We start from the raw sequence: 71174 nt of genomic DNA on the forward strand, positions 1-71174 counted from the left end.
TTTGTGTTACTGCAAGGGTTCCTCCTTATCACACTAAAATCCTGCTGCTTCGGAAGAAAACAAGATCCTCAAAAGATGTACAGAATAAAGGTATGTAGGTGTTACCTGCATTTGTGTCTTTACCTCTGTTCTTGCATCCAGGGCAGCAGTGTTACCAGCACACAGCAGAGAATCATGAGAGCTACACAGCTGCTGCCCTTATAATGGCCCTCATCAGATAACCTACTGCCCAATCAGTGTTAACTAATGAAAACTTGTGACAGAAAATCACAAGTTTTCTTTACAAATTCTTTACAAAATTCCCTCGTTTTCAAACAAATAAAGAAAGGGGAGGGGGGGGGAAATAATTCAAGCTATGTATGGAGTTAAATGCCATAAACATTTTGGGGGGGATTTAATGCTCCTGGAAGGGGGCAACCCTCAGAAGGGAGATCTATGCCATTCGGTGGTCAAGTGCTGCCATCCTGTGGCCTAACACTGCCAGCACCGCAGGCTCCCACAGTCCCATTATCGTTAGAACAGGCACCTGGCAACGCAGGGTGACAGCAAAGCAAGTACACGGTGCCCGACGGGAAGGACCGGTCAAGGAGCAGGGCTGGGCATCAGCCACCAGCAGCATTCATCAGGGAATTGTCCTGTCCAGTGCTTTTATCATTACCTGGATGCTGGATTCAAAGTGTACTGATGATGCTGTACCTGGAGGTGCCACAGACACTCTGGTAAAATGGGATATCCCACTGAAGGGGTGTGGGAAGCATTGATCTCTTTTTCACCAGGATCTAGTGACAGGATGGATGGGAGGCTCAGGGCAGCACCAGGAAAGATTCAGACTGGATATAAGGAAGCATTTCAAACCCTGGAACAGGCTTCCTCAAGAGGTGCTGATGTCCCACACCTGTCAATGGCCTTAACGTGCTTTAACTTAATCACATCCAAGACCTTTGCAACTGAAATGGTGTTATTCCAGTGGTGATTTTTATGGCCTGTGGTCACTGCTACTCCAGTGCACAAGTCTTCAGTGGGAGCACTGCTGTTGGGATAGTCTGGAAAGTAAAATGTACTGTGGCACAGAAGCTGCTGCAGCTTGCGGTGTCATTCTCTGGGTTATTGACTATGTCTATGTATGTGAACAGGGCCCTCCTTGCTGTAATGATATGCAAAGCATTTTAATGCTCTCAGCTACTCCTGTCTGCATTTCAGCAGCCCTGTAAATCCATTTAACCAGGGAAAATGCAGCTTTTGAAGCACAAAGACAAGCACTAAACTACCTGAGAATCATTTTTCCCTTTGGTTAAGCACTATTAATGAAAAAATGATAAATGTCTGAATTTTCCAGTGCTGAGAAGGAACTTGCTCAGAGGACTTCAACCTGAAATACCAGCACTTAATTGCTGGTAATTTTTGATCTAGAATATATTAAGAATGCAGAATATGCAATGTATTGTGCTGGGTATGATCATCTAGACTCAGGACTTAATGAAACTTGCCACTCCACTGTGGCAGTAGAGCAGTACTGCTGGTTATTATATAGAGCACCATGTATGTACTAATTATACTGTAACAAATAAGCAACAGGATAGTTGCTTATTATCCCTTGAGGCTGCCCAAAGCCATGCCTCAGCAGTGACTTCATTAAATGAAGAGCCACCTCAAACTCAACCTCCCTCAGGGGAGAAACCCTGAACTAATGAATGATCCCAGGCCCAAAAGACTATTAACCAGTCTATATCCTTATACCCAACATCAGGGGCAGTGTGGGTATTAAATATTGAGTAATTAGCTCTCCCAGTTCTCTGAAAAAGGGGCAGTTACCAATGCATTTAATGCAGGCTTGGTTGGGTCATATCCTCTAGCACAGGAAAAGGTGTTTCTGTGCAGTTGGTGGCTCACTGGTTGCAAGCCACTAAAAGCCTCTTTCGCTACAGCAGAAGCTATTGAGCAAAACCAGCTCTGCACTGGCCCTTTTAATTATGTACCTTGAGAGAAAGAGCTAAGAAACCAAGGGGTTAAAGCCGCTGCAACTCCAGTATTATTTATTCACCATCAAGTGCATTTATTCTTTTCACACTGATCAGGATGTACAAAAGAAGTAAGAGAGAAACATTGTGATGCCCATTAAATAGTTTTTATTCTTTAGGACATGAATTGCATTTCCACTTGTTTACAGTAAAGTGCAATGATCTTCATCTCTGCTCCTGTGCACATGTTCAAGTATTTAAAATGCCCAGAAAATTTTAACATCTTTTTAAGTTTTATTTTTACAGCAGCTCAGTTATGGAGTTTTTAGTCTGGCAGAATAAACCCAGATGTGACTACAGGTTTGGGTCCTTCAAGCTAATCCCCAAGCTGGGGATTCCTCCAATACTAACTGCTAGTGGAATGCAGCTCCCAGCATCTTTAGTCTACCTCCTCGATGGTTGGTCCAGAAGAAGCTCCACCAGATGGAGGAGCTCCACCACCAGGGAATCCACCAGGCATCCCACCGGGCATGCCTCCTGCACTCTGGTACAGCTTGGTGATGATGGGGTTGCAGACCTTCTCCAGCTCTTTCTGCTGGTGCTCAAACTCCTCCTTCTCAGCAGTCTACAAAAGGACAAGAAACAGCTCAGTATCTGTTACTCACATTACATGGATACAGTCTAAGTTATCACTACCTGGCTTACGCATTTCAAGAGACCCACTAACCTAGGCACAAAAACATTTCTTGCTCTGCCTAGTCATTTACAGCTACCTCGTATCACTCCTGGAGCTTACACTGCCCTTGCAGTAACAGGACCTCATTTAAAGTTGAATGAATGAATATAGACTTTAAAGCTATAGCTGTGCCTATGGGAGTTAGGAGGAATTGAAAGCTGAATGTTTCCAAGCTGCGGTCGCTCAGACATCCAAGGAAGGTACTTGGACCAACATAAGTCTTTCGACTTCTGGTGGAAACTACGAATGGCTTTGGAATCACTTTCATCACAGCAACCAGTTCTCCTCTAGCCTCCTGAAGTTATGTTGGTAGCCTGGTGAAAACACGGACCAAACATGGAACACAACATACCTGGTTCTTGTCCAGCCAGTTGATGATTTCATTGCATTTGTCCAGGATTTTCTGCTTGTCCTCATCAGAGATTTTGCCCTGGAGCTTCTCATCTTCAACAGTAGCTTTCATATTGAATGCGTAAGACTCCAGGGAGTTCTTAGAGGACACTTTGTCACGCTGTTTCTCATCTTCTGCTTTGTATTTCTCTGCTTCCTGAACCATGCGCTCGATGTCTTCCTTGCTCAGCCGGCCTGCACAACACAGCAGCATTGGAAATTAGTTTTAGTGTCAACCACTGTTAGGAAAGATTGATTGCATGCAGCAGCTTCCCACCATCAGAAACAGACTGATCCTTACCCTTGTCATTTGTGATCGTGATCTTGTTTTCCTTGCCAGTGCTCTTATCCACAGCAGACACATTCAGGATGCCATTGGCATCAATATCAAAGGTTACTTCAATCTGAGGTACACCTCTGGGAGCAGGGGGGATACCAGTCAGCTCAAACTTGCCCAGCAAGTTGTTGTCCTTAGTCATGGCACGTTCTCCTTCATATACCTAGCAAGAAGAACCAGCAAATTATGTTGCAGGTTTTGACCACACATCATTAGGATATTGTGTTCTCATGATTTTATCCTGAAGTGACATGGTCGCTCAGACATCCAAGGAAGGTACTTGGACCAACACAAGTCTTTCGACTTCTGGTGGAAACTACGAATGGCTTTGGAATCACTTTCATCACAGCAACCAGGTTATTTACTGGCAAGCCTTAAACTGCAACACAACACCTCCAGCCCAAAATTTACCTTCTTGAAGTATTGACAAAGGCTTATAATTACGTGAGCATATTACCAATTCACCCCAGTGTTCTTTGCTTACCTGGATCAGCACACCAGGCTGGTTGTCTGAGTAAGTGGTGAATGTCTGAGTCTGCTTGGTGGGGATGGTGGTGTTCCTTTTGATCAGGACTGTCATGACACCTCCAGCAGTCTCAATACCAAGAGACAGGGGAGTCACATCCAACAGCAGCAGATCCTGGACATTCTCAGACTTGTCTCCAGACAGAATAGCAGCCTGAACAGCTGGGGGGAGAGAAAACAAGCTGTTAAGAGACTGCACCATATACATTGCCCACCTCAGTTAAGCCCATGGCTCGCTCAGACATCCAAGGAAGGTTTTGGCCATCATTAGTAGACTTCTGGTGGAAACTACGAATGGCTTTGGAACCTGATTCATCATTGCAAGTCAATGTAAGCTTCCCACTGCTTTGGAAACGCTTTCCTAATTCAGGTGGAAGACCTAGAGCCTACACCAGTACTGCTCTGAGACTTTAAGTTCAGGTAGTATAAAGCTTAATGCCACCGTCCAGCACTTTCAGGACAAAGATGATCATCTGTCATTACCTGCACCATAAGCCACAGCTTCATCAGGGTTGATGCTCTTGTTCAGCTCTTTGCCATTGAAGAAATCCTGCAGCAGTTTCTGAATCTTTGGGATACGAGTAGAGCCACCAACCAGCACAATGTCATGGATCTGGGACTTGTCAAGCTTGGCATCCCGCAGAGCCTTCTCCACTGGATCCAGCGTGCCACGGAAGAGGTCAGCGTTCAGCTCTTCAAAGCGAGCTCTGGTGATGGATGTGTAGAAGTCAATGCCCTCATAGAGAGAGTCAATTTCAATACTGGCCTGGGTGCTAGAAGACAGAGTACGCTTGGCACGCTCGCATGCTGTGCGGAGGCGACGAACTGCACGCTTGTTCTCACTGATGTCCTTCTTGTGCTTGCGCTTGAACTCGGCAATGAAATGGTTCACCATGCGGTTGTCGAAGTCTTCGCCACCCAAGTGGGTGTCACCTGCAGTGGATTTCACCTCGAAGATACCATCTTCAATAGTCAGAATGGATACATCAAAGGTGCCACCTCCAAGGTCAAAGATGAGAACATTCCTTTCAGCACCAACCTGGAAAGAGATCAATTTTCACAATGCAATTCCACTTCCTACCACTAACTCAGCAAGTTTGCTGGAAGGACATCATAAACAGTCAATGCACCACAACCATACCTTTTTGTCCAGACCATAGGCTATTGCAGCAGCTGTTGGCTCATTGATAATTCTCAGGACATTGAGCCCTGCAATGGTTCCAGCATCTTTCGTAGCCTGACGCTGAGAGTCATTGAAATAGGCTGGGACAGTCACTACAGCATTGGTGACAGTCTATAAAAAAAAGCAAGTAAAGAAATTATGTAGCTTTACCACTCAAACGTGCACAATTATTACCTTTCAGTGATGTCCTCAACTCACCTTTCCAAGGTAGGCTTCTGCAATTTCCTTCATCTTGGTTAAAACCATGGAAGAAATTTCTTCTGGGTAGAAGCTCTTTGTCTCGCCTTTGTATTCCACTTGCACTTTTGGTCTGCCAGCATCATTCACCACAGTGAAGGGCCAGTGCTTCATATCAGACTGGACAACAGAATCATCAAATCGACGTCCAATCAACCGTTTTGCATCTGGAGAAAAGACAGTTTGCCTTATTAGAAACGTTCATCCACAACAGTAATGGTTACTGTCCTGTCAAGAGCCAGCTGCCATGTTTCACCTCTTGGGTATGTACACACTTCTCAGTATCATCACACAGCTACCACAGAAATGCTGCAAGTGCTGCACTATAAACCACAGTCTAGTCTAAAATTCAGCCTGAGACACTTAGTCAAGGCCACCTAATGCTGAACACCAAGAACAACCTGCAGTACCAACAGAAGACTAACTGGAAGGCACATACTTTTAGCTATGCTTTCAGTAAATGCTGTTAGTAATGCAGTTGTATCATTCAGACTAAAACCAAAGACATTTTAACTGCCTAAGAGAACGTTTTAACAGTGTTCTCAGTATTTCTTATAACCAAGGGCCATCTCTCATGACCATACTAAGCTTCTGTATATAAATTATATAAATCCTACAGCCTTACCGAACACTGTATTGGTTGGATTCATTGCAACTTGGTTCTTTGCGGCATCGCCGATCAACCTCTCTGTGTCTGTGAAGGCCACGTAGCTTGGCGTGGTCCGGTTACCCTGATCATTGGCAATGATTTCCACCTTCCCATGTTGGAATACACCAACACAGGAGTAGGTGGTGCCAAGATCGATTCCGACAGCTGGCCCCTTCGACATTTTGTCTGAAATAGCAAAGAAAAAGGAAATTAAAGCTTAGAAATCGAAATTAAGTGGCTTAGTACTATTATCCCACATGTAAATGCATTTAATAGCTCCACCGCCTGGCGTCCGGCCGCCATAGTGCCGGAGCGCGACCACGTGGCCACCCGCCATCACCCAGAACTACAACTCCCATCATGCCCCGCGCGATCACGTGGCACCCCGCAGACATCTTGCGCGGCCCCGTGCGCGTTGGCACGGCCCCAGCACCGCTGCGGCACCGGCACCAGCCCCCCCCTTCCGCCGGCCCACGGCCAACACACGGCGGTACAGCCGCTCTCCTCCATCCGCGCTCCCACACCGCCGGGACTACAGCCCCCAACATGCCCATTGACACAGCCCCCCCCACAACAGCATAACCTCGGGTGTGCCCAGCGGCAGGGAACATGGACGCCGAGTCACCTCTATCTCCCTACCCTCCCACCCCGGGGGTTTAGGACATCAGCGAGCTGAGAACCGAAAAAAGCCACTACCAGGGCGTATTTAGGGCAAAAAAAGAGCAGTAACGCACAAAGCTTTGCAGAATTACTGCCGCAGCATACGGGAACGGAAAAAACACCCCAGCAACGCTTTAAATGCGCTCACCCCTAACCCAGCCTCATCCCCCGCTATAGGAGCGCTTTAAGCAGAGCCCCCCCACCCTCCCCAAGCCTCCAGGCCCCGTTACCTGCGCGGCACACACAGGCCCAGGCAGCACCAAGAGAAGCACCCCGGTTACCGTTGCAGCTCAATGAGACCGCTCCGTGCCCGCCCCGCAGCCTTTAATAGCAGCTGAGAACCTTCCAGAAGCGCCTGCCCCCTCGCTGCGCTCCAGCCAATCCGCTCGCGTACTCCGCTGCCCTCCCAGCCAATGGCAGCCCGCGCCGTCCGTGACGCAGCAGGAAGGGGGCGTGCCCGCCGGCCGGCCGGTATTCTCGAACCTTCATGCGCTTTCGCCGTCTTCCTCCCCCCCCACCCGCCTGCAACGGGCGGGGGGCGGAGCCTCGCGAGGGCGGGAGCCTATGGTAGCCTTCCAGCGGGGTGACGACACCGGCGAACGTAGGCGGCTGGGGGCTCGTTTGCATATTTGGCGCGAGAGGGGAAGGCGCCTTGGGGCTGGGTTTGGCCAATCGGGTGGCGGGGCTGGTGGAGTCATTTGCATAGAGGGCGCGGGCAGGGGGAGCAGGGCGGGGAAGAATGGTGGCGCTGTTCCCTATCCATATCCACATTCCCGTCCTTATCCTTGTTCCCATCCCTGTCCCTATTGCACCGAGCGGGTGGGCTCAGTGTCCCCGGCGCTCCGAGCTGCGGTCAGCAGCGTTGTTCCGGTGCGGCGCCGCACAACCGTGTCCGGTTGAGCACAGTTAGCGACAGCAGATCGAATCCAGCCGGAAGAGAGCCGGGGCAAAGGGCTTATCCCGGGGCACAGCACTGGGGATCGCGCTCTTCCCCCAGGGGAATGACGGCGTTTCTCATTCCCATGCTCGCAACTGATTGCCTGTCGCTTCCCATAGGCTTCCTCCAGCCGCTGCTTCAGTTATCTCTGTATTATCTCTGAATAATCCATAGCAGCAGCATGATCTTCCTTGTTCGCTTTAAAAAGGCAGAAGGCACCATTCTGTCGTTTCTCCCCCAGCCTTGTTCTCTAATAGGCACAGAAAACCACGTTTGTTGGTTTAGGGCAGCACCAGTTTTCCCCGCAAAGCAAGAATCCATCCTCCAAGCCCTACTTTTTAATCCATCCTAAAGTCTCCTTATCCATAATCAGCACTAATGCACCGAACCAAGCTAAGGGACAAGGTGACACATGGTCAGTGCGTGCTCTCACCATGAGTGACTCCATCAGAATGAAAACGGAGGCTCTGCACGGTGGAAAACTCCCCCTTGTCCTGGAGGGATCAAGTAAGCAGATGAATGCTGCGGCCGTTGCGCTGGTCTCAGCACCTTAGGCTGAAAGCTGATCAGAGGTCATGAATCCCATAAGGTCAAGATCCAAGAGGAGTGCTGTCGCTTGCGTTAAGTGTTTACACAGCATAAACTGCTGGGTGGAAAAGTCAAAGGGAGTCACTGGGAGGAGGACTATATAAAACCATGCCCTGGGCAGCCTATGGGGGACTAGGCAGTGGGGAGAAGGCAAAGAAACTTCTATAACCAGGGATAAGAACTGCATGGAAAAGCAATTCTGATGCACTCAGGGTTGGCCTTAGACAAAACCACTCCTGGTAACTGCTTAAAGTCCAGTACTGGAGGTACACACTAACAACTGCTTCAAGTCTAATATTAGAGGCAAGGGGGACACCACACCAAGGAATCTCTCAGCTTATCCCAAACAAGTGACTGTTCATGCTGTCTGATACCTTGCTGTGTGTAAGCCTGCACCCAAATACAGATAGGCATCAATATCTCCATCATAGCAACTCTGAGTGACCTCTAATAGTGAACATAATGCAGTTACCCAAGCTGGAAACCTATTATCAGACTACTAATGTGCAGATTGTCACTGACAGAAGCCACCAGGCTCCTGTGGGTGCTCTGACCCATGGGGAGTCACTCCTCTTGCTCTGCCATGCACAGGAACCTGAATCAGGACCTTTGGGTGACAACAGAAAGTGTCATTTGGAGTTGGAACCTGGGGGGACAAGGTTAAAGACAGCAGAAGCTCCATATCATAGAGCACTAACTGTCATTCTCTTTTGCCTTTAAAGATAAGGGCAGTCAATAGGAGCCCTCAACCCATATCTGACCAGGTACAGCATGCAGAGCACACTCCACCCCATCCAGAGTACAGGCTCCCTTGCTGCATGGGAGATGCTTCAGGGATGCAGTGCTAACTTGCACTTAATACATCAATACATCACGCACCAAGTCCCATGCGAGCCGTGCTGTTAGCAAGGGATTGCTTTTTGGTTCTATTATTTGAAGTCATGGGCAGGGTTTTGGCAGGATCTAAGAATAGCACTACCTGTATCTTGAAATAGTGACATTCAGATGTGCAGCCATCCTTCGCCCGGCAGACTGATAGCAAGTGAAGGCAGCCTAAAACAACAGTGAGTCAGTGCAGGGAGGAGGGCAGTTTGGCAAATGACTCATTACATTAGAAACTAAAGGCTGTTAACTGAGAAAAGTAGCTCATTTAATCAGAAGAATGAAGGTACAGAGGCCTGGACAGTGTCAAGTATTCTACGGGGAGGCTTTTCCATAGTGATCCTATGATGATTGTGTTTTGAAGCTGGTTTAATGTATCAGAGATGAAGCACTGCTTCTCCTTTAAGGGTTTAAAGCAGAATTGGGAGGACTGGAGATTACCAAAGACATACTTCCTATTCATTTGTTATTTATACAACACTTGAATCTGCACTTCCCAGTTGAAGTTTGAAAATCACACATATCCAAGGAGATCCCTTCCCTTTCCCACCATGTTCTCCTTCTCCAGTGTCTCAGTACAGACTGATCCAAGCTTAAAATAACCCCAGATTTCCGATGCCTTACAGCAGCTTGCAGTTGCCCAACTCCTCTCAAAACGTGCATTGCCTCAACAGGGTTTTGGGTGCCATCAAAAGCAAGTAATAGTGTTTCCTCATGAATCAGGGATAGAGGGAGGGACACACCTATAAGACCACTGTGGTTTGTTCTGCCTGCTGTGTAATTATGTTGTAACTCTTCCTCCCAGGTTTCAATAAAGACGAGTGCTGATGTTGGAAGACCTCTGCGCAAAACACCCCCGGGGGAAAGGAGGCTGAACCACAGTGAGAGAAACCAACCACAGTCACATTTGGTTCCTCTGCACCTCCCTGACCGGAGATTCCTGTTGGCTTGCTCAAAATGGTTATCTTCAGAATGCTTGGAGAAGGCCTGAACTGTCTGAACACAGCTCTGAGTTGTTCCATTGTGGTTCAGAGTAAGGCTGCAGTGTGTGAGAATGAGAGGGCACTATCACCAGCTATATGTGTTCTGTGTCTTGAGCTGGCACTATTTATCCTATTAGCTTGAAGCATCCTCGTCCTCAGCCAAAATACCTCGTGTGAAATAGAACTCAAAGCACCATTAACTTCAATACACCCAAGGTTTTACATATTTCTTACCATGTCATATAATTTAGACTGTACAAATACCCAGGAAAAGACCAGCTTCCCACACTATCTATGCTTAGAAACTGTATTTTTGACCCCATTCTTTTCATCCTTGGATCCAGCTTGACAGCATGTACCCCACACCACAGAAGATGGAGCATTAGTACAGGTTTAGTTGAGCTGTAGCACTTAAGCTGCAGCACATTTATTTATAAAACAACCAACTGAACAAAAGGAAAATAAAAGAAATAATTGATTCAAAGGAATCAATAATAAATATTTGCTTTCCTCTGAGTTGTTCGGACACAGTACAAGCACACCAATCGTAGCAGGTAGAAGAGATGTAAGCTTAGTTTAGCTGCTGAGAAACAAAGCTACATAGCATCGTATGCATTTAATCACACTACTAATAACTGGTATATGGCAATAAATGCTTTAAGTACACTATTTTACAAAATCGAGTTTGGCTTACAGTTCATTTGCTTCCCTTGTGCAGCTCCTGATCCTATCATCCGGAGCTGAGAAAGTGTCCCTTTGATGCTAAGACACCTTTGAAATGCTCTCGTTCTTGTATTCCCATCGAGTAATGAACATTTCCTCTTGGGCTTCATGCTAGCTCCTGAAGTGCAGAATTGACTTTGTGTTCAGCTGTGAGATCAATGATGTGTGGTCTCGAAAGCACCGCAGTGATTTTCTAACCAGGGCCACACACCTTTGTTCCATGGTAGGAGAAGGCCACAGTACTTTTCCCAATGTGGTTTATATACAGGGCAGTCTGTCCATGCCTGGATAGCGGGCACATGTATTGCCTGCTTCCCAACAGGGCTAGGAACAGCTGGGAATGATCCCACACACCAAGGATTGCTTCCAACTGCCTTTTCACTCTGGTCCATAAACATCCCATCCCATGCAATCAGACAGATAGCTCATGTAACAAGGAGTGACTTCCCTTCTCCAGGACAGCTGGCGACCAGGAGAGGGCTGCCACTGCTGATCTCTCCTGCAGCCTGTTCCCATAGGAAAGAGACTGCCAGGAGCAGGCTGGGCAAATCCTAGCCAGCAGCAAGTGGCCTTCAGGCTGCAGTCACTAATTGCAAGTGACTCAAAGTTAACCTACAGCATTTTGGTATTCAAACTGTAACCAGCTCAACTGTTACCTGTATTTTGTGGTAATAAGCTTCTGGTTGCTCTGGCGTGTTACTGAGGAAAGCACTCCTGTTTTTATATGCATAGAATAAGTGTCCTCAGATGCAACTCAGGTAACATTAAGCACAATAAAGCAACCATACAAGAAGCCACAAACTACTACAGCAGTCCTGCTCATTGTCTTTGGGATTTTCCCAGCTATGGAGTACTTTATAAGCACTTCAGGGTTCTTAAACCTTCAAGGTCCAGGAAAAGAGCAACTGCAGAGGTTGGTCCTGGTTGACTCTGGGGTGGAAGAACAAGTGGAGTTCTTGTATATGTGATGGAAATGAGTGGCTGCTCTCAGGGAAGGAAGTTCTCAGATAGTATAGAGCAAGTTTGAAAACTGTTTCCCATACAGAAACAGCCAAAGCAGGGCCTGGCTTTGATCAGATTGTCTAAGATCTCAAGCAAAGATGGAATTCTGGGTCTCTGTTAGGAGAAGAGGTTAATTATAGTCTCTGGAGTGAAAGAGTGATAGATGTGTGGTTCTGTGCTGAGCCATCTCTTGGAGACTCATTCCACATACTAGAGAAAACCTTCCCCCCTTAAATGAAGATTAAACAACCCCAACCCTATTCTTAATAGCAAATCATCAGTCCAGGAATACAAGAATGTACAACCTACAAGCTCAGTGGCTGGCGTGTAGCAGTGGCCAGAGCCAAGTCCTTCAGAGGAAAATACATATGACAGAAGTATGCACCTGCCTCCAGAGGAAGCCTTTTCCTATCTCCCATCATTTCCTACTGGCCTTCAACTGGATGTGTAAGACTTTGTATTCCTTGGTGTGTAAATGGCATTTTGTGTTAATGGGACAATGCACATGAATATGTCCTAACGGAAGCAGCACTGTGCTTGTTTACTTGTCCCTGGTGTGTTTTCCTCATGATGTGCTCTGTCACTCCATCCTTCAGTCTTACCTGGATGCCTGAAGGTCAGCTCAAGTATGTTGTTTGTTCAGTCCTGGGAAGAGTTTCTACAGTGTGGCTCAACCCAAACTTGGTGAATTCACAGCCTGGCAGTAGCAAAGATAGCTTCCAAATGCTTCATCCAGGCTTTTCAGCCCTCACTTGGAGGTACCACCTTCATTCTGGATTCAGTGCCCGATTCTCATCACACTAAGGCTCATTTGTCACAGGTACCACTCCAGTGGCAGTGGAGTTACTGTGGCTTTGCAGTGCTGACCATACAAGCAGAGTCAGGCTCTTGGCCGTATCTCTCTGGGTGCATAGTAAGTTTATTTGGCAATTATAGCACCTCTGTTGCCTTGATATAAAGGGTCCTTTCACTGTAGTGCAGAAGTTAGTTCAGACACATGCCTTAATACTGCATCTCTTGATTGTTCTGAGTGATCCTTTCATTTCCACTTCAGTCACAGCCTCCAGAAGTGCTTCAGTAGGAGACTGAATGCAGAAGACATGGAGTGCCTGTCAGTCTGCTTTGAGTGTGCCCCAAAATCTTCAGATGAGACAATGCATCTTTGGGAAAGTTCTCCACAAGAGACTTTCCCACAAAAACCTCTCTGGAATATTTTGCATCTTTATGTCTCTGTTGATCCCTTTTATAGAGTCCTGAGGTTTGGCTTCACTTCATTCGTACAGCGCTTCGCTGTTGTAGTTTCTAAATGCTCGGTAGTGTATTTCCAACAGAGATAACTTAAAAAGAAAACTCCTTTTTCCCTCAAATGTATCTTTCTTAAGAAAATAATTCTGTATCAGAACCTCAGTGCTGGAAGATGTAAGAAAGAGTGGAGTGGGAGGGCTCCCTGTGGTGTGAATGATCACGAGTGATTAAAGGTAAGCTGACCAGGAGGATAACTAGCTAACCTAACAATTCCTATGTGGCTGGTGGTATGTGAAGTGTTTCTGGACAGCAGGAGTCTCCAGACAGCTGGTGGGCAGTCACACTGTCTGGAACGCTCGGCTTTGGGCTGGCACCATGACCAGCGTGGCTCCCATCTTCATCAGGTTGGTGTAGTCGACTTTCTTGGGCTCAGTTTCTTTCCCTTCTGCCTCCCTCTGGCTGTACTGGGGAGGAGTTAGATGGGGAGTAGCTTCCGTCGACAAAGTCCGTTGGCTGCGGGAGGCACTGTTGGCTGTCGACCTGGTTGAGGAGGAGCCTGAACGGGAGCTCCTGGAACCAGAGGAAGAGGAACTGGGCTTGACCAGATGGGCCTTGGGTGCCTCTGCATCTTCTCTGCAATCAAACAGACAACAGGGCTCAGATACCATGAGAACACTGAAGGCATTCTGCCAGACTGAATTGCTGCTGCAGTAAGTTGGTTATTGAAGCTGCACATCAGCAGGACATACTTGTCCAGCAGTTTGAGCAAGGTACAGGGTATTCAGAGTTCTGTGCTATGCAGCTTTTTGGACTGAATTCCCTGTTGCTCTGTGGAACAATTGATCATATGGATTTAGGATAGATGCTGCACACAACTGGCTCTCTGTGCAGCTTTGAGGTCTGTGGAACGAATGTCAGGTGTCAGTGCAAACAGCTCAGATGGAGCTGTCTGCTCCGTAATCCTTACTCATAATGATAAATGACCGAGGTGGGAATGAAACCGGTTCTTCTAGTTAAACAAAAAGAAACGTGGGTAGTAAGAGAAGTGCAAGAACTGGGCCCAGAGAGACAGAGAAGGTAACAGCCGTGCACAAAAAGGTAATACAAAAGGCTGAAGCTCAGAGATTTGAAAGCAAAGAGAACAGGAAGAAGGGAAGGGAAGAAACCAGCAGACACTACTTCCTTGCTAGCAGTCTGACACCCTGCTGAGTAATCAGCGATTCAGTGATTACAAAGATGCCTAACGGTACATAGATGTGGTATGACAGCATGCACAACACAGAAGGATGGAACAAGGCAAAGGGGTTCTTCAGGGCACGAACAGCTAAAACTCATTCCTGGATGTATCTTTATCCAGGGCTTTCCTTCCTGAGGAGCTCAGGCTCAATTGCCTGGTGACCAGTCTCTGCTCAAGGGAAGTGAAGCAGCAGACCTCACACGCATGTACCAGATCAGTTCAAAGAACATGCGTCAGCATTCTTGGTACACCCACTCTGGGTGAGGCTTCTCAGCTCTGAACACAGGAGCTAAATCCAGAAGCACAGTTGTTCCGAAGACTCAAGAAGGACCTGCCTGCTCATAGCATTCCCTACAGGAATTGCCATTGAAAAGGCAGAACCCAGCAAACAAACCAACCACCTCTCGAAACCACATTTAAGTGGGTTGAATTTAAGTACTGGAGAGGATTATGCAAATGCTTTCAAACTGATGAAATGACAAGTATGAGACAGAATATTTTGTTGAGTTTTATGCTAATATGTCCTGGGGAGAAGGAAAAAAGAGATTTTCATCTATCTAATTTTCTGGAATTTCTTCACAAAGTTTCCCACAGTCAAGAAATGTGTCACTAATGTTTTAGGGAGGCTTTAAAAGCTTTTTAGAAGGACCTTTCAAAGCACTTAACACCCAGGTTACTTAAAACTGTAGTGAAAAAATGTGTGAAACTGAAAGAAGGGAGGGTGGGAGATGGGGGATTAAATCAAAGGCGTTACCTGATTTCATTTGGTGCCTCCTCTTCCTCGTATCTCTTCTTTTCTTTCCTCCTTATGGTCAGCCTCACCAGGAGGAGGAGGAGGGAAAGCCCCACGACCACACCACAAACTGCTCCTGCGATCATGCCGATGTTTTGTGCATCTGTGGTCCAGAAACAAGTGTGTTAGCTGGTCAACCATGACTAGGGTCATATGGTCAGGTTCTAGTCCATAATGGAGCTGGGTATAAATCAGAGCAGAATGGGTTAGTCTATTTATTTAGGTGTGTCTCCACACTGAGGTTCATCTTCAGGCATTGTTTCTAAAGCTGAGCTAACACTGGTAAAGGTATTCACCTCTGGAAGGGTGGGATCACAAGTGCTTTGCCTTTAGCTATGGGTGAGAATTGAAATGAGAGGCACAGAGGGTTCTCCAAGGAATGAGAGCACAGAACCACAGACAGGACAACTTGCATGTGAAACAAAGCACCAAGCAGTTCCCGAGAGAAACAGTGTTTGAACTGCAAATGATTCCCCATGGAGATTCCGCTTTTCCTCCAACTCACCCTGAAGTTAGTACAATCCAATTACTGAGTTGGGGGAAAAAGTGAACTGAGGATGTAGAGAGGAAGGAGGAAAGGAGAACCACACTGTGCAAGGTGTTCTTCATTCATCATAACAGAGTTAAGGAGAGAACGCTTCCTAGCATATATGGGCCCTTAGCTGATGTTTTATGACACCTTCTTTTGATAAGAGTGGTTAGGTTGGGTTGGTTTAAAGTTGTTTCCTTCAGGCTTGTCCCTATGGAGGGTTTAGCAAACCAAAGCAAGGTTTTAAGCCAATTCAGTTCAATTGGCATAAAAGCTGCCTGGATGCTTTTACTTCAGATGCCTCAGGCAAATGGGTTTTCTCCTTGCTACATGACCATATCCCAGTTGTTTCAGGCCTGGCTGGGCAGCAAGATTCCAAAGCTATGGAATCTCCAAGAGCCTTTTCTATTAGCAGGCTTTTGTTACAGCAGTTCCAGCTCCTGCTGATCTCCCCTGAGGGCTGCACATAAAAACCTCCTAACCTATTGTTTGGATGTGTCCTCAATGTGGTGCTAAACTCCACCCTTTTCCTTACCTAGACAAGGACACCCCCTGGATGGGGTTAACCAGGTAAAACACTGATTTTAATCTCTGTTGTTCAGGACAGAGTTTATTAAGTCTGGATTGAAACCAAATTATGTCCAAAGTTGCTTTTTATTCTGCACATTACTTCATGTCAGCCTTTCCTGCTGCCTTTAGAGACTTTACTGTCCCAAGTGCAACAGATACATCGTTTGGGATGGGAGCAATGGAATATTCACACAGAGGTTTTATACTGGAGAGTAATCTCATGCAATCACTCCAGCCAAAAGTACCTTAAAATCTAGGGACTCTGGAACCGGTCACTCACTGGTTTTCCCCTCATATTTCATTAGTCATTCTGAAAGCCTAAATGCCATATTTGCCACTATAGGTTATACAGAGGACTGTCTGCAAACCAAAAACGCAATGAATGCAAACAGCTTCATGTGATTGAAGTATGAAAGGGCAAAGGTGTGGCAAGTTCACCAGGCAAGATGGGACAGATGGGAAGCAGCATTGCTCAAACAGTGGTGCAAAGACTAGTTATGTGCCAACACTTACGCTGCACTGTCACCTGAACAACACAGGTTTCTTGTCCAGCCTCATTGGTGGCAATGCATTGGTATAACCCTGTGCTCATCTGTGTAAGGTTCTTCAGTAGGACTTGCCCAGGATTAGAAATGTCTGAAACAGGAAAAACAACACTGGGATTAATAAAGACTAGGAAAGTTTAACAGAAGCACAGATTGAGTCACCAGGTCAAATCAGTTTAAGAGCAATTGATGCCTCACTAAAGTCATTTGTCAGCCTTCAGCAAAACATTAAACTTCTACATGCACTTCCTTGTCCAGCTGCAGCAGCAAGATCACTGTTATATCATTGCTCTCACTGCCACCAAGGGATCCCCATTTAAAAAGCAGGCATGCAGCTATACATAAGCATGGCCATGTGGGTGGTTATCTGGCTTTGAGTGTACCGAGAGCCCTAAGAGGACGTGATCTGACTTACTGACTCTTGATGTAGGAGGGAGATGCTCAGCTCTGTCTTCCTCATTTATGCGCTGCCATCGGTAGGAGATGGGTGCAGTGCCAGAAGCAGAATGGCACTGCAAGGACAGCTCCTTGCCTTCCAGCAGCTCCCCTTCTAGCCAGCACTTGGGCTTGGAAGGCTTTTCTAGAAGGGACAGAAGACAAGTCATGCAAACGTGTCAGGCTGTTTCCTTAGTGGTCTTTCGTTGGCAAAGTACATCACTTAAGCAGCTTCTCTGGAATGCATCAAGGAATTACATCCCTGCTGTTTGTTACAGGACTTCAGCTGCAATTGTGTGCAACCTCTTAGCCTAAGAGGTAAAGCTGGCTGGTTCAGATATATCCTTTCCCTCCCCCTACTTCTCCATTTTTTCCTTCACCCCACAGCATTTGGCAGGCCACAGCACTTCTCCCACAGGAAACACTAACCCCAGCAGCTTATTTGTCACCTCCACTGACTTGGATCAGTTTGGGGTCCTGGGACATGAACCTAGAGTCTTCAGCAGGAGATCTATATCACCAGCTAAGCTAGAACACCAGCTTGATCATAGATGGTCAGCAGATGAGGTCATGGAGGTAATTCAGTAAGAACAGTTCATATGATGTTGAAGGCAATTACACTTGCCTCAAAACAGTTCTTTAGGTTCTTCCCATGTCCTGTCCTGTGCCAAAAAATGCCAAGGCAGATATGGAGCTGGACCATGGAACCTGATCATGACACATCTTTGTGTATTTATACCCTGCTGAAATCAATCTCTCCCCAGGAAATGAGGCTATCATTTTTTCTTCCTCGGAAGAGCAATGAAATGTGCTTACCTACAACCTTCAGGGTGATGCGAGCCCATTCGTACTGCCCAGCATTCTTAACCTTACAAATGTACTTCCCCGCATCGCTGGACTGCAGGGATATGATCTGTAAGGATGCATCTCCAGCGAGGAAGTTGGATGTGAAGGAAACGCGCCCTTTCTGTTCCTCATTCAGGTCATCATAAACGTGGCCCCCAGAGTAAGTGATGACCTGAGGAACAGAGACAGTCACTGTTGTGTCAGTGTGTCACATATACAACCAGTTGTAATCTTACATTCACAGGGACAACAAATCAGTGCTTGTCCGTGAGCTGCAGACTAAGGTTCTGCATGGTGAAGAACCATTGCTAAGGGTCATGTAGGAAGCCTATGGCAGGCTGGAAAAGCAAAGCTGCATTTCAAGTCTGAGACTGATACATAAACTGCATTTATGCTAGAGATTTATGTTGGAGCCTTTCTACTGGTGTCAAAATAGATGTCAGCACATGTCACAATATATGAAAACAGGCTTTAGTCTTGGCTGCTTTTGGCTAGCTAATTTAAGTTGCTGCAGACCTGATTTTTGTAGGTATTAAACTCGATGTTGTTTCCTGGAAGCAAGGTTTCAAAAACTGGGCCTTAAATTCCAAGGTCATATATGAAAACCTGAAGAGTGATCCTGAAGTTGTCCCAATGATAAGTGATTATAAAGCAGTGTTAAAACAAACTTGATTGTGACACAATACAGCAATGTGAATATCAAACAACTTTTATACGCTATAAATCTCTCTCAAACCTGCTGCGTTTTCTAACACTACTTCATCAGAGCAACCTGCAAAGATCATCACAGAAATCACTTTAAATCAACGGCTGCTATTGATGTCAATGCAGAAGGAAGATGATTTTCCCAGCGGATGCTGAACCTACCGCTTTCTGTACTGTTTCGGAGATGTGCAGCAGCCACTCAATATCCAGGCTGCCCTGCTCCAGCAGCCCCAGGCGGTGGTGACAGGGCAAAGTCACGTTTTCTTCAGCCACTCTCTTGAATTCAGTCTGAGCCTTGGACAGCCAAACAGAGCAGGAAGCTGAAAGACAGTGGTCAGAGGCCGGGATTAACCATGCAGCTCTGCACTGACAAGTGTTGCTAGCGTAGGTTTTGCTGGATCCTTCCTCATTTGCTTCATAGAAAACCCAACAGCTTAGCTTCCTGGACAGATTGCAGCTCATTAAAGGGGACATCTATAGATACACAGGCAGGCAGTTTCACACTAATATTTAAGCATGAAGAACAGATGGCTTCACACTCCAGAGCTGTCAATGCTAAAGTCACACCCACCTCCTCTATGCACTCAGAATTTCACATAACTTCCTTGGTTTAGCCTTCACCTTTTATTACCTTAATTCAGAAGCAGTATTTCCACCCAGAAGACCTTCAGAGCCCATGGTTTTATTCCTATGTCAATCTGATGAGGCTTGAAGCCCCTTTCGCTTACCTCGGATGATGTTCATTGCATGCATTTCAGCACTGGAAATAAGAGCCCAGGCTGGCAACAAGAGTGGCAAGATTAAGAAAAGCACGATACAAGTAGGCCAGTGAAGTGTCTTTGAATAGCAACATAAAAAAAAAGCCCGGAACTTGTCAAAAATGGTTTGTCAGGATTTAAATTTGAGAGAAAAAAAGGGAGAAATTGCCAATGTGAAACACTAGAGGGAAGCAAAGCCTTTGAAATGTTCACACGAGCACCCAAAAAGCAGGTTACCTCCCTAAAACCTGAACCAGAAGTCAGGGCGCAGGATGGTTAACCAGCACTGCTTTAGTCATTGTGAAACGCAGTTTCATTCTATACTGTGTCCCTGCTAAAACTGACCAAAATCAGGGACTGACCCTTCGCTTTGCCCATATCTAAGTTGAGAACACACTCACGCTCACTTAAAAACTGACCCGAAGGATGAGAGGTGTAGGAAATTAAAGGCATTTAGGACAGCGATCCCCCAGGTCTGCTATAACACCAAATAACCAAGTTTCCACAGGGATTTCTGGGGCCCAAACATCACGTGTCTGCTGTGTATGACTCTTCAGGACACAGTTGGGTTGTTCTTAAGTTTTGCTGTGCAAGAAAGAAGCCTAAAACTACATCCCCCTCCATGGAATGGAGATGAACCATCTTTCTCTTGGACTATGAACCTGGTGAACACTGGGAGAGCTGGTAGCACTAGGGAGTCATGTGTGACTGAACACACAATGCTCTGATTACATAGCAAGAGCATAAGCAGCTCTGCTTACATAAGCTGATTTGCTCCTATACTTGTATTTAAACAGTGAAGGTTCATGATGAACAATTACATTTAACACAACAGTTATTCAGCTTTTTCTGCTTCTTCAGGACTAACTTTGTTATAGATGATACAGTCTGCTCCTGCTCCCGATCAGATCTGAGTTAACATGACCATCCTTCAGCTCCTAAGCTTCTAATATGTAATCAATACTTGCCAAGCACTTCTATGGAAGTTATTGCTACTATGTGCGCACACGTATATAAAACACTCAGGTGGAGTCCTGCAAAGGATTTAGTTGACCTCTACTCCAGGGATCTCTGCACAAGTTGGTGAGAGTGAAAGCTTTGCAGCCACATTAGCTGCTTTCTTTAAAGGGAAAACTAATGCAGTTTAGCCCTGGATTCACTAGTCTCAAAGCTCCATCTGCCAAATACAATTATACATCCTGCCTAGGATGAGTGCCTGCTTTCTTCTACAGCCCACTTTGCTGCAGGCTGCCTTCATTAACACGCTGACACTCGCTACATGGCTGATCAATACGTTTAATTTAAGCACCTCAGAAGTGAGCATTCCCATCACATTTGCAGTGCTTTCAAAGCCCTGTGCCCGCAGAGCACTGAGGTTTTGTGGTGTTCTACATTTTAAAGTGTAATTTTACATTAAAAGCTTTGATCATGATTAGAAATCACTTGGTGGGAGTATAACAAGCATCATTTTCGTTCCTGTCTGGCTTGGGTAGACTGGGTTTATGGACAGACTGTTTCTGGGAGAGCTCTCACCTTGGTCTGGTTCTTGTTACCTGCAGCAAACATGCTCTGGGTTTGAGAAAGAGCCCTCTGCCTATAAACTAACCTTCTAAATGGAAGTAAGGTGAGGGAGACATCCACGGATTGGTTTTTCAAAGGCAGATGAAAGCAGAGATAACTGGGAGCTGATTCCCCATTGAACCAATAACCAGACTGTCACATGCATTGCATACTTTCCCAAGACATGTCTGACTATAGTCCTTTACATCTTATTATATCTTGAATAAAGGCCACAAAATCAGAAAGAAGTCAAAGTTCTGCAGTGTTCTAAACAGGACTTTCTATCTATTTTAGCTTTAAGGATGTGCTGGAACTTACAATATACACCTCAGAAAAGTGAAGGAATTAGAAAACATATCCAAGTCCCCTCTAGATTAATTTTAAATGCTTTATTATTCACTGACAAATAAAAGCCCTTTGAAACTCTCTTGTGTTTGTGTAGATCAGAAATAAGATATTTCTCATAGTGTTTTTACCCTTTATTATCCCCTTCAGTTTAAGTTTTATTCATATGAGTACTAAAGGAGTCTGTCTGCTTATGGATGGCCCTTGACAGCAGCAACCACCTCCATGAATTGGCCAGGTCTGGCAAAGCTGGTTCACCAGCGTCTCCATCTCTTTCCACACGAGGGCAGATCCTACCCAGACTAATGCCTAAGGACTGGCTCCAGCAGACAATAGCTGGTTTTCCCACAAGTGGGATCCAAGAGCCTCGCTCAGTAATGCCACATGTATGCAGGCTCCACAGTTCTTTACCCCAAAACACCTCTTTCCCTTCCACATCCTGTGGACAGCAATTGATGATGCAAAGAGCAATTTGGGAACTGCTTTGCTCAGCTTTACCCAGGCCTTCCTCAGCCCACATCTCATGGCTTCAGGAGCCTGCTTTGTTTTCCCAGCGGAGCAGGCACACTAAGCTTATTGCAAGTGCAGCATTTGGAAAGCACTGGCCGTGGGCCTGAGAGAAATAAACGTGCACAGCAGCAGGCTTGCTGACACACCACAGGCAACCCCATGGTCTGTATTTGGGGCGAAGAAATCATTGTAACATGTTTAAGTGTTCGCTCTATTGTTCAGAGGACAATAACTCACCCAACACCCTGCAGAGAAGGGACAAAGATTATTGTTTTCCATCCCTTACTGATGTTTTAAGTATCCAGGGAACAGAGCAACAAGCATTTCAAACAATACCACAGCTAGTACACCAAAGCAGACAGTACCCGAACAGCATGAGCGCAGATACGGTAGGGGAAGGGCACAGATTGAGCCAAAGGGATGTTCTTTGCCCCTCTCAATAACAGGCCATAACAGATTTTAAACAAAAGAATGTGAATATCTTGCATCTTTCTCATGCAAAGGTGGCAAAGTATTTCCTAGAAACATTTCAACATTAAAAGCCTCCTGATTTAAGATGTATATTGTAAGTCAGCCTTTTGAAATGGATGCAAAGGGAAGGAGCCATCGCCTGCGCAATGCAGCAACTGCTGAGCAGATTGGGACTGTGGATCTGGCCTTACCATATATTATGATCCATTCAAAGTAGTATGGGTGAATGTCTGAATCCTTAACATGATCACCCATGTTTTCACATCCAGATTGGAAAGCTCAGTTTATTGTCATGCCCATCCAATAAGCATATGTATATGCACAAATGTACATGTATACCAACATCAGACATACGAGCAGAATCAAAGTGAAAATAAATGCTTTGCTGACATCTTTATTTGTAGGCAAATTCATGTGGTAAAAGCTAAAGAGCTGCCAGATTTAAATCTTTCATTAGGTTCAGAACAAGGTTTAAATTAGGGAGCAATGCTAAATATATACTGTTTAAAAAGTAATAAGTGGTGCTATATCACTTAACTGCTGGAATTAGGAGGAACAGCCCAGAAAAGAGAATCAAAGATACAAGAAATCCATAGTGATGCCTGGCCCAGACTATACTAACTTTATTTAAAGATGTGACTATCCAGAATGGGGCTTGAGACACTTCATTTTCCAGAACATCTGTGAAGTTTAATCCTTAGCTACACTTTTTGTAGCTAATTTTGGCCTTTTAATCAAAGATGACATTTGCATCTAGGCTATTCCAAGCACTGATGGCCAATGAAGAGACATGACACAAACGCAACCTGTAATTTTCCTGCAGTGCAAGACATCCTGTACTAGCACCAAAAGGAAACAACTGGGGAAAGAAATCAGCTGCCGAGGAAAACCTTCTTCCATACAACAGCAAAAGCAGGAATTTCAATGATATCCACACACATCCAGGTCATGGCACTGTCCAGACGATTTCCATGTCACCTGTGATAGGTGCTCTATCTGCTTTTGTTCATTAATATCAAAGTGTTCCCTGGGTGCGAGTGTGATGGGAACAGTGAATGGCCACTGTTGTCAAGGCACATCACATCCTGTCTGAAAGGAGAGCAGTCCCCTACAGACAAGTTCTCAAGTGTAACCATCATTGAGGTCTCATTGCGAGTCCTTCTTGGGATACTTTTAACACATTACTTTCACATCAGTGCGATTCCACTATGTGAAAATGGGGTCCTTCTGAGAAGGGCTTAAACAGTTTAAATGAGCCCAAAGAGAGTGAATACTCAAAGAATTATTCAGGCTTGGAATGCTCCTTTAGCTGCACATTTGACTTGCTTCATCTTGTGCTAAAAAGCATTCATTCCCCTCAAGTATTTAAAAACAGTGTTTTTAATATATCTAATATAGACAAGAATAATCTGTTGGAGAGTTAAGCAACCAGGACAGTCTGTGGTGTCGCAACTTTGAACCACTCCATGCCAGGAATTTAAAGACATTTCACATCTGTTGGGGTTTGATTGTGCTCCAGCCTTGAGGGAAGTTTACTGAGCTTCCTTATGGAAAACCCAAAGCCTGCCCCACACACACTGTCCAGTGGTCATTACAGTGATAATAAGCAAAATCTGAGCATTTTTAATGAGGAAGTTTAGACTTCCACATGCTGAAATAGGAGATTGACAAACACTTTTAGGGCCAGAGAATTACACTGAGTGAAGCTTTGGATGCTTTAATGACTTGGAAACTCAAGTCAGCGAAAGACACTAAAGGCACTAGTTCTGCAGTTAAATATTTAAAGCTCAGTAGGCCTCAAAATTAAGCTATTAAGAAACCAAACATGTGCTCCATCATTACTGTGCAGTAATGATGACAGACACATGCACATTAAGGCTTTTATCTCCCCTTTCACTGTTCCACAGTCTCCAACATGGATAAACAAAGACAGCGGATAGCTATGTTGGTTTATTCCAGAGCTGTAAGGAGAACCCAAGAGGTCACCACCCCCAGACCACACTATCCCTAACAGCCCCAACCAGCCCTATGCTGACAGCATTTTAAGCCAAAACAAACATGAAATGGTGTCTCCTTACAGACAGCTCTTCTGCATTCTTTGCACAAGGGAGGAAGAATGGGGGTGGCTCAAGTCTCCTAAGGATAATTAACTCAGCCAAGCCTGCCCTCTGGGACATCTGCTTTCTGTGTTCCTTGGCTGGCAGAGATGGAAAGGCCAAATGTCACCTTCTCCCGAGAGCCTGAGTGCTCCAAGTGACCAAGACCTGGCCCCCAGCGCATGCTGCCTGCAGCCCGCTCCCCTCCGCCTCCCTTTGATTTGAGGAATGTGGTTGTGAAGCAAAGGCATCTCAAATAAGAACCATGTGAGCTCGCAGTCAGCTCCCCCAGGAACAGGCTGGCTGTGTTCAAATCAAGAGGGCAGCCTATCCCCATCCATATGCACATAGCATTGCAGAGGTTCTCTAATGGGAACCACATGTGCGTGGGGCTGAGGTTTGAGGAGGCTGTTGAAACAGAAAGCAAAGGGGAAGAGTCCTGCATGCTTCTGAGTTTCCAAGTGGTGACGTGAGGCATTTGGAATTGCAACTGTAGATGAGTTAGGAAGGCCCAAGGAGAGCAGAAAACAAAGCCAAGCATCCAAGTTTTAGATTTGCAGCAAGTAAGCAAGAGTGCAGGAGAGGGCTAGACTTTGGCTAGTGACACACAGGCTTCTACCAACAAAAACATGAACAGCTGCAGAAACATGGGCACCAATCCTTCCCCAGGCAGGCTTGGATGAAGCAGGGAAGTGATCTCTGGGATAGCTGTTACCAGCACAGCAGCAGTGCACATGATGTGTTTAAATGCACAATGTCTTCACACTGCACATAGGCACACATGCAGTGGCCCATTCAATGCAAATCTGGGTCTCACAAATAGCCCCAGCAGCAGTGATGCAGTATTTCCTGGGGAAAACTCAGCATTTCTCTGTTAGAGATAGATGAAAGACTGCTCCTGCAGTACCCAGCAGCCACATGCAATCTAAGGGTCTTACCTATACATCCCTAGAATCAAGCAGCCAAATTCTGCCACTGAAAGCTCCATTAGGAACTTTGCCTATGTACTGTGGCTCCCATTTTCCTCAGTGCATTTCAAATCAGGTGCAAGTAGGAGATTCCAAGTTTACATCCCTGGAGACCAGCGAACAGAAGACAAGGCATCAGAACTGCATCTTCCTATTTAATGGTTCACAGAGTGTGTGTGCAGAGGGATGTGTCAAATTTCTTGGCCTTTAATCCAGGCATTTGTATCAGTAAAATGGTCCAGGTGCTTTCTGTTTACAGCAACAGCTCAACTAAGCCTCTCAGTAATGAGCTGGTGATTTCAAGCTGTGTGGATCAGATCTGCACAGAGACCTTGTCAGTACATATCAGATTCCTTGGGGGCTGAAGCACCTATGGCTCTCAGATGCTCCCTTTCTCTGCAAGCATCTCTGGCCTGCTTTGTGTACCCTACACAGCTTTGAACTGAGGAAAAGCAAGAGAACAAGACATTACACCCCTAAACATCAGCAATTTCACTCCTTTGCCTGGTTTCAGATGAGGCTTGAAAGCATGAGAAGATGGTTTCAGTAATCATTTCCAGGGCATCTTCTGTCTGAGGAGCATGCTTCGGCCTCAGCCTTCCAGTGAGCCTATTGTTGCTGTCAGTTCACAGACACCGAAATGAAAGCACGCAGAAATGAAGTTATGTGCCCAAGGCAGACACCAAGCAGAATCCAGAACACAAACCAGAAGAGACAGCAACAAAACAGTGTTTTCTATTAGATCTTTCCTCACCCATTTCAAAACCCAAGGAGTAGATTGCATCAGCTGAGGTAACACTGAAAACTGGGGAGACAAGAGATTTAAGCTAATAAATATGCATAAATATGCTCCCTGACTTTTTTCCCCTTAGCATCAACATATGTTAACCACAAAGAACTGCACTGATTGTGCTTTTCTGATACTCTTTGTTATAGAAATTCAGCTAGGTTTAAGCTTGCCAAAAGAGGTACCAGGAAACTCAGAAGATACAAGTAAACTTCATGCCTTTCTCCATCTTTATTTTCAGCCCACTTGGATATAGTTTTAAGGTACAGACTTCAGTCTCTGTTCAGCACATCCATGTTACCTCGATGGGATGTTCAATTGTGTACTCATAATTGCACATAACATGGTATGACATCTCACTTATCCACTACAAGCACTACTAATATGGTACAAAATGAATGTCTAATGCATTAGCACTCTGTCACTTCTCATATTCACTCAATCTCAAAGCCTCAGCTAGAGACTACCCTAGGGCAGAAAAAGAACAGCAGCAGCAGCTCCTCCCCATCACCTCTTTAAGTCTTGTGAAAGACTTTGTGAAGACATTAAAGTCTGCAACACTTCTGGGATGAATACAAGGTGCATCCCTTGGTGTGAGCACAAAACCAGGAACAGCAGCAGCTTAACTCTGGTTACAGATGCTGCCTGCAGCCTGTTTCTCACCAATGCCATAGTAGTTACAATCAATTACTTCATGTTTACTGAACCCATCAGAGGTTAGAGAATTGAAGAGACCTCATGCTCTTAATCCTTCCCCTTGGACTGGCTTCAGTATGAGCCAGAAGGAATAAAAAGGAGGAAGGTCAGGTTCTTATCACTGTGACTCAAATCCCTCCCTGCATCTTTCCTCAAGTTTGGCACACCAGTGTACCAGCTGCAAGAGAACTGAGAGAAGATCCATCATCATTTGTTTGCTTCCCTACTGTTACTAGGAGTTGCGGCATCTGGACATGTACACTAAGGTCTCGGATGAGTAGAGGCGGAGCTTTGTAAATCCCACTTTCTGAATCAGAGCTACAAACTGAGCAAGTGGGGATTACTGAGGAATGCAAACCCCACTGTAAATGCTGGAAGAGACGCCCAGCTGCATTTTAGGAAGCTGGCATCGCACTGACAATCCACCAAATCTCTAGACACTGTGTTTTATGTCATGTTGTACTGAAGAAGGCCTGATCTTGCGTTCGGTGCTCAAAACCATCCTGAGCTTCTCAGCAACATTTACAAGCCAAAGACCAGAGTGAATACTATACTCGTGAGAACTTGTATTGACTCTGAGACAAGCAGGCTTTGGAAAGCACTCTCCCTGCAGAGGGACAGCTTCCCTAAGTGAAGCACAACAGCCATTCCGACTGACAGCAACACCGCACAGCTGCTGCAAGTGAGTCTGAAGTTAAGGGACTGCAAAGTCAGACATGGGAAATAAGGAAGTGTTGTTTAACACAATAGAAGGCATTACAGATTCCTGCATTTATGTTTCTTCAGTGCAGCTGAACCTGAGGCATTCTCATGCACTGATAATAGCCAGAGATGGTAAAGTCTGAGGAGGATTCCACTACCCACAGGATTGCAGTGTGTGAGCAATTCCAACTTCTGGATCCATTCCACTCGACAACAGCCTACAGTCCTAAAAAGGACATGGCTATACAATAAAGTTAACCAACTTAGCTTAAATTGAGTGTAGCAACCCAAGAAACAACATAAGAAAATGAGGAATTACTCAAATATTTGCTGCTTTGAATGTTCTAGAACATTTTAAAACCCATTGGAAAAATAATAAACATGTTTTTCTACTGTCTACTTATAAATCTGGTTTGTTTCTTTTTCTGCCTTAGTGTAGATATATCCAAACCCTAGTTTTAAAGGCTCAAAGCATCAATTAAGTTACCATCTACGGTGCTTGGAAGAGGCCTAAGGACTAAAACAGAAAGCAGATCCATTTCACTTCCTTCAGAAATAGAAGCACACTCAAAACACTGGCTTTCAAACCCAATTCTCACTGGCTTCCAAGCATACAGGTGGAAAGACTAAAACAAAGCTTCAGTATTGAGCTAAATAAAACCTGCAGATTGCTGGGGGGACAACATGAAGGGATACTATAGCATAGTTAAGCAGCTCAGAACTTATCAGGGCTGAACCACACTGAGCCACTTCATTTCTAATGGTCACATCAAACCGTCCCTGCAATAGGAATGAGATCAGCAGGGAGGCAGCTTCTTCCCTGCTTCCCACAGGGCTGCAATGCTTGTTACATATATTTTGCATGTTTGGAAATATCAAGGGCTCTGCAAAGCAACCAAGTCTGCAAAAGCCTAGGGCCATTGCTAGGAGAAACCCTGAATGGGAACATGCAAGCATCATGCCTGCCAAATATGCCTGTGACCTTTGCTCAAGAGAGCAGTCTAGTTCTCCTCTGGCACTTGTCTCTTCCCTAAAGCGAGGATGCCTGGAGTAAGACGAGAGAGACCAAGCCCTTTGTAAATACAGGCACTGGGTATCAGCATTCTGACAGCAAGGAGGTCTGTCTGAGAGCTACAGTACATCCTTGAGCTCTGGTGAGCAAGCACAGTGTTTCCAAGATGCGTAACGGGAAGAGGGGTTTGGAGCAGGGTAAAGATGGGATTCAGGCAACAGTTGAACCAATCTGCTAATGAGATGTGAAAAGGTCAGGCATCTTCTCAAGAAACATACTGTAAAGGTCAGGTGAAGTATATAGAAGTAAGCCTAAGAGGAATGGGGAGCACACATGACCAGCTCCAGGACTCAGGACTTCCACCCTCATTTTCAGTTTATCCAAGAGGTCCAACCAACTTATTCCTACCTTGTGAAAACCTGTATTATTGTGACGACATCTTTCAGAGCCACTTCTAAAACTGCTGTTGAGGACAACAAACAACATCTGTAGCACCAATCATAAACTCCCGATACCTCAGTTATCAGAACTGCTTTAGCCTTGCTACAAAGGCACGTTGCTGGCTCACATCCACCTCTTTGTCCTGCAGAATCTCATGTATTTCTAATGCAAAGGGGAAAGGATATAAGGAACAGGATACAAGGACTCCAGAGGTAGTGCAGGGATACAGGCAGTGCATGGAAACAAGGATCTCAGTGGGTCTGTACAGTCTGACAAATGATGGAAGAAAGATTTCTACTGAATCATTTGGGAGACTTGGGCAATGAGGAGTTGTCCTGGAATTCATCTAAGATTCCCAATAGGAAAACTCAAGCAGAAAAGGACCTCAAGCCCTGATGCAGAGCTAAGGTTTCCTGGACAAGCTGCAGCTTCTCTGCACCTCATTTCTGTCCTTTCTAATCTATGTAAGAAAACCTTACATATGCCTCAGGGATGCATATGTAAAACTTACATAGGGAACAAGAAGACTGTAGAGAAGCCAGATTTCTCAGAGGTACACAATGAGCGGATGAGACAATGGGCAAGTCCTAAAAAGGGGGAAATAATGGCCAGATAGTAGGGAAAAAATACACTATGAGAACAGTCATCCACTGGAGCAGAGGCTCATAGACTGTTGAATCAGCATCCTTAGAGCTGTTCAGAACCGGACTGGCTAAAATCCTGAGCAGCCTGATGCAAACTGACACTGCTTTTGAGCCACAAACCTCCAGAAATCCCTTCTGCTTTCTGCTGTTCCGTGACAAGCTTGAAGGCTTAGAGCAGGAAGGACCCATGAGACTCCAGTCCCACTCCCTAAAGCCTTCCTGCTTCACTGCAGCTTTAGGCTGTGCAGAAAGAAGCATCCAGTGCTCTTCTCCCACTGCCTTGGGTACAGAGGAGCTCCTAAACACCAGTTTGGTTTCAGGCACCAGAACACAAACTGGATACACAGCTGCTGGAGCAGGGTGATGGGGTCTTCAGTGATTAAGCCCATTGTAATGTCTGGCAGCCATCTGGCAGCCACATTTACATTACAGCCCAGCATGTGTGGTCTGTGGGGATAACCAAGCACAGCATTTATTTGATGGATTCAAGCTCTTTTCTCGCTGACAGTATCTGTGAGCAGGTCACAGCTGTCTCCAGTACCAGCTTTTATTTCTCTCCACATAATGGAGGAAAACCAAGCTGTTGTAGCTGGTCAGATACATCACCCGATACTGGGTTTTGCCTGCCTGAACTTACAAGGAAAGATCTGTTTGACATTGGGGTTTTCCCTCATATTTACTCAGAAATAAATGTCAGTGTTGTCTAAGTTTATTTATTTCTAAAGCAAAGGCAGTATTTGCACAGTACATTACCCAGCAATGCTCAGATTTGGGGAACTGAAGCCAAACCTTGGGGGCTCAAACACCCTAGTTGGCTTCCTTAGTCCCCATACCCTATTCATGATCCTGGAGATGCATATAAACCCAGGTTTGCAGGGAGGTGCTATCCCTTCAAAAGCAACAGAACATGCTTTCCTCTTTTCCTGCAAGTTGAAATCCACTTCTTCTATTACTGTAATTCAGTGTTCCAATGGGTTAATTTTGTCTTCAAAAATTCCCCATGTTCTTAAGCCAGAAACACCACAAAAAGCCGCCAAATATTTGGCTCTTCCCTGCAGTACTTGTGGGTTTGGCTTCTTTAGGAAAACCCATTTGCTTTAATAGGAGCTGACACAGCTTCTCCCCCCTGCTTTAAGAAGGCAGTTTTGGTCAGAAGGAAGACTCCATAAAAACCACTGTCTAAATAGAGCATCTCTGGTCTTCCTTTGCCTCCCCAAGCTGCTCTTCACCCTCCTACCCCTCACTGAGGGCATGCACAGCTACATGTCTTCAGCACCCCTGCAAACCTGCCATCAAAGCATCTCAACTGTAACTCGTTAGTACTTTATCTTGCATATCCAAACATTGTGGATACTCAAGCTTATCTATTACTCCCCAGGGACTTGGATATCACCAAGGAAAAATAGAAGAGTGCAAAGAAAAGGGAATAGTATCTTCAATCAAGTCTGTCTCTTATGGACTTCATCCAGTGACAGTCTATTAACTAGTTTCATATTGCATTAGCAAAAACATCCTTAACATCACCTCCTCTCCTTGGTGCCCCACAGTGTGACTTGTGCACATTGTACAGTGAGAAGGACAAGATCATGACAGGATTCATTGACCCTCCTATACCAAGACCTCAGTGTTCTTCTCATAGGCACTTAGTGAAGCACCCAAGTACCACTGTTTCCAATTTGCTAAGGGAAAAGCTGATACTGAAAGCTCCATTTGCCCATGGATAATTAGGGACACAACAAAACTGACTGGAATCACAAGGAATGAGCAGAGCTCGGGATAAGATCTATAGTTCACAGGGTCAATCCAAATCAAGCTACACACTGGGAACATCTCTTGACAAGCTGTTTGCAGAAGGCAGTTCTTAATGCCCCTAACCATCATGCCAAGCTTTAACTCCAGCTAAATTACCTTACAACATGGGTTTTTTTGCTTTTAAAAGTAAAGTTACATTGAATCTCATGCAAGTTATCACTCAGTATTAAGAGGCCATGAAAAGAAAAGCTATATGCTCACTGTGCTGACACCATATACATACAGACCACAGTGGGAAAGGAAAAACAAGATCAGCTCACATCAGCTTATTACTTCTAGTTTCCAAATAGGACAGAAAGCGGAGCCAGCACAGAGCTCGAGCTGCAAGGAGGTAACTGGCTTCTTGCCCAATACATGGCTTCATTTTGGAGGCCCCTCCAGCTTCACATGGCTAAAAAAGGAAGTTGGAAAATGTTATCCTGGAACCAGGATTTCATCCTTTCAACCAAGCTGCATCTCACTTGCTGCCTGGAAGGAATGCTTCTAGGTAGGTTGGGGCACCAAAAGGAAGAGAAGGCTGCTGTGAATTCACCTGATTCTTCATAGAGTAAGCATGCAGATAAAGACCAGTCATCCATTCCTGGCTGCTGCTAAAGGACTTGGCTGTAAGCTACAGGTATCAGGTTATAGCACATGCTCTCCAGCTCTTTGAGAAACTCCAGGGCCTGAAGGAAAACCCTTTCATTCCTTCTTCATTTAGTGCTGGTGCCACAGCAGCAGATCTGCAACTGACCAGGTCTGAACCAGCTGTCGGGACAAAACCAGAACTGTTTGCCCATTATTGCAACAAATGACAACAAAACCAAGAAAATCCCTATTTACACTACAAACACCAGGTTTCCTTGTAAGATTTCTGCCTGAATGTCCATAGGAGAGGGAACAAATGGCCCCACAACCCCATCAGCTCTGCTGCAAACATCCCAGTGGCCTCTTTCATCACCAGCCTTTTGATTAGGAAGCCAGTGTCACCAGTACTGCATTGATTTAGCAAGTCTGATTAGTTCACCGGATGAAGAACGAAACAGCCATCACACCCAAAGCTATGAAACAGTGGATTCCAAGAAAACCCCTTCTTCCTGAAGCACATCCCCTCCCTGCACATGGCTTCGGGACCAGCGGGTGCAGAAGGCAGTTACATAATGCTGCAGGAACCGAAGGGGGAGAATGAATGTCAGAACTTGCTAAAACGTGCACCCGGGAGCCTTGCGGATTCCATCTCCAGCATCCATCAAACATGATTAATTTTAATGTCACAACATCTTAATGTCAATTACTTTTAATGTCACAGCCTCTCATTCAGCAGCACGGCCACATTTTGGAACCGGTCAGAGATTCCCCCCAAAGAACTTTTAAAAGCAAATAAATAAACCATCACAAATAAATGCAACAAACGCAAGCAGCAGCCTGGTGCCTCCCCCCTGCTATGGGAAGGCTCTTGATGTGGTGGATCTGTTTCAGACACTGAGGCAGTTGAGAAATAGAGCGTCTGAGGCATTTATGGTTAGAGCCAGATTACTGCTTAGTAAATATCTGCTTCTATTCCTATTGTTCTGACTACAATTTAGCTGATTGAAGGTGTCTGGTAGACATGTGGCTTGATATTCTTTACATTAGGTTAAGCACTGAGACAAGAATAGGTCTTGTTTAGATGCTGCATAGAGAGTAACAAATACACTGGGTGTCTGAAAGAAGAGACAACAGGCAAGTTGAGACTGATGAGAGAACTCATAGGACCCGAGACCTAGAATCTTTAGGCTATCAAGTGGCTGGAGCAAAACGGAGCATACAAAGGTTTTTAGCAAAGCAGTGGGGATGTTGACTGTTCACCATTTCAAATCCATTCAGATGGTGTGAATTTAAAAGCCTTTAGATTCAAATTCCTTTGGTTTTATATGCTCTTTGGCAGAGATCGGGAAGCAGCAGAGATGGGAAAAGAAACAGCACAGAACATAGAAGGAACAAGCATCCTCTTATCTACATAACCATTTGTTGTCTGATAGTCAAAGCAATTAAAGCACCTTCCTCTTGATGCAAGGTTCAAATGGCAGCTGTGTATCCATAAAGTCAATTGGTTTTAAAGACTTGATGCAGGCTGAAAACAACTTGTGGGTATAAGGAGGAAAAACAGATAGGAACTTGTGTTAGCTGGAGAGACTGACAAAGCCTCAAACCCCATGGGGTCTCTCAAAACAAAGCAGCTTTGTACTTATCTTTAGAATGAATTAGAAGGCTGAGGACAAGTCAGCCTCTATCCCAATATGAAACTCAGATGGAGAAGAAAACATTTAAACAGACAAAGAAAACAAATGGGAGAGGAAGTCAGACACCTCCATGGTCTAAAATGAGTCTAAGAACTGACTTGGTCCACTCATTGATATGTATACTTGTCCACCCACATTTGCACTTACCATCTCACTTAATAGTAATGCACTACACAGCTCTGTGGAACTACTACAGTAAGCATATTTTAAGCCCATAACAAGACAATGGAACATCCAAAGCATAATTCCAGAGAAACCAAATTAAGCCTCAATCCAAAATACAATTGGAAGAATGAAATGCAACATTTACTAATAGATTGTCAAAGCCAGAATATGTGTTTTGATCATCCAAGTGTGCAGTACAGAGACCAGAAATCATCATGTTTGTGCAGTTTAACAGCCTGCAGTTCTATTAGCATCTCCTCCCACTGATAGACTAGTTCAGTGGTACACTAAACTTCCCAATAATTCCTTGAATCTTAGCTTCTATCCTGCATTTGTCAATGTTCAACTTCCAGCTATCAGCTCTTAAACCCCCCTGCATTCTAGATTACAGAGCCCTCTGAAAGTTATCTAAAAGACAACAGGGGCTGTCCTGATCTTTGGTTTCATCCAGGAAGGGGGAGGTTTAGCATCAACCAGACCTAGCTGTCAGTTGATGTTAGAATCCAGGGCTCATTTAGAGCTGAGTGGGATTTACAGACCTTGACTAGTTTTTTTCTCTCCTTCTATTAGGGAATCAATCACACCACCTGCCTCTTGACCTGGGCAAAGTGTCTGTCATGTCACCCTTGTGTCTGTTTGCTCGAACATATTGGTGCTCATCAAAACATTTACTATAAAAGGTAAGCAGGTAAAACATGAGAGGTGCCAAGAGATGCCAGACAGCACATTCTGACAGAGCTTTGTGTATATCTGACAGCAAGCATAGCCCAGCATCATCTCAGTCTTAAACAGTTCACATTCCTTCCTTGAGCTAAACCCCACTCAGCTGTGTTGTTTCAACAAGCTAAAGAGCAGCCTTGGGCCAAGGGTTTGCTGCAGAGACCTTTACCCCGGCCCAAACTAAACCAGCTCTCCAGGCACAAGCTTCTAAAAGCACCACAGTTATTTATACATCTTCTGACCTGAAGAGGGTTGCTGCAAGGCTGCAGGGAGAGCTGGAAGTCCAGCTCTTCAGGAACACACCTGGGGCTACCTGAAACCACACAAAGCCAAAGCTCAGATTCCTCAGCAGGTTCCCCACAGCCTGTTGTTGTTTCAACTCCTCCATTAACCTGAGAAGTGATTCCGCCCATCTTCACGTTAAGAAATGGAGCATCCGGCTACTAGAAGAGAGATTGCAAGTGCTCAGTTTCTATTCAGGAAGATATTAGATGTTTATAAGGCTTAAGCACAAGTCACACTAGATTTATTTCTTCAAGTATATAAATGCGTAATTTTCTTTATCTGCCTTATATTCAGCAGTAACTTTCCCATAAAAGTATGGGATCCCATGCGCTGTCAGTTGTGGGTTTTCTTCCGCCTCCATCTGATACTGGACCATTTTGGAGTGAAACACTGTAGATGAACTGTTAGCCTCATCCAGTAGTTCCATGTAAAACATGCCCACTTTGGTCCTCAATGGTTATCTGGGATGATTACTGGTGCCAGCATTATGGGAGCAGTCGTAACAGGGTATCCTGAGTAAGACTTACAGTGAGGCTAATTCCCTTGGATCAGCCAAGCTGCTTCTGGCATCACTCAGGATAGAAACTGCTGTTTGGGGGGATGGTGTAAGGGGAGGGACATTGCCATAGGTTTGCTTGGAAATGTTTTATTCAGGCTGTTTATCCTCAAAAGAGCATTTCCCTTTTAGATTAAATTATCTGGATTCTGTTTAGTCTAAACACAGGAGACAGGACTCGAGCATTTCCTCTTTTAGGAAGTATGGCTGAGTGTGTTTCCTACAAAATTTATAAAGAACTGAAGTAAGGACTTGTATGGCTCTTGAAGGTTCCCAGCTCTTCCCCCCTAAATGCTGAAAGAGCCAGCTCTGTCAGAACACAGTTACATCCCAGTGGCATGAAATACGAATGCAAGCAGACAGCAGCTATAAGCTCTTTGGAAAGGGCAGGCTGATAAAAATCAAGCTATTTACCAATACTCCTCATTGTTTTGTCTGAGGACCATAAACCACCTTATATAATGAGACATTTGCCTTTTTATGGAGGGGGACACCAAGGCTCCAAAGGGACTTGTAAAACCACCTACTGGGATTACACTGGAGATGAGACAAGTTAGTGAACAACAGATCTGAACCTTGCCAGTGAAAGGTTCTCATTCTGATAGAGTCACCACTGGAGCTGAAAGCTTTGCCTGTGACCTGTCCCAACACTGATAGCACAGCTCAGGATGGATGCAAGTCTCACAGTCCAGTACCTTTAAACTCATAGCTGCCTTGAATGTTTTCCCTGGCATCTGCCCCGAGTGTTCCTATATTATGGATTGGAGAGGATGTAGAGAATACATGAATACTGACTTCTATGTAAAACATATGTAAAATAACATTAATCTGCTATATAAAGTCTTCCCTGTCTGCACAGTATGAGCATAACTGGTGATGGGTGTTTATAAAGCATGCATAACCATTACCTGCTCAATTACTGTTATGCATGGTTAGCAGTAAGCTAGGCTCTACCAGCTCCCTGTGCTAAGGGAATTCTTCATGGCTTGAATTCTGCATCATTATCAGGCCCTAATTTTATCCATATTGGCTCAGGATATTTTTTTCCTTTCTTTTACATTGTCAGTCTGCTTGCCACATCCTTGCTGAAGGGGATTCCTCACTTTAAGTCCTTCTCTTGGTAGGGCAGGATGGCCTCTTTTAGTTGAGGATTATAGGCTCTGACAGTGCTGACACAGAAAAATAAAACCCCAGAATGATTTAAAGCAATGAGCAAGGCTGTTCCCTCAAGAGCAGGAATATAGAGCGACTACTGCCTTTTCCTTCTGTAACTCAGATCCAGCATAAATCTGGCTCTTTATGGACCTTACACAGAAAGAGAAGAATCAGAGCCTTTGACAGCCTCCCCCCCTTCAGATACTCTTCACACAGTCTTAACTTCATGAACTAAACCATTTGTGGCACAGAATCCCAACTATCCTAACTGAGACTGGGACACTAAGGAATGAAGGGATGAAGATGTTTGCATACACTCAGTCAAAGCTAAGAACATCACAAATCTAAATCCAGGGCTGTTAGTTCATCCTGTGAGGTAGATCCAGACTGAAAGGATGCTAGAAGACATTGTTTTAGAGGGGAGTATTAAATGAGCTCAGTTCCTATCTACCCCACACAGATGCTTTAGAAAACCAGAATTCATTTACTTTTTTAATGGGTTTTCCCTCATTCTGCTTATGCAAGCTCATCATAAAGAATTAAGAAGCATTTTAATCAGCAGCAAAGATACCAAGGCAGTGCCAACCACTCTGCATGAATATGTAGTATGGAGTTACCTGGTGCCTGGCTTGTTTAGGCAGCAAGCAGGAAGAAAGCTGGGTTTAAAACATTCTGTATTGCTGTACCAGCTTTCAGGTCTGCAGTGTTAAAGGCAATGGTGCAAACAGGCAAAGGAGTACTCCCTACCTCAGAGCACATACAACCCAGTAAATATCATCCTAAATAGCTCCATCTGGAGCAGTAACACCCAGTTTGTTCCATTCACATTCTGGTTGTGGCTTTCATCCTCTGTCCTGGTGCTTTCACAGAAAAGGATATGGGGCAGGGGAAGATGCTTGATGACAACCAGAGGAAAAGAAACACTGCAGCTCCCACTGCATTCAGTCCTTTTACTGATGGGTATCTATTCATTGTTGTCCCACAACATGCCCAGGGCATTACTAAATGGGAGAAAGATGGAAGCTCAAGTAGTTATTAGAGGGAAAGGCTGCTCTATTTGAGTACTCTTACACTTATTCTGCAGAAGAGCAGTTGAGGCACAGGGCATTTTCAATTGCACCCCAAAACTTGACATCTGACAGCACTTAGTTGGTGTGACCAAGCTCATGTATCTGTATGCTTGCATTTCTACAAGTACTGACCCTTTGTAACACTTGAAATGGAGACACTCAAAACTAACAGGCACTTAAAATGGAGCCTGAATTACTACACCACTGAGTCATTAGCCAAACCAAGAATGGAATCTAGACATCCTGAAAACTCACAATTGCATCAAATACCCACTTGGAAAAGCGGCTTGAAAGAATCACAGCATTTGTCAATGCAAAAGCTATGCTTCATCTGGTTAAAATTCCTGTTGTCTCCAAGCGAGAGCTTGAAACAATGGAAATGAAGAGGGGTTTTGCCCACAGCACAGACCACATCAGAGCAAGACAAAGCTTGGAAACATCCATCCAGACTGGATGGGCTCAGAAAACAGTTCCTTATGTGAAATGCTGAGATTCCTAGAGGATTAGCACCAAGCTCCCTGCAAGTGTCACTTCAGCCACACTGATGGAAGCCTACAATGGAATTGACCTACTCCAGGCATCCAAATGTCACAGTAAGATCAGAGCTGATGACCAGGAATGCTTTGAAGGTCTTGGAACAAGAATAATGGCAAATTGCTCATCTGGAAATGAGTTTCTGAACTTTGCTGACAAAATGTCCATGGTCTGCTTTATGCTCTAGAGGCAAATAATGCCCAGTGTGTGCATATTACAGCAGCACTTGGCACTAGTCTTTCCTTACAGGAAAACAGATGAAGCTGGCACAGGCAGCTCTCAATGGCATCCTACCCTATGTAGACCAGAATAAACACAGAAGTGAGGGACACCACCACCACTTGAGGAACAACAACGGGGGATTTACAGCAGTAAGAAGTAAACACCCATACTTCATTCTACCAGGCCACTGATACATCTCATTCCCACTTTAAAAGCAGTCACCACATGAAGCTGCATGCAGTTCCCATTGTAAGTTGACTCAGGCTCCTAAATATCTGGCTCCTAACATCAGACCAGGTCTGTTACTCATCATCTATTAGTGCAATGTAAAACAGTCTCCCTAGTGTTTGTAGAGCCCTGATCTTAGCTGGTGCCTTTAACTATAAAGGAAATAAAGCAATCAGTTGCTAATAATAACCCTTACACTCAGCAGGTCCAACTTCACTCACAGCCTAGTGTAGTATGACTAAGGAAATTAAATCCCTAACTGTGATTGAAAGCTGTGACACCATTTTTAGCCTTACTTTTACCCTTGAGCAGTTCAAAGTAATGCTACCAGAGACACCTGAAGATGAGGTAGTGCTCCAGCTTCCATTGGCTGGAAGGACACAACAGCTATAAGGCTCACTACACTGCACTTCACGTACCTAGAAGTTAGTCAGGTTCCCTCAGCAGCCTCATTTGCCATTGAGAACACACTAAGCTGTTGGCTCTCCATGAGCAGCACTTTTGCTTGCTCATGTCTTACAAGACCCACAGAGCATTTAGCAGACGTTCACTGGAGCTGTGTGTTGTGCATTGAAATGAGTGCTAGTGCCAGTTAATGCCTGGGGAAAATGAAGCAATTTCCTTAATATTACTCAACAAGGCAGGATCCACAGCAGCATTCCCAGACACCGGCCTCTAGTTTCACTTCAGATATGCTCTGGGATTACCCAGCTACAACAGAGCTCCCAATCCAGCTCTGTACCTTTACTTGCAGAGGTTTGATAAATGGCCCTTTGTTCAGGGGGAAAAAAACCCCAAGCCCTGATGCTAGAGAACGTGGCTCCTTTTTCCTCTTGTCCCTGGAATTGTGATTGGAAATAATTGGAAGTGTCACTGGAAGTAATCAGAAGTGACAGTCCCTGGGCTACAAGGCTTTTGCTTCAAGTCTAACGATCCCCCCGCAAAACAAAACCTATATTTAAACAATGAAGTCATAAAGTGATTTGCCTTCAAGGTTGAAAACCCTGCAATTTGGTTTCTTTTAAGCAAAAGAAGTGGCTGACTCTGAGTTCAATATTCAAAGCTTGATGTGTTATATGGAAGGCTTCCCCCTGCACACACGAAACCACCCTGCCATTGCCTGGCACTCTGTGTCAGTCTTCCCATACAGAAAAGGGTTCATATTCATTAAACATCTCTATGGCCTTTAAAATTTTATCAAGCCTTCAAGAAACAAAGGAATAGCCTAAGCAGTAGCTATGAGACTCAGCCAGCATGCATTGCATATTCCAAATACTGGAAAACCACCTAATTCCATTATTTCTGCTGAGACACAAAGAAGGAAAGCGAATGGAAGCCACTTTTCCCTAATGCTGGACGGAGTTACCCAAAGTGTGACACCGCAATGCATGCTTTAACAGCAGCAACACAATGATATGGTAGACCAAATGCAGCCTAGTTATGGTCATCAGTCGCCTCTAACTGTGCACGCTCCATTTCAAAAGGCTGTTTCCAGGACAGCAGCCTTTCTTCTGCCAATGCATGTTATAAGCACCACAAATTTCAGTGACCTTTCCTACCAAAGGCACTTAAACTGCAGGCACTAAGCTGAACTTCAACCTTTCTACCTTATAGGTTGGGAACAAGTCCCATACACTAAGGCTTCATCCTCATTTTCCAGCCACAAAAAAGGATGTCAGCTACATAAGAGACAGGCTGAAAAGATACTGGAATGCATATTGATTCTTGTAGGACATCATTAGTCTGGGTCTGGCCCATTAAGAGAAATGCTGATTTACAACATTTGCCTTTTGAAACTGCTAAATGCTTTCCTAGAGAAGATATAGAAGAGGACAGCAGTTGTTTCATGACCTTCTGTCCCATTCACCACCACTAATACATCTGAATTGCTCAGTCCCCTTAGCAACTTGTTGTAAAGATACCTAAGGAGTCACATGGAGAAACCAAGGTGCCATTGAGAAAAGCCTAGCAATGGTGCTTTGCTGAAGCAAGGTAGTACCCATCCTCCTCACATTGCCCCATAGCTATTTCTAGTCACTGTTGTATATGCCTTCTCTGTATTCTAGCCAGGGAAAAGCATGTTTTAGGCAAGGTTTGAACCCCTTGGGCTCTGGTAGAGGTGGGCTGTCACTTCCCTCAGCAACACTAAAGCAGACTGAAGGGAAAATAGAGTGTAAGAGATAAAGATAGAAATTCACCCTCGCTTGTTGACTTTCCATCACTTCACACATTTTTCCATTGTTGTGCTTCCTGCATCCTCCACTATCCTGTCATCTGAGTATCTATTCACAGACCTCAGTGACCTGACTTCACCCTTGGCTTTCTGTTGGACTGCTTCTGTAAACCAACCACTTCTAAAAACAGATGGAGAAACAGCTTTGGGGGAAGAGGAAGGGAAAAATGACCCATTCATCTTTTGGACAGGGCACCACCAAGCTCCCACTCCACCCAACACAGCCACATTAGTGTATGCAAGATGTGCACACAAGCAGAGATCTCTCTGCTTTACAGATACACAACCAACGACTGCATTGGTTTTAATAGGGCAGAGAAGTCACATTTACACACAAGGCTTTGTCTGAGTGACTGTTTACATTTCTTTCCAGGCAGTTCCTGAAGGCTCAAATCCCAGGCTGCAAACCTGCTAAGTTCCCTATAAAACCCTGTATTTGCCTAGAGGAAAACAGGGGCTTTTGTTGCGATCCTCAGGATAAAGATGAGGATATCTCCAGGCCAGTTGTGCAATGACATTTCTGGGAAGCTTGTGCTGCTCTTACACAAAACACCATTCTGAAGTGGGCCAGAGTACCCCACAGGAACAAACCGCTAATTCTACACACTGGAGACAAGGTTCAGGGTGGCCACAAAGGCAAAACACCAGTTGTTTTCTATGGGAAATGCACAGAAGTTGCCTTCCCCTCCAGCTTTACTTCCCATAAACTGAATTCATCATCGGGATTGCAGCTCTTTGCCATCCTGCTTTTTCTCACTCTGGAACGTTACCTTTTTTCTCCCTTTCTTCCTCATGGTAAAATGGAAAAAACAAAGGATAAAAATAACTCCCAAAATAAACATTGGGTTTTTTTTAATGCTAAAAATCCAAACTAGTGCATTTAAAACAAAGCACCAGGAGAGGAAAACAGGCAATTTCTCACCGAGCCTCCTGACAGTGAGTATTTGATGCAAACCATCCCTGGCTTTAGAAGAAATTCAGTGTCTCACAAGGACTGTTATCCCTGATACCCTGCCATATAGCAACTCAATTACATCTAGCTCCTCTAGGTCCCTCCTGGAGTGCCAAGTGGATACACAGCTTTGCACCCTTGCCTTCAGTATGCCTTGAATAGTGTCCTATTCAAGAGCACCTTGCCCTGTCCTAGAACTAACCTGAAAGAAGGCTCAATCTTGCATACAGTTTATTCTGTTGTTTGCTTCTGGAGTTTCCATGAGTTGTCGGTTGTCCTTGGGGGAATAGCTTTTTAAGCTAAATACATTCAGCTACCTGAATTCCTTCAGAATCCAAAGGCACAAAAAGGGGTATTCCTCCCAAAAATCACACATAAACCCCCTTTCCACAGCTAGATATCTTTTTGTACTCCCCTCCTGAACTAAGGCTTTTTAAGTTCCATAAACACATCGAGCACAAACCCTTTCCCCAAGCTTTTTAAGTATATCAAGAAGCAAACAAGCAAAAGCAACAGAGAAGGAAGCATGAGAAAGGTAGGAAACAGAAAGTGTATTATGCACTGTTAGTTATTGCTAAGAAAACTGGGAAAATCAGCAGGAATATGAAATCCCTCAGCTTGGTTTTTCAGTTGCTTAGAACAATCTCCTTGCTTTTTACTAGTTCCAGGCAGATGCATCCCATTGAAGTGTAAAACTTCCCAATAACCTCATGGAGAGAAGTGCTTTTTTAAAGCAAAACGCTGCAGTGGTTGGCTTTGGAGTGTAGCATTGCAAGGGTTTAAGGAGAAGGATCTCAAGGAGATGAGATGAGGCACACTGCAGGTTGCCTGTGCTCTTAGAGCAGGAGAGGAGGCTGGAGTCAGTGTACTAGAGCATAGCCCCAGGCTGACCTACCACTGGTGAATGCTGTGGAGCCGCTTCCATATCATCATGGATTTTCAAGCTAGAAGGCAGGTGGATACCTAGGCAAATGCATCCTGTCAGACCCAATTGCTCATGCCAACAGGCTCAGGAAGGATCTGCACCATAACCTTTTCCCCAGTGCAATGAGACAATTGGAGTCTTGGTGTTCAATGCAGCAACTCTATACCCCTGAGACAGTGCTGTAAGAGAGTCATTGACCTCTGAGCTTAAAGGGCAGAGCTCAGCTACATCAGTACAGTGGTACTTGTGCTGTTACAGCTGCACCCACTGCAGCAGCATCACCCCAGTATCCCACACTGATTACGTCTTTGTCAGTGAACACTGTGCTGAGCCACCCCTCACACTAATGTAAAGGTTCACTGCTAATAGCAGGACACCAGAAAGCCGGATGGCTGATTTGGCCTCTCGCATCATTGCTGTGAATCTTGAAGGCTCTGGTTTCTGAAGGGCAGAACACATACAGTAAGTGAAGAAAACCCATGCAGTAGTGTCAAAGCCAGCATTACACAGGCAAGCATATTTGATGGCAAGAAAGAAAAAGATTCAGTTTTCTACTTTAATGGAAGTCTCATTCAAAGCATTCAAAATTAACTTGGAGAGGGGAAAAAGGCAGCAAAGGAGAATTCCAGCACCTGAAAACTTTAATTCAGTAAAACATCTAAATGAAAGCATTTGCTAGTTTGTTGGGGCTTTTATTACTGCCTGAGAAATGCAACATCGAGTTTTCACACCAAAGAATCAGCTATTTCTCTTGGAAACACTGATTTTGTTTTCTAAGAGTGCAGTGTGTTACACAAGGAGTTCGAAATGGTTTTGACCAGCTGTGGACAGTGATGAGAATCAGATGTCAAACGCTTACATGTAGGCACACACATTCACACGCATCACCTTCCACTCCTCACCCCTTCCCACTTCATTTACCTAGCTTTTACCAGGGAAGTAAGCATGGTCATGCTTCTGCCCACACTTTGCAAGGTCTTTTATCCTGTCTTGTTTTAAAACTAATTGGCTCCTGCTTCCTGTCTCCTCACACAGCTGCTCACTTGCCCCAGAGCAGTAAACACTAAAAGACAAGGACTGTGTATATTAGCAATGCCATTAGTATGTTTAATAATGAAAACCCAAACCAGGCAACTTTCCTTTCAAGTTTGCTTGTCTTTGCTAAAACCCCTGTTTTCCACACTAGCCTTTCATGTTATCAGCAAGAAAACAAGCCATCGTTGGCACTTCTATACCTTTTCACTGTAGAAAAGCAATTAGACTTTGCCTAGCTAGCAAACAAGACTCCCCAGCCTCCTTGTTTTCAATAGGGAATCACAATACTTCCTTACTTTTCCCTGGAACATGCTTCCAGTATTGATGAATGAAGCTGGACCCAGCAGAACAAGTTGCCTAGATGCCAAAGGTATAACAATGATAATGCCCATTGTGTTTTATAGATGAAAGCAGTCCTCATCATGCAAAGGTAAGTTGTCATTACACTGCTGCCAAAACCACCTTGTCTCTGGCAACAGCTTATTCCTTTTGCTCCAAGCCTTTAACATATGGGAATATTCAGCAGATGAATAGGGTTGGTGGATGGAAGCAAGAACCACAGTGGATGAAGCCACCCTTCCACAGAGCTGTTTCCTGGCCATTTCTGCAGGGCTGACCCCTCTAGCTGGTCTTAACCTTCCCATCTCCTGAAGTCTTAAGCAGTCTCCACCATAGAGGCACAAATAGCCAAAGGAGATGTGCAGGGGGGGAAGCTGCTGCCTGTGCTCCCTGCAGGATTCTGCAGCGCATCCAAGCCCCTGCCACATTCCTGTGGATAAAACCTTTGCTCACAGCATTCCTAGAGCAAAACCCCTTTCTCCAGTTTATTCAGCAGCTCCAAGTGCTGCCTTTCAGACACCTAGAAATCTGGTTAGTCCATGGTCCACACCTCTGAGACTTAAGGGAGAAGTCACCAAACTCCGTGTCCAGCCACCATCCTGTGGGGCTCAACTCTTCCCAGGGAATCAAAGACCAACCTACTTTTTCACACCTGTACCAGTGCTCCTGGGCACAGGAAGAGCCAAGGAATCGCAGCCTTTACCCAACCACAATAGATTTCCAAGCTGTCAGCACGATGTGGTGAGCAGAATGGAGACAGAAGCTCACTTATCACATTACAGTGCCTCTGGAGATGCAGAAACTCAGGCTGCTTCTGAGTCAGTCTTGTAGGCAAACCCCCTCAAAGACCTCAGGGCTGCAAACTCTTTTCTCCATAGGCTATAGCTGTAACAAACAGCTCTCTTCAACCCTTTACTCTCCTTTAATGTCTCCTTTGCCATTCTCCACTCCTCTCCTTGTTCAACAGTCAGCCTCTACCTCTTTTCCTTCTTTCAGCAGCCCTCGTTGTTCCCATTTCTTGCTTTCCCCCTTTATCTCCCTACTCCCATCCTTCCCCCCCAACTCCTCCCTCTTGCACTTCAACACATCTGTTTCTAATCTTAGCCATCAATTGGAAACAATAACCCCTTTTTCTTTCAAAATCTGCATGTTAAATGCCCAAGCAAATCAAACCACAGAGTTAAACACATTTGACACTGCACAAAACAAAGACATTTTGTTCACCTTGTTTTGCCAGGGAGGTTCAAGCCCCTCATGAGTTCATTGCTTAAAGACACTGCACTCTTTAGACAAGAAACACATTCCAGACTAAGTCTGTTTCACCACCACAAATGAAATATTAAGCTATCGCTGGCAATCGACCTGCTAACAAAGCAGCAAGGAAAACATCGGAACCCGAACACCACTGAAATCCGAGTTCCCCATAAAAGTTTTCTCTTTACAAACCCCTTTCTCTAAGACATGAGAAATGCATTTCGGGCACAAAGAGAGGGTGAATGGAAGCTTGATTAAAAACACTGAGCAAAACCAAAATGTCAACCTACCTAAAAAGAGGATTGGAAGTGCAGACATTCCGTCTCCAGGCTAGAGGGACTTTTCTTCCCTTTTTCTTCCTTTCTCCCAGGAACAGCAAGCAGACCTGCACAGGATTCAAAGGAACGCCTCTGGAATGCACTGAGTGTAACTGCATCCATGTGCCAGCAAAATAGCCAACTTCACTCTTTCTTCCCTTCTGCTATTCCTCTCCTTGTCCATATTCCACCCGGATTCAGTGAGAGCTTTCAGATCTCAGCAGTATCTCAGGCCTTTGAGTCTCTGGTGAAGAGGAGACGGAGGCAGCGCAGGAAGGAGTTCACATCTAACGGCAGCATAGAACAATTTTGCTTGTCTGAAAAGGAGAGAAGCAGGGGAAAACACTGTGCTCAATGTTCACCACATGGCTGCCTCCCAGAAGAGCCCCTCCCTACCATCAGCTGGGATTAATAGTGAAGACCAGACATGGGTGAGGTAGAGCTTCTCTTGATTTCCAGCAATAATGTGTATGGATATATACATATATACACCTTTAAAGGAGAAACGAGAGGATTTCTCTAGTGTCAAAACAGTTAAGTTTGGAGGCAGTAAAAATCCAGCATGGAAAAAAGTCAGATTAGTCACTCAAGCGCTAGAGACAGACTCATGGAAAAAGGCACACATGCTCTTTAGAGTGATAAACACACATGTACATGTTAACTTTACTGTCTTTTGTAGCTAGTAAATCACAGAATTAAAGCTTTAAGTCTTACTGAGATACTTCTGTTTGCTTCATGGTTTTCTTTAAGTTTTTAAGAGAGAGAAACTCCTAACAATTGATTTACCTCTGCATTCCATGATGAGAGAAAAAACCAAATGAAGCAGGAATGTGTTGTATACATTTAATGACTACTGTGGGATGCAATTTCTAACTCACCTCCAAAAGCCCTTTTAAAGCAGCCTAATACAGCTTTACAGCTCATGAGCTTCACCCTAGTGCAGTTAGTAAGTTGCAGAAGCTAAGATGCTCCATTCCACGACAGCAGTGAAGACAAACCTGTGTCTATAAGGAGATTCAAACGTGGTAGCAAATAAAGTTTGTAGATGATGACTCTGAAAAGCCAGAACTCTTTTATGCCTTATTAAAAGACACCTAAATCTTCCAAGGCCATGGAAACTGTGGTATTTACATGTGTGCATTTACACAACAGTTCTGATCTATTACACTTTACACATATACAGTTCATGCTTGCACCTTTATATCCATATGCCCTAGGATATATGTGCTTTTCAGATAAGCAAAGAACTTCCAGCTAGGCTGCTTGGATGTTAACAGAAGAGTAACACTGGCTACCTAAACCACAGCACACTGCAAATGAAACTTACCCATACTGTGGAACCTGGGACAAAGCAAAGCTTTAGAAGACAGAACAAAATCCCTTCCCTTAAGAACACTTATGAAAGTATTTCTAAGACCTTAAAGAAAGAGCAAGGCTATGAGGCTGTGGTCTGAGGTCTCAGACTTCACTTTTAAACTGTCTCATAACACCATCTCCACACAGTCCTTATGTAGCACCCATGTAAGATCAGGGGTAGCATGCTGCACTCCCTCTTCACAAGTGCAAATACAGCAATCTTTATGAAGCCCCCAGTGAATAGCTTTATAAGAATTCTGTACCTTAGCTCTTAGTTACAGTACAAGCTTTTCAAGCCTTTACTGGGAGAAATATTGCTACGCTGGGAAGAACCAAACCCTAGATTCAGGTAGATCCCTTAAGAGACATGATAAAAACTACCCTTCTACGTCCAGTTCAAGCTTCATTTGCCCCTTCCAGCCTCCAATGGAAGCAAAAGCAGCATTTGGCTCCTGCTCTGTGTGAAAGAGAAAATGCTTTAAAGAGCATATTCAACTAATATAGGCTTATGATACAAAAGCAATTACTGCCAAATGAATATAGTGCTTTCCATAGAGCATCTGTGTCTGTCCCATCCACCCATATCATAAGAGCCAATTCCTTCAAGAAGTTTTCCCCACACTTGACCAAACAGGCTGCTGGTTCCCAACAGCTGAGTGGATCTGAGGAAACACCATTGATTTTTAGTGCAGAGCATAAATCAATGGAGAAAAGTGCATTTAATCCCTTCCCCCACTGTCCAGAAACCAAGCAGCACTGAGCTTGTCTCTCTGCATTACAAGTCTGACAGAAGATGTCCCAAGCTATGCTGTAAATAGCCAACATGCTGCTTTGCTTTAATAGAATCAATGCATCAGAAACCAAGACACAGAGAAGTGCTGTCACCCTGCACTCACTGCCTGCCTCCACTGAGAGCCACAGAGCTGGGATGTGCACAGAGGAGGAGGGGGATGTGGAGAATGAAAGAGGAGGTCATGCATGCAAAATCTCCTCTTCATCATCTGGGATAAGCCATCCCACAGCCTGCTCTCACATTACCTTCAGCCCCTTCAGGAAGCTCCTCAAGAGCAAGTTGTGCTTTGGGGTTCAGTGGGGATTCTCCCTCTGGTGTTCATACCTATTATGGCAAGCACATCTCACTTGTTTGCATAACTGTTCCAGCGAGGAGCTAGGAAGGCTGGCGTGTAAGTACATATAAGGACAACCATGCCACTCGCACCAGAGCATCCTCTCAAGACCTTTGCTGTCTGGGTCTGGGGGAATAGGCCCTATCTGCAGCACACTGGTTTTCCAGGGTTTTTTGTGGTCCTCCCTCCTGCTGCCTCAGTTTCAGCCCCTTTCACATCTGCATGAGTAAGCCTTTCTAGGAAAAGAAGCTCTCTTAAACCTGCTTGTCCCAGGAGCCTGCAGTAACTTTTCCTACATCTCGACTATGAAAAGCATATGTGGGATCTTTTCTCTAAGCTTTATTTTTTGTATCAGGTTAATTCTTTCACCTTCCTCTTCCTCCTCCAGGAAAACCACTCCTTGCTGCCTCCCAATATCACTAAATGATGCTGCATACACCCAGCAACAACAACTCCAACAACCCCATCACCCAAAATGCATCCAGAAGCTGTATCCTCTTCTGGAACTGTTAGGACAGCAGTTACACAGACAACAGCTCCTCAGGTACCTTCTTGTGTTGATTCTTTAAGTAGTCTGTTCTCTGAGTCTTCCATCACAAACTTATCTCACGCAGCTTAAATTATTTAAGCAGCTTATTGATACAGTCAGCAGAAGAACAGGCGTCATTCAACCAAGAGAGCCAGGTGAGCACTTTGAGTCCCTTGAGCAAAACCATGTTTGTGCAGCTTTTGGCTTTGCAATGAGAAAAGCTCAGACAAAGGAAGGGCAAACCTCACAAAGAGAACAGCCTCTGAAAAAGACAACTCAAAGCAGACACCAAGGAGTAGTAGGGTAGAATATAAAGCCCTTTACACCCATTTCTCTTCACAATAAGCCATGGGTAGAAAAGCCGCACCACACTAACATCAGGACTCAGGCACTGAGTTATAAACAAGATGTTGTTTAAGAAGCTCTCATCTCTCAAATAACTTCAATAATTGATCATAAAAGCACTATTAGTCATTTAGTATTAGTGAAAAGTCTCACTTCAACAAGCCAATGCACTCACAGTGTCAGTATCTGGGAATAAACACAAACCACCAAAGAGCTCCTTAAAGCTGTAGCTAATTCAAAGTGCCTCAGTCCATACAACTTATTACTCCAACACTAATATTTGTTGGCTTTGCAGGAAAACACCCTGACTACTTTTTGAGCAGCCTTATTTTCCATACAAACACATAATCATGCATTTATACTTCAAGAAACAAAGTAAATTGCTCTTTACACACAGAAAAAGCAGTTTTAATCTTTACTAACTCTGTTTTTTTCCACAATAGCCAAGAACTTTACACAATGTGAAACACCTAACACAGCACTATTAATTTTATACCAAAAGGCAAACCAGGTCAGAACATACAAGGTTTCATTTTCATTAACATCAAAAGCTTTAAGTACTTCTGAAATACAAGACTTCTGTTTCCAACCAAATCCCCTAATGGAGCTTTCCTAAGTAAGAAAGCATCCCCTCAACCAAAGCATCACAAGCAAACACTAACTTTGCTTTACCTTCAGAGCTCTAGAACCTTCTAGCAGTGCAAGGAAAGAAAAGAGCCTGCTCCAAATGCTGTTTTATTGTTCCATTAGCGAATGGAACACTGAGGTTTGATTTCCCAGCTGTGAGATTGGAAGTAATAACGCTCACCTGTGAATCACAGGTGTGAAGCATATAAATCTCATATAGGGAGGGTGGGTTGGAATACAGGTGTGGATCATATGAGTTTAAGTAGAGAGGGTCAGAGCACATGTTTGGAAGCAGTAGAGTGGGTGGGTGTTTTTTTGGTGGGGGGTTATGCTGGTCAGAAATTAATGTAAATTTTAAGGTTTTTATTTAATTTTTTTGTTATTTTAATGTATATGTAATATGTAGTGCTGTAAAGCATTGTAGGAAAAGCTGGATAAGCCAACTATAGGAAGAAAAGTGTACAAAAGTAGTGGCTAACAAAATGGAAGGGAAAAGTTGCCTGCTGCTTTTGCTGTAAGGTATGTGAAAACTGAGGGGGGGGGTTTAATGCTGCTGTGTAAGTTTGGTTGGGGTTAAGTACATTTTCTACATGGTGGGGAATGGTTTCAGCATGTTAAGTTAATTTTGCTCTCAGTATAATATAGGACAACAGAAAAATGCTGGAGAAGGTGTGAATGATGTTGTTTAGGAGGTATTCTGCTTACATCTCAGCTTGGGTAACTGTGGTGTCTTCCTTGTGTTTGTGACTTTTAGGCATTAATACTTTAGTCCTTAGAGTGCTTTTGGTGTTGGTGTGGTTTTCTGGTAGAGAAGCTTTTGCCCTGTTGAAGCTCTTAAAGAGGGGAGACAAGTACATTGTGCTTACTGGATTTAACTCTTAAAATTACTTTTCTGTTCCTATTGTGTAGTTAATAAAAACTTGTATGGTCTGGACTATTAAGCCATAATGTGCTTCTTAATGGCTTTCAGGTAAATTCTGTCTAACTGCTTTTGCTCTTTTAAGCTTTTCCTCTAATAAACAACTAGAGTGAAGCTTACATTCTTGCCCACTTCCATCACAGGAGGCAGTTAGTATGACACAGTGTGGTTAGGTGCCTGTAGATGAGTAAGTCCTTTGGCTTGGGTAGTAGGAAGTAGTACATCTTGGTCAGCAAACCAGGTTTTCCTTTCAGTATCAGAAGAGATTATTTAGAAGTGATGACCTAGAAAAGAAGTATCTTTTAAAAAAGAATTGAGATGTTTCATGAGTGTTTTATCAAACTGGAGAACGCAAAGAAACAGCTGTTTGTATCTTGGATATTTCTCTGTTATCTATTAATGTCATCATTAGGCACCATTGCATGTGTAAAACTGATTTGCTGATTACTCTTCAGTTCAACTCGGAAGCAGACAAACATATTTGTTGTGCAGCAGCTCTTTATAGAGCCATAGGAAATGCTTTTGTAAACTTTACCCCTCTGCTTAGTGGGTGTACCAGCTCCATGCACTGCTGTAGCATAGGAGGAGGGGGAAGGCTGGAGTTATAATGATTAGTGGAGACTTGTGGCCTTATTCTTGAACACTGTTTTTTCTAGCTTAAAAAATACTGTGTAATGAAAATGCCATGGGAGGAGTGTGGTTTTGAATGGCAGCCAGCCTGTTGTAAGCAGGGACCAGGCAGAAACCATCTGTCCCTGGAGTTTTGTTTTAATCATCACCAAAGCAGAGTTCACTTGGAATATGTGAAGTAGCTAAAGAGTCTCTTTATTAAAGGATAACCAGTATAAGTTATTAACTGGAATGGCATGATAGACTGCTATGGAGATGATTATGTGGCACTTGAGCACCTGTAGTTGTGGATTCTGTTTTCTTTTACTGAGATAGGACAAATTGTATTTGCCTTTACATAGGATGTTCTCTTGGGGCTTCTTTTAGAGGACTTGGTTTTGTTGTATCTGAGACTACATTGCAAGTACTTCCTGTGTGTGTCACTAAATTCTGTATGCAATCCTATGGACAAGATTGCTTTACTTGATGACAGCTTTATTGCACCAGTTGCTAATGTAGTTGAACTTTTGCAAGTCACTGCTGTAGACAGTATTGCATCAAGCTGCTTAACACTACATGTAACTGTTAAATTTAATTACTGGAAACTGTGAGTTGGTATGGAGTTGCACTAATAAAGCAGGGGCAAGCCTCTGTGTGGGTAACCTTAGGCATTTCTCTTAATGTTTCATGGAATCCCTGAGCCTTTTGGGTTCCTGACCCAGGAAAACTGATTGTTCTGATTTGTAAGGGCAGTGATGTGCTGATTGACTGAAAATCATAGGCCTGTTCAAAACTTACTATCAATGATTGATAGTCATTTTTCACTATGGACTCTATGTGGGTTTGCATTTGTCCTGTATGTCCATATGCTTCAAGAAACTGCTGAAGCTTGTGGACTTCCCTGGGCACCCTCACATGTGCAAACATGCTGTTGTAACACTCGTGCCTATCTGAGCTACATAATCTCTTGGCTTTTCTGTTGCAGTTTGCTCGAGGCAAATGTCCTGTGAGGTTATGTTTAAGTAATGCTGTCTAAGATCATCATTTAATGTATATTACTAATTTAATGTGAGCTGTGAGGAGTGAAGGTTCCAAGACCTGTTCTTTCAGCTCCTATTAAAATGCCAGCATGGTCACTGTGCCTGTGACACTGACTCGGTACGGCTAAAAGACACTCGGGAAGGTTTATTGCTCAGTTGCTAAACCTTTTCTGACAGTCCCTGTTGCTCCAATTGAAGCCATTTAAACCAAAAGACCCAAAGGACTCTCTTGAGAAGTGATAGGAAACCTTGAACAAACGGCACAGGCCATAGGAACATGTGTGCCATGTTCTTTAAAGTTCCTTTTACAGGTCTGCTTTTGTTATCAAGGTGTGACTTGGTAAAGTCCACCCTGTTCTTCAGAAGAGCTGAAGCAGTGAAATAAAGGCAGTGAATGCTGTAGGCTATTGTGGAACATCCCTTGAGTCTTTCCTCATGGTCCCATGTTCTAGTCTCTTGACCACTGCCTTAGGCTGCTGAAGTAAAGCTTTTGTCTCCTGATATTTAATAGGAACATGTATTCTGCTTTATCTCTTTCTCTTTTAATCTCCTCTGAGGTATTACAGCCTAGTTCATGTTGGAATTTTCTGTTTCTGGAGGAGTCTTATTCTCTCTTTGCTTTTTAATGAACGTGGGCCTGATAAATTTCCCTTCAGAGTTAATGTTCTATTCTTTGCTTTCTTCCACCTACTCTGACTATTCTTGGGAGATGGCATGGGTTTAAGTATTTGGATAAGGCTTACCACACATGTACTGTGCTGTGAATTAATCATGGTATTAAATGAGTAATCTTTCTCAAAGGTATTTCTGGCTATCTGAAGTTGGATTTCTATTGATGACAAGGAGGGCAGCCAGACAAGGTGGGCTCGCTCAGGCTTCTGATAGCCAAATTACAATAGCCTAGACTCTCTAAGGAAACCAGTTATGATGGTCTCAGGAGTAAGGAGAGAAGCAGAAGAATCTCCTTCTTGTCTGCATAGAAATATTCATGAAGATGTTGAGATTGCAAGGCTGGCCTGAGAGCGCTCTATCAATTAATAAAGAGCGTCGGTATCTTGTGACATTAGTGAGTAAAGAATGACATCTCCTTTTGCTTTTATTTCCATCTATTTTAGAACATTCAGGTTGTATTCAGCTCAAAATGACACTTGATCTCTGAGAGGGAATTGGGGCAGGGAATCCAAGTGTTTCAATGTGACTCGCTTCTAATCTGAATGCGTTTAAACCTGAAGCTGACCAATCTACATACAAATATTGAAGATACCTTTCCTATCTGCAGCACAGCAATATTCTGTAAGTGCTGATATATAGTACAGGAGGAGGCTGTTTGCTTAGTATAGATCTAACCCAGGCTGGGAAGATGTTAAATGCATAATCCTGTGGGTTCTGGGACAAAACTCTTCCATCTGAGATTCTCCCCTTGACGACTAATGAGGGCATTTGAGGGCTGCTAAATATCCGGGAGGATGGAGGGTCCCACATTGCTAAGGTCTGGCATCTTTTCCAGCCCTGAAATGAGCTGCTGTTATTGTGAATTACAGCCTGTTCCATTACTGCAGAGGGAGAATCTCATCAGGACATCATTAGAGCCATAGCCTCACAAATACAGTCTCGGAGGCAGCAACCCTGTCTGTGCTGATTGCATGAACCTCCCCTACATGAGGTTGCCCCTGCAAAAGTGATGCTCAGGCTGTTGTGGTACATCAGTGGGGAAAAAGGAGGGGCTTGGCAGGCAAGCTCCTGTTCTGAATGACTTTACCTGGAGGTAATCTGTTCCGCCAGGCTGAGTCTGACATTAAAAATGGAAGAGGCCAGGGACATTTTCCACCCAAAGCTCAATGGAAAGTGGCAGGTGTCAGACTTTTGCATATTTCTTTCTCTTAACTCCCAGGCTTTTGCTGATGGGGACTCGAAGGCTCCAACCTGGAAAAGCTCCAAGTGAAATTCCTGCAGCTAACCTAAAGAATGTTTTTAGAAGGGAGGGGGAAGGACGGAGAGGTTAAAAGTGGGAATGGGGATTCTTCACCCTGGAGAAGCAGTGCAAGGGAACAATCTCATTTGTACACCGCTAGTCAGCAGAAGATGCTCACTTGCATGCTGGTTAAGTCATTCAGAATGCTGTGTCTGTGCCAGAAACATGGAGCTCAAACAGGGTTTTCCTTTTCTCATTCAAGTGCGAATGGAGATACAGGCTCACCCCTCCTGGCTTACCAGCTGCACCTTCTTTTGTGTATTAGATTGTGTATCCTCAATGTAAGCTAGTTCTCAGTACCATGAGATTTAGTAGACTACCACCAGATGAGGAACAGATGCTGCAAGAAAGTGGATCCCAGATTTAGGTGACTCATTTCCTGCTCTTCACTGAAACATGACGAACCTGTATTGTGCAACACTTGTGTCTTTTGTCATGGCAATAAACTTCATAGAACTAATCAACCCTGTGGAATATGACATGGATAAGATGCGGTCTTAGGACTTGAGGCATGTGATGAAGATACTATGCTTTAACCAGTTACTCTGTGTGATAGTTATCTATAAGCTTAGGCTACTATGATTGCAAGGTGATGCAGCTCACATTGTGATGGTGTGTGAAAGAAAGAAAAAGAAAGAAAGAGAAAGAAAGAAAGAAGTGCTCTTTTTTCTCCCACAGAGTTGGCTGTTTTGGCTCCTTGCTTTTCCTGCACCTTTTGTTTAGCAGGGTTTTGATCAGTTTACTTGATCAATAACTGGAGTTGTTAATCCTCTGGTCTTGCTGAGTTTCTGAAGAGCAATGGGAGAAAATCTTCCTTTAGGTAAGGCTTTCTCCTCTGCAGACAGCAATGAATCCTTTCTCTGTTGTGTTTTGTTCAGTCACTTCTAAGCAGACTCATTGCTGATGCTGAAGTGTTGGCTGCGAATTGGCCCTTACCTTGCCTCACATGAACTACAGCTTCAGTGAGTTCAAGTGGGAATGCTGAGTAGTTAGTGTCTGAAATGGATGCTATTTCCTACAGCCTGTATGGAATCAGCTCAGTGTCAAGGACAGCAGACTGTTTGGATTCTTCCTTTCATCTTCTTTGCAAGAAGCCCTTATTAATTCCCACATGTCCTGTTACTGTGATGTCTGTTTCCTCCTTAGACTGTGGGGGACAGCAGTGGGAGGGAAACTGGTGTGGAGCAGCAAATAGGCATCCTCTTTGAGATACAAAGAGACTAACTGTGAGATGTAGACTCTGCACTACCAAGGGTAAGTGATTTGTCGCTTGTTCTGTTGACTGATACTCTGCAAGTGGATCTTCCACTTTCAAAGGTCTATATTGACAGCTCTGCAGCCCTCAATTTAGCCAATCCTCGGAACAATTTGGCAGCAGATCTGACACAACCTCACTGCAGTGGCATGATTGGATGTCTCAAGGGAAGAAAGGGAGTTGAAGCATTTATGTAATAGAGAATGAAGACAGGAGATTTAACTTCTGCTGATCAAGAGTGTTATGTCAGTGTTGCAATGTGAACTTCAGGCTGGATGTGCACCTCAGCAATTGGATTCCATGATGCTTGCTGAGAGTTTTGGGCCTGCATGCGCTGATGTGGCTACATGGACCTTTTGGGAAGTGTCCCTTGATAGCTGAATGCAGAAGTTCCCAGCTCTGGTGACTATAACTAGAAACCTGTTAAAAGGAAAAGTATGTTCCAGGCAGATAGGCGAGTTGTTACAGAAAATGTTACAGATGCTCTGTTTTTTATGGTGTCTAACCACAAAAATGAAAGAGATGTTGCTTATTGAATAATTCATAGGTGTGCTCTGTCAGGATTAGTGCCTCTAATGGGGCAGATGCCTATTGACATTACTGGTTTTCTCTGTTGGAACCTTGGTTACTGGATGTTAATTTGATAAGCTATAAGCTCAGAGTGAGGAACAAGTTGCAAGAACAATGAGGATTCAGTGTTTTAACACTCTGCCCTCATTTTCTAAAGGAGCTGGGTTGTTACAGAGGAAGGTAAAAGAGCTGAAATTGCGTTTTCTTTCTGGGTATATCAGCAGTTCCAAACTGGAAAACAGTGGGAGGAGGAACAAGAACAAGGAGCTGAAGGTGTTAATACCCTGCCTTGCCTTCAGTGGGGAGGACATGAGATGAAGGAAGACCTTGATGTGTTTTCTGGTCTTAGTGTTTGAAGCATAGAAACATGACTTAGGTAGCATAAATCTGGATAGATTTGGGGCCCGTTGTCATTTCTCTGGCAGGAAGGCACATCTACCTTCTTTCAGAGGGCCTCTGCCCTTCATGCATGTGCACACACAACAGTGCATGGTATTTGTCTGTAAGTTCTTTTCCTTCAGTTGGTAAGATGCTTCTGATTGCTGGTAGTCTGGGAATGCAACCTACTCCTACTTTGTGTTTTGCACAGTGAAGTAGAAAATGTCACCTTGTTTCAGATTCTCCTCTGTCACATTGATTACCAAGATCTTAGAGAAGGGCAGAATGATCTTTAACAGCAAAAACCCATGATTATTGCAGTTTTCATGCCCTGTAGGAAACACTAGAAATTGTACAGCCTGGCTATCAGTATCCAATACTGAAATACACTCGTCAGCAGTTGCTGGCCACAGGAAATTGGGGCATATTTATTATCTGAAGGTGAAATAGGAAGAGGTCTCAGTGTTGTAACTTAGAATGGAACAAGGGACACGGACAGAAGGCAGTGGTCTATTCTAGTAGTTAAATATTGAGGCATGTGTCAAACCCCATGAAACAGAGTGCTTCTGTTGCTGTTATTGTTATGAAAATTAGGGCTGGAATTGATGCACAACAGGCTGAAAGCATTGGCCATGTGTGGTGAATTGCTGGAATTCTCGACATTCCAGTAACAGTGGTATCCTTCCACTGGGCCTTCCTCCAAGGTGAGGAATGGTCTGGGGGATGTCTGATGATTGCTGCTCTCACCTCCCAGCTTGGCCAGGCAACAGGAGTTCCTGGTACCATCAGTGCCTCTCCCACCTTAGCCATGCAAAAGTTCTTGGTACAGTGAGGGGATGCTTAACTCATTACACAAAGCCTAATAGGAGTTACTGAGATGATAGAATGACCTGGGAAGGGGGAATGCATCACCACAGGCTGAGAGACCCAGGTTTATTAAAACCAGAATCCAGGTTGAACATCGTACTGATGTAAGCCTCCATGTCTCATCCTGTCCCTCTGTGGGGGTGGTTCAGTGTTTGAATTACTGTATATTGAAGAGGCTCACTCAGAGATGTGCAAGTTGATAGTAGATACTCTACAAATGCAAACCAGATACTTTTTGTCTTTATTTCTTTATCAGTGTTGATAAAGGGAAAACCTGGCATTTAAAAACCACCGTGTTTCATGAAAATGAGGTTTCCAACTTGAGTAAAAAGCTTGGTGCTTTGTTAATGGATTATGAAAGAATGAGCTTCTAAGTTCTTATTCTTTTAGTAACGATGCCACCCAGTGGGCTTGAACGGTAGGAGGGCAGCAACTTGGTTGCTCTCTGGTTGCTTCCAACTTCTTGCTGCTGTAGTAAGAGAAAGATACTTGGTTGATCCTAATTTGTAGTGGTAAAAGCAGCAAGCAGTAAATTGGAACATCGGAACACCTCTATTGAATGCATATCAAGAAATATAGTGCACATTTTTGGTGCTGTCCTCAAATCCTAGAAAAAAAACCCATAATAAGTCCATTTGTGAAAGGAGTGGATACAAGTGTCTTCCTCCTCATGAAAATACCTGTTGTGTTTTCAGATGCAAGGGTGGTAGAGAGAACACTTGGATTCTTTGGCCTGCAGCATCAACAACAATGGTTGTTAGTACATGCTGTGATACCTTGTGCCAGTGATGGCAGGGGAAAACAGTGCTGTTAATAGCAGACTACAGGGCAGTTACATGGATTTGTTCCACATAAACAAGTGGAGTGGGCTGTGTGTTTCCAACTGCTTAGCTGACACTTAAGTAACCAAGTAACTTGTCTACCCATAGCCCTTTAGCACTGATCATCTTCAATACTATGGCAATAGTATAGTCAATACTGCAGCTTCCCACCTCTATTCCATATCTTTGTCTGTTAAAAACCCATCTATGCCTCACTAAGGAAGGATAAGTATCTATCATGCTGGATATGTGATATATTTCTACAGTTTGCAAGCTGGATCTACATGGTGCTCCTGCAGAATGTCAGTAATAACCTGTGTATTTCTCTGGCTACCAATGTTCTTGCTGTAAAAGATAACCAAAAGACCTTGTGGCTTGAAAAGCTTGTGTCCATGTACCACTATTTTGATACTTGCCACAGAATTGTGTGGGGTTTCCATTGTTTCACCCCAGAACAACCTGGGAAAACAGATGTTAAACCATTGCATTCTTAACTAAACACTTGTAGAATCTCACAAAGGATCCTCGTCAGTGTAGTGGGTTGGAGGTAAAAATAGAAATGCCTGCTTATTAGTTCCTGCTGCCATTGAAATACAAGATTTCTCTGTCACAAGGAACAAGTGTGTGTGAAATGAGCTCATGGGTTGCCTGCAAACCAGAAACATCCCTTCTGTTTCTATTTCATAACAAGCATTCCTGGGGGAGACTGCCAACAGTTTTTACGTGTTAGCTGTGATTATCTCGATATGCAGAATAAGCAGTGCCTGACAAGGATTTGGACCCATCACAAACCATACTTAGCACAGAAACTACAGATGCTAAGGGGATGTGAAAGTACAGGACATGCAGTTTGTCTTACCCGGGTGTCTGCCTCTGGGATTTGCAGCTGTATGAACATATTGAACGCATGCGTCAATGCTGTAACTTTGGGAGGCATCACAACTGCCTCTTGGCTCTTCATCCCTGTATTGGGGATGCATTATATCCTAGCTATTCATCCCTATGTTGTATCCCTGAGGCGTGCCCTGTGTCCCAGTAGATGGAGCCCTTGCTGAGCCTTTCCATCTTCCTTTAGTGCTGCATCTGCTGAACACATCCTGGTAAGCAAGTCTGGAAAGGGTTCTGAGGGTTAGTGGGATTAGGGGGAAAGAGCAATAGTGGAAGCTTATTTCTTTGTATGAGTTGATCCAGAAGATAAAGAAATCGGTTCGTGGGATAAGCAGAGATAAAAGAAGCTGCCCTGGTGAACCCATTGGGCTTAGCTTGAGAAAACTGAAGCAGTTCTGACCGAAGCCTAGTTCTTCTTCCCTAGGAATTTAGGGGAGAGGATGCAGTAAGTTGGATCATGATCTAACAACTGTTTATTAAGTCTCCTCATGTCATACCACATTAAAGCTTAAAATATGTTTCTCCTCAGGCCTCCAAAGAAACTTAGTTCCTTCCCCTCGTGCTTTTATCTTTCTTTCCTTGTACTCCAATTGCAAACATGCTCTTTTGCTGCTTTCCACAGTAAATTCTTTTTCTAGGTCATGATTTTTATCTAGCAGGGGAAGTTAAGCAAGGTTAACATTCAAATAAAGACCTTTAAATCAACCCCATAAATCCTGAGGAGAGGTTATTTATGCTGGATTCCTTCCACATTACTTTGGTGGACAGTGAACTGCATGAGATGCATTTGTGGTGTGAAAGAGCGAGGTCCTGATGGCATATGCTTATTGGTATTATAGCATAGGGTGCTTCCATCTGAAGTCCTTTTTGGCTTCATTTCAAAGCAGATAGCATCTTGTCATCTTGGTTGTTCCATCAAAGGGAAATATTGCCTGATCACTCTTACAGTTCTACAGTGTTTCAGTGACCTGCACTGGTGGCCGCTTTCCACTGCTGCTTAGAAGGCTTGTTAGGAGTGGTATATACATATAATGTGCTCCTCATAGCATTATAAATGCTCCAGGGAGCAAACATCCTTTTGCTGCCAAATGTCAGGGTTTGCATCCTAAAGCAAATAACTGGGTTCTGCACACTGGCAAACCAGGATGGTCTGCAGCTGTCTGCCCCCAGAATGGCTGTTTCCTACAGATGCATGTCCTGGTGGACACTAACAGGAGCAGAGGAAACCACATTGTACAGAAAACAGATGGTTGCTTCAGCTGCTCACAGATGTCACAGCAAATACCTGTGTATGCTTTTATGTGTTTCTGGATCCTAACATTATCCCCTAAAGGCAAAATAAGGAGCCAGAACTTGTGGAATTAACAGGATTTCATGCAGTCCGACGCTGCTTGGGTGAAAGTCCTTTGTATAAGGCTGGCTGGGAAGGCTGCTATTTACCATAAGGGGAAAGCAAATTCAAGCTGGAAGGTGCTTATTAGGCAATGCTAATTGCTGGTTTGATGCATTGCATTGCTTGTGGGGAAAGGACATTTTATTGTGGAAAGGAATTTCATGCAAGTAAATGTATGCAAATATGTCTTCTGAATTGCTGAACATAAGCAGGATTCAGAGGTATAGTTTTTGTGCTCTAGACTACATAATAAGGTGTAAGAGGGCATATAAGGACTATAGATTTTCCCATATGACAGAAGCACAGTTGAGAACTTAATGCCAATGTCTAAAATGAGGTATGGAGTGGGGAGTATACTGATGGCACAGGGTGTCTGGGATGTGTGACACTTAAGCATTGGCAGGGGGTTTGTATGGCATAGTATTGTTTGAGATTGCTTCTCTACGTTCCTCACCATTGTAACTGGCAGAAATGGTAACAGCACAAGGGTTTGTATCAGTGGAAGAGATGAACAGAAGCCCTGTTTGATGGTCCATTTGACCTCAAGAAAGCTCTTTCAAGCACAAATGCTTGAAAATGGTGCCTGCTTGACTTGTCACTCAGAACACATTGAAAGGCCTCACTTCTAACTCTCCTAAGGTACTGTGCTAATCCCCAGCTCAACAGTAGGGTACATGAAATGCATTTCTATCATCACTTAACATGTAGGAGACTTAAGCATGGACAAGGAATCCGTTTTGCTGTACAAACACTGAACAAAATACAGCTCCTGCCCTACTGAGTATACCCTGCATGCAAATAAAATCAGTTGCTGAAAGCTTAAAATAACTTGAGCAATTGCTAGCGTGCTGCAAAGGGGCAAGGCCCTACCACATCCTGTTCACTGGAGCTTTGTGGTTGACATCTGAGCAGCTTCTCCAGGCTGGAAGATGCAGAAGGCTAAAGAAAAGAATGCTGGAGTTCCTCTTTCTGAGGACAAGGATTTGTTTCTTCCCTAAAGGGAAAGTTTCTGCTCCTTTACAATGATGCTTCCCAGTAGAGCTTTGAAATCTCATTGTGGGAAGGGTGGTCAGCCCACTTGAAAACCTTAGCGTGTTAGAATAACTCCCTAGTGAAGAGACTGCACTTGTAGTGATGGTCTCTTCTTCCATACAGATAAAGGAGTAATGTGAAAGATGGAGCTTGGTCAAGTAAAGCTAAAACTTGTAAAAGGGCTTTGACATCCTCAGCTGAGCTCTGTTCTTTGTTTATGAAGATAATCTCTGTATTATGAGTTAAGAAGTTAAGCAGTTGTGCCCACACAGTGGTGTGAGTTGGTATTTATAGTATCACACTCTTGTGTGTAAGTGCTGTATTGCTTCTGTTCCTTAATGTTCCCTTTTCTGTCCTGCTAGCTTCTGGTATTCAGTCCTGAAATCTGACTTCCCACAGCTGCCAGTGGTGTCCTGCTGGCATCCCTAGAGAGCAGATGATTTAAAGTAATCAGTGTTGTCAGTAGCACTCAGTATGCCTTTCAAGTGGTTAGTGATTCAAGCTGTACTTTGAACATGTTCATTGAACATGGAAGGCAGAGCATATCCTTGATGGGAATGAGGAATTCAAAGGCTTGCTGTGAAATTAGGTGGTTTGTAAAGTTAGCAGGAAAAGACACACAAGTTTCTGCAGCCCAGGACATATGAGGAACCACTCTTCAGGCTGGAAAACAATGGACTTGGACACAACTGAGATGAATGCAGGCTGTCTTCAGGTGTGGAGTGAGGTGTGAGTGAGGAAGCATCCTTTACACATAAGCTTTTATTGACCAAAGTGGAAAATGCAGCCAGGTGGTCTGAAAACAAAGGGATTTGCAGGTGAAGTGATGGTAAACTTGGATTTACACTGATTTTGCAGCCCTAAAATACTTTGTAGAAGCATCTTGAAACTTAAGCACCATGACAGCCACCTCTGGGTGGCAGCTTCTGAATGCAGTGCTGCAGTTCAGGGTGGGAAATTGTGTGTGTCTGGGGAATAACACCAACTACCTCCAGTTTGCTATGTGTATGTCCTGGGGGAGGTCTCCAGCTCAGTTACAGCTTTTGTGTGAAGATCTTGGTATGCTAAGGACAGGTCTTCACCTATTGAATGCAGTTCCTCTCTTGCCTCCCAGCTCTGTACAGTGCAGGGTTGTGCCTTGGGTAGCAAAGCTGCTGCCTTTTCCAGGCTACGTAAATAACCCCTGATCAGGCATGGATTTACTGAAGGGGGCTGGAAGGGCTATAACTTAGGACAGAAAGCTGTCAAGGGATAATGCACATTCTCACTTCACATGATGTGATAGCAGTTCTTCCCTACTTCAGATTGGGGAATGCATCTGCCATAGCCTTATATAAAGTGGGAAACTTAGCTTCTGGGAATGCATTGGATGTGACTGTGTAATAAAGCCTAGCAGGGAAAGACTGCAGCAGGAACACAAGTCTGGATAAGTCCATGATTCTATGATCTTATTGTGCATCAGTGACAGTTACAGAGACAGAATTTCTGTCATGTTCTTAAAGCAGGAATATTTCCCTGCCATTCTTGCAAAGGGAAAGGAACAGAAATTGTGGCATATTATCTCCATTTAAGTCCCTGTCTGGACATAGCTCTGCTAGTGCTTAGATGAATTACAAGAAGTTAAAAGCTCATAATGTGATCAAGCAGTTAAAGAAAGGTATTAGGAATTCAGCTAAAGCTCTGTTTCTGACTCTGCCACCTAGGGAGCTTTGTCACTAACATCTAACTTATATCTAGCTTACGGTAATGTTTCCTTAAATATAATTCCTCTCGGGATCCTTTCAGTGGCAATAACAGCTCAAACTTAAATAAAGAACAGGCCTATAGGAATACTTGTGTTTAATAATCTTGCAAGGCTACCAGTCTTTTCTGAGGGCTTTAGAAAGGCATTTGTGGAACTGGGGGGGAGATGGTATAAAACAAACTTCTTTCTTGACTTATATATTGAGTAGGGTTAGGTTGGTGCTCACTTGAAGTTAGTTTGGTATTTCAGGATGCAATGTGGCAGCAAAGACAAAACAGAGAAGGTTCATCATCTGGTAAATATTCATGTGGTGCAACAGGGAATTCAGATGAAAGAAACCCAGCTATTGAAAAATACCATCAGCATCTGAGCAAAGGCATTAGCAATGGTAATCAATGCACCTGCTGGAGAGCTTCCACAGAACACTCCTCATGTGAGCAGTCAGAGGGTTTCCTATGGAAACCTTCTGTGTAGGGTTAAAGAAACTGCCTTGGTTTGCATAGGTGTAGAAATCAGTCTTGAGTGTGGTCCTGCTGAAGCTCCAGGTACCTGCTACTTCAGTCAATAGTGTTTTGCAGTCCCAATGTCAGCCTGGGGATTTCTGTTGTAGCTATGTGCCAGAAAGACTAGGAAAGCTTGAGCTTTGATGGCTCAGTGCTCTCCCCATATGCTCAGTGCAGGTTTTCTCCTGGTATCACGTTGGAAGCTTTTTCATTAGCTTATATTGAAAAGGAACTGGTTTACTGTTCAGCAGGAATTATGCCCTTGATATACTGATGATTTTTCTCTCGCTTTGTTGTTCTCTTTGCTGCTGTAAAGATCTTCTTGAAGAATGTTTCTTTTTTGTGTGGAAATGCTCCAAAGAAGGGGAAATTGAGGAGCTAAATTTGGACAATGCATCTGTCTGTGTGGAGTGTTTATGGAACAAACATTGTGAATATGCTAAATGACTCTAATAAAACAGGCTCCAGCCCTGTCCTCTTCCCCAAGGGGCTGCCCCAGTGATTGAGAGCTGTATTAATCTTGCATTTATTATTAAACACCCTGTCCTTGAAAGAAGCCCTGAGGCCACAGCATTCCTCATGAACCTTTAGATCGCTGGTATTTGTTTACTGCTGCCTCTCTGTCTCTAATGTAATCTATCAGCTTCATGCTTGCCTTGGCTTTGATGGCAATGACCACTTGGATGAGAGGAAAAGGAGTACAGTGAAGATGTCCGGACTCTTTTCTGTGCCTGGCTTCTGGCCTTTAAAGCAGAAGTTGCTAATTGTGGCTCTTACTCTGGGAAATGGCCTGGATTCCAGCCCAAGAGGCCACAACTCCTAACACTGCCCTAAGTTTAGCCGCTGGTACGTGTATGCTGTCCATAGTGCACAATGAGCTGTAAGAGGAACAAACTTTGAGCACAAATTTTATACCTGAACTTGCATAAGGCCTCTATTTGTGGAGAATTTGCCTTTTTACAGTTCAAATAGTAGCTCTAAACCTGGTGATATTTTGCTATGTATTTGAGGGTGGTATTGTTAGAGAACAGGCTTTTGTCATCTGCTTGGATAGCTCCAGGTAGCTTAACTGTCTGGTTCTGGGAGACAGGGTCTTTCCCTGAGATGTAGCTGAAGTCTCTTCATTGCTGTAGGTATTGCACAGCTCTGGCTATATCATGTAGTGTGCTAAATCTAACATAGCCTAGCCTCTCAAGAAACGGGAGAGAGAAAAGGCAATGTATGATGCAATGCATGAATTCACTTGATGCCTTCATTTTAAACTAGATTTGGTTATATGGAAGGAAATGAGGTCAAAGACCAGGTCCTGCTGCTTTGATAGAAGCACTGTGTCCCAGAAAAAGCTGTTTCCTGAACAAACTCCTTTTAAGTTTTGTATAGTATTTATTAGCTGGAAAACTTACATTCTTATGATTGATGGCCAACCTTTTTGCTGGTAAGGATGTTTTAATAGCTTATACTTATTGTGGCCTAGCAAACAGTAAGATTTTGCTTAAATGCTTCCTTAGAGTGGTGTCTGAGCACATTGTTGTTTCCCAAGAGAGAAGGCGACTGTCTTTGGTTGTGTCATTTCACATTAGGCTCTCCTCAACACTGGATTCTACATTCTATCAATCTCCATTGGGGAACAATCCTGTACAATGCCCAAGGGGCCTGAATAGATGGCTAGTGACCTCTTAAATCAGATGAAATCACTCAGATTCCATGCTCCAGCTGTCTTATACAACACCAGAAGCTACTCAGTTTCTGCTTGAACTTCCTGTCTTTAAGTAGGTTGCTTTCCTTTCTCCCTGCTCCAGTTCACTGGTAACTGGTTTGCATTCAAGTTTATGGGTGCTGGGAGGGGGATAAATTCCACTGCTCTGCTTTCTGTTGGAATGGAAGGGCCAGATTTCACTTCAGGTCTCCCGTAAGGACTTGCAGATGAAGAATGAGGTCTTTTTTGGCTCTTCTTTCTAACTGGCAGCTGAAAATGTAAAAGCTAGACACAGCAGTTCCTAGCTGGATGGAGCCAATTGGAGTTGTGAGTGATTTAGGAGTTGGACTTGCAGCGCTGGGCTTCCAGCTGCTTTCTCTGCTTGGTTGGAGACAGAAAGGAACATGTGGCCCTAAACTAATGATGCCTGAGAAGGGAAGCAATAGGATCACTGAAAGGGCTCACTAATGTGCATAGGGTTTTGGTCCTAAATTCTAACCCGATCTCTTCTAGTCTCTTCTTTCTACACAATGGTGTATTTCTGCCTTGAAGAGAAACTGCTGCAGCCTTTTAGAAGTAGGGAAGACTTTAAGTGCGAGGTCTAGTTCTGTGGTTTATTTCTCTAGGGTAGAGAGGTGCTGTTTGTACCTGCTCAGAGGAAAAAGCAATACTGCATTTGTATAGTAATAAAGCATCATTTGACTGATGATTTCATGTCAGAAACTGAATGCTGGGTAAAAATGAAATGCTGGCTTTACCCTTGAGTCGAATCTTAGCAGAAACCTTCATATTTAGGGGAATAAATAGGAGCCTGTTGTGTAACAGGACTTAATCCTATGTCTAGGTAGGCAATTGGAAATGTTTTCTTTCTTGTTTGCGAAACTGCTTTTCTTGTTCAGCTTATCAATGTCCACATAAGTCTTGGAGGTCAAATTCCATTCTTGAAAGCACTGGGCTGGCTTTGTGCTGACTCCCTGCTTGTAGAAGGCAGATTAGAGCCTGTGGGAGGTGAAATGGTGGAGTTGGTTGGAGGGGTACAAATGTTTTCTTCTTTTCTCAAGGGAACAGATTTAATGTCCAATTTCATAATTACTGTAAGTAGAGGAAACATGGGTTTTGGCACTATTCCTGTGTGTTTTCAGTCACTGTCTTATGGAAATCCCTGTGGCTTTGTCATCCTAAGGATATTTTAAGCTGTGCATTGACAGCTCTGTCTCCAGTGATGCTTTTCTGAGCCATCAGGTGATGCATGAAGGAGTAGGCTTCAGGGAAGGGTCAGTCTTGCTTTTTATAGATGAGCACTCAAAATGAGACATGAAGGTAATCTTACCATACAAACTCATTTCAGTAAGGGCTGTATTTCAATACTGGCTGTACCCCTGATAAACTTTGGCTTCTGAGCACAGAATCTGTTCTTCCAGGGTGGGTAGACTAACTCAAGGCACTGATTTCAATGTGCAGTGCACAGTATGTGTGGATGGTCTCTGGCATTGACCGGTGCTGTTAGCCTGCAGAACATGAGCAGTGTTTTCCTTGCATATACCCAGTTATCTGGAGAGCAGTGCCTCTGGTTCTGATTGTACATAGTAAGGAGAGGAAGTAAAACAGTTTACAAGAGTCAAGCACTCCATGCTGAGCAGGCTAATGCACCCTGCTGCTCTGTCTCTGCTTAGATTGCATCTGCTACCCAGGATAACCTGGAAGTCTGTGCTGCATGTAGACAAGCCTTTAGTCCCTGCCTACAGCCTGCTGCAGTACTCCTTGATGCTAGATAAGGTTGCTCTCTACAAGACTACTTGCACTGCAAGTCAGTTTGTCCCGAGTCTTGTCAACAGCAGGATGGGATCTAGTGGTGCTGTCAGAACTGGAGCTCTTGAGTACTGTACTGAACCGTGCGTAAAAGCAGGCTTAGCTATCTAAGTCTCAGGCTACACAATGGATTTACCTTGATTGCAGTTAATGAAAGCTTGGTGTCCAAGTCCCTAAGGCATGTTTTTAAGGAGGGGAAAATCTGATCTGTGGTCACCAAATTAAGACAATGTCCGAAGAAGCTAAATGACAATGAGGGAAAGAGGATCCCAGCTTGTTTTGGCAGAAAGGGTTGGTATGCTTGACTCAAAAGTGGCTTAATGCTAGAACAACCCTGATTACCCATTAACCTGCTCTAGCTCTATATCTGTATCTTCTTTATGTCATTTTTGTTAGGCATACATAATCCTGGTGATTAGCCTCTCATTCTAGGAGCAAATAAATACTTAAACCCCCAAAGAACTGTGGTCTTGCTGCAGTGGTGGGGACAGATGCACAAAACCTCTTCCTCTCTTTAAATCCCTCTGTAAATGGAGGAAGTATTCAGACCACTGCACTGTAAGTCTTTCCACCTTCATTCCTGTGTGTTTAGAAACTGTGGGATTTGGTCAGTCTAGGCACACTCTTTCCATAGCAGACCCTGGTTCTACTGGTGATGGATTTTGTTTGTGTCTTTCACATCTGCAGCTCCTTTTTTGGGGGGGACGGGAGGATTGTTGGTTTGTCAGCCTCTTGTCATTCCTTTAAATCTCTTTCAGATTACACTGCAACATCCCAGCTGATGTGGAAAAGGGGCTTCCCAAAGAGAGGATGGATTGGAAAGCACAGGGGAAGGAAAACCCCTTAAGAGAGCTCCTGCTTCCCACCCTCCAGCCAGAAGAGGGTTAACCAGGCGCACGGCTCCCGTGCAGGCAGCGTGTGCACTTGGCAGTGAGATGTGCTCCAGTACGAGAGGAGCGGAGCAGCTCTGCTCCGTTCGTCGGCTCGCAGACGGATCCCGCATCTCCGCCGCTGGTGCCTGGCTCTGATTGAAGGGTCGGTCCCAGCCTCCCGAGCCTGCATCCCGCCTCTCAGCAATGGGATCTTCCCCTCTTCGCATGGTGGCGTCTGACCTGGGCTTGCTGCTGTGAGGTGCTGGCTGATGAATGAGTGCCGCTCCAAGCAGAGCCAGGTAAGACAGCCTTACTCTTGTTCCCATTCCAGCTGTCAGACAGTGGCAGTGCTATAGGCACTGGGTTGTGATGGTTTGTGGGCAGCCAGGCGGATATATGATGGTAGTGGTCTCTTAGCATGGAATGTAAAAGTACAGGTCGTGGGGATACTGTTACCCTGTCCCCTCTGGAGGTGGTTGTGAGGGGAGTTGCATGGTCTGATCAGCTATGCTCTTTATTTGAAGCATTGAAGTTTACTGCAAGTCAATAGTAAAGCTATTAACATGGACTGTTGAAAAGGCTGTGATGGCAAAGATGGGCTTGTATTTTTGGAGGGAGAAGAAATTCTGTTCTTGTTTCATTTCACAAGATGAAAATACCTTTGAGAGGGGTCTTCTGAGAATCACAGTATTCAAACTGTACATGCCATGGAAGAATAGAAAGTATGTGTCTTTCCACACAGGAAGGATGGTATATTCAAATAGCTATATGCATAATACCATTGTGTTTTGTGGACCTCCTGGATGTTGCAAAACACTTGTGCAGATACTGCTTCAATTTTAAAGGGAAGCTTTTCATTCTGTTCTCATATCTCAATTTTGTGCTTTTTTCTCCTCTAATTTAGTTGTGGGTTTTTTTTTTACAGAGCTTTTAGCTCTTTCAACACATATTTCTAGCTTACACACCTAAGTGCTTGCCCTGGAAATAGCATGCTAAATGTGAGTTAGGCTACCAAAGGCAGCAGGTTAATCTAGCCTTCTCATCTGAGTTGTCAGAAAAGCTATTGCAACAAATGGATATCAGTCCGACCACACTTTTCATAGCCAGTTGTCTGTGTGCTTTTAGAACGAACTTAAGGCTCCTGAATAGATTGTGTACTTCATACAAATACACATAAATATATGAGAGGAGGCATTACATAGCACAGTCAAGGAAAAGAATTGGTGGAGTGTGGGCTGAGGCAGGTGAGGATTTGACCACCCATAGCTCATAACATGTATGCCCACTTAATCTTATTAAGAGTGATCCTCCTCACAAGCAGGCATTAGGCCTTTAATAAAAGATGACACTGTTAATCTTGGTTTTGAGCGGGTTATGAGTCTCTGAATGGTTGGCAAAGAAGGCTTAAAATATTAGCCCTGTATGTTGAGTATAGGGTAAATGCAGACACTGCAAACTTCATAAGCCACTGGAATTCCAATGGTATTGCCAAACTCTGAAAGAAAACAAGCAGGTGAAAGCTTAACTGAAGGCCTTGCAAGTGTTTCCTCCTTTTTGTTTAGTCTTTTACACAGCCATTTAGTGCCCTGTTGCTTATAGCAATTGCAAGTAATGTAAACTGACGTGAAAGAATACTGTGAGTTGTGACCAGAGCTGATCTGCTTGTCTTTCATTTATCTAATAAGCAAAGGTTGCATCATGTGCTGTATGATCCATTGTGCCTGCGTGCCTATTTCATGAGAACATACTGAAGCACATAGGGAAAAAGAAAATGTCAATACGGAGAGATCAGGTGCTGTTCCCATCATCTGCTTTTGACCTTTCCCATATAAGAAGCCTGGAATGGTTGGGTAAATGTTAAAGAAGAGGTTTGCTACAGAATTAGATGAATTGTCATATATTAAAGAATGACAGTGACTTGGATCTTGCTTTATCTGGACTAGATGAGCTCTGAGTGGTTCTTGTTTCTTTCCTTTTGCAAACTATATTCTATTTGCAAACTATAAAACTGGAGCTCAGGTAAACCAAAAGCTTAGGGCTTAAAGCTCCTGTTTCTTTTTCCTCTCTTAGCAGGGAAATAACTGAGCAAATGCTTTAATCTTTGCCCTGTCCTAGAGAGAACTTGGTCTTTTCACACTTCATAGCATCGGTTTTCTTTTGTCAATGTTTATCATTGAAATTCACCTGGTAATTTACCAATTCCTTATTAATAAGTCAAAGATCAAAGACTCTGTCTAGGGACAATAGAGTGTTAGGAGATAGCACAATGATGGCACCACCTACTGATGCTCTGGAGGGTTCTGTGTGTGCCAAGGAGGTGTGCTGTTGAGGTCCCTCAACTTTTTGGGGGTGTGCAGGCTCTAAGGCTCACATGTCATCAAGCACCAGAGTTGGCTTAAAGTGTCTCTTTCATTTAAATTCCACAAAGGAGAAAGGATTCTGCTCATTCACTTGAGCAGGAGTGTATTTTGACCTTAGTGATCAGTACCATGTATAGCTAGTAAGTGATTTCTAGAGTAGAAAATGAAGCAAGAGCCACACCTGGTAGGAAATCATCTTGTTGTAAGCTTGGCTAAACTTTCAATGCAGGTTCCATTCATAAAAGACAAAGACTTTGTAGTAGGCTGTTGTCTGGAAAATGCCATGCTTGTAGCTGGACTGTAATGTGCTTAGACCAGGGGTGAATTTAAGCAGAGAATTGGGGAACTTGTTCAGTTCCATGTAGAACTGCCACTTAGTACTTCCAGAGCATCTGTTGCTCTCGAATGATGTGACTTATGAACTGTAGAGGAGAAGGAACAAAGCATAGTCTCGCCTGACAAAGAATGCAGTTGTAACTTCCTGAGCTCTTATGGCATGTTTTGATCAAAAAGAAGGTGAGTATTTTAACACTGTATATTTGACAACACGTTTGGCATGTCTGTGATAAGCCTTTTCTTTTAGTGTATCGTGCTGCTTCCATATGTATGACTCTTGTGTATGGCAGAGTAAAATGCCACCTCGCTTTCACCCATTATCATGCTGCAGCCCGTGAGCTTGTGACCTGTGTTTGTATTCCCCTGATGCTACATATC

At 44.1% G+C, this 71174-nt stretch overlaps 2 protein-coding genes and 3 non-coding genes across 5 annotated transcripts; all 5 read right to left on the minus strand.

Annotated features, from left to right (window-relative positions):
* Positions 1-2103: 2103 nt before the first annotated feature.
* HSPA8 (heat shock protein family A (Hsp70) member 8) lies at positions 2104-7042 on the minus strand. The gene is made up of 9 exons (XM_005142759.3): positions 6906-7042; positions 5992-6201; positions 5328-5533; positions 5088-5240; positions 4430-4985; positions 3906-4108; positions 3386-3584; positions 3047-3279; positions 2104-2583 (listed from the first exon to the last, which is right to left on the minus strand). The coding sequence occupies exons 2-9, from the start codon at positions 6194-6196 to the stop codon at positions 2398-2400; spliced, it is 1941 nt and encodes a 646-aa protein (XP_005142816.1). The 5' UTR covers positions 6197-6201; positions 6906-7042; the 3' UTR covers positions 2104-2397.
* LOC115945445 (small nucleolar RNA SNORD14) lies at positions 2874-2970 on the minus strand. Its single transcript, XR_004079781.1, has one exon. It is a non-coding gene; the product is annotated as a small nucleolar RNA SNORD14 (small nucleolar RNA).
* On the minus strand, positions 3677-3773 carry LOC115945447 (small nucleolar RNA SNORD14). Its single transcript, XR_004079782.1, has one exon. It is a non-coding gene; the product is annotated as a small nucleolar RNA SNORD14 (small nucleolar RNA).
* Positions 4180-4270, minus strand: LOC115945444 (small nucleolar RNA SNORD14). The gene has a single exon (XR_004079780.2). It is a non-coding gene; the product is annotated as a small nucleolar RNA SNORD14 (small nucleolar RNA).
* A 3415-nt stretch (positions 7043-10457) lies between the features above and the next one.
* On the minus strand, positions 10458-46134 carry CLMP (CXADR like membrane protein). Its single transcript, XM_005142758.4, has 7 exons — positions 45722-46134; positions 18858-19015; positions 17961-18162; positions 17125-17289; positions 16678-16800; positions 15027-15168; positions 10458-13668 (listed from the first exon to the last, which is right to left on the minus strand). Exons 1-7 carry the CDS (start codon positions 45747-45749, stop codon positions 13374-13376), a joined length of 1113 nt encoding a protein of 370 aa, XP_005142815.2. The 5' UTR covers positions 45750-46134; the 3' UTR covers positions 10458-13373.
* Positions 46135-71174: the final 25040 nt, after the last annotated feature.

This window comes from Melopsittacus undulatus, chromosome 15, assembly GCF_012275295.1.
Source record: "Melopsittacus undulatus isolate bMelUnd1 chromosome 15, bMelUnd1.mat.Z, whole genome shotgun sequence".
Lineage (NCBI taxonomy): Eukaryota > Metazoa > Chordata > Aves > Psittaciformes > Psittaculidae > Melopsittacus > Melopsittacus undulatus.

What these genes read in the sequence shown, in the direction of transcription:
- HSPA8 (XM_005142759.3), bottom strand. Translation starts at nt 6,196, where the DNA reads ATGTCGAAGGGGCCAGCTGTCGGAATCGATCTTGGCACCACCTACTCC. An exon ending in CAGAAGCCTACCTTGGAAAG is followed by an intron (nt 5,241 to 5,327) that starts GTGAGTTGAGGA and finishes TTTTTTTTATAG; the next exon opens with ACTGTCACCAATGCTGTAGT. An exon ending in ACTGGCTGGACAAGAACCAG is followed by an intron (nt 2,584 to 3,046) that starts GTATGTTGTGTT and finishes GTCCTTTTGTAG; the next exon opens with ACTGCTGAGAAGGAGGAGTT.
- CLMP (XM_005142758.4), bottom strand. Translation starts at nt 45,749, where the DNA reads ATGTCTGCACTTCCAATCCTCTTTTTAG. An exon ending in CCCTCCTACATCAAGAGTCA is followed by an intron (nt 16,801 to 17,124) that starts GTAAGTCAGATC and finishes TTCCTGTTTCAG; the next exon opens with ACATTTCTAATCCTGGGCAA. An exon ending in TGTTCAGGTGACAGTGCAGC is followed by an intron (nt 15,169 to 16,677) that starts GTAAGTGTTGGC and finishes TCTGGACCACAG; the next exon opens with ATGCACAAAACATCGGCATG.